General features: G+C 43.8%; 2 protein-coding genes and 1 long non-coding RNA gene across 14 annotated transcripts; 2 read left to right on the forward strand and 1 right to left on the reverse strand.

Annotated features, from left to right (window-relative positions):
• The first annotated feature begins 2,534 nt into the window (after window positions 1–2,534).
• LOC139828685 (uncharacterized) lies at window positions 2,535–7,468 on the forward strand. Its single transcript, XR_011740593.1, has 2 exons — window positions 2,535–2,806; window positions 5,693–7,468. It is a non-coding gene; the product is annotated as an uncharacterized lncRNA (long non-coding RNA).
• A 13,513-nt stretch (window positions 7,469–20,981) lies between these two features.
• CCDC66 (coiled-coil domain containing 66) lies at window positions 20,982–37,860 on the forward strand. 6 transcript variants are annotated; one of them, XM_065845420.1, is made up of 20 exons: window positions 20,982–21,099; window positions 22,508–22,572; window positions 24,914–24,936; window positions 25,751–26,171; window positions 26,592–26,727; window positions 26,843–26,946; window positions 27,935–28,059; window positions 28,815–28,988; window positions 29,801–29,932; window positions 31,970–32,223; window positions 32,592–32,676; window positions 33,026–33,187; window positions 33,692–33,839; window positions 34,256–34,378; window positions 34,927–35,405; window positions 35,594–35,631; window positions 35,923–36,167; window positions 36,583–36,710; window positions 36,821–36,907; window positions 37,769–37,860. In XM_065845420.1, the coding sequence occupies exons 1-19, from the start codon at window positions 21,089–21,091 to the stop codon at window positions 36,902–36,904; spliced, it is 2,937 nt and encodes a 978-aa protein (XP_065701492.1). In that variant the 5' UTR covers window positions 20,982–21,088; the 3' UTR covers window positions 36,905–36,907; window positions 37,769–37,860. The 6 variants fall into 6 exon arrangements, with proteins under 6 accessions (XP_065701492.1, XP_065701491.1, XP_065701490.1 ...); XM_065845419.2 differs by lacking the exon at window positions 37,769–37,860 and adding an exon at window positions 37,306–37,689; XM_065845418.2 differs by lacking the exon at window positions 37,769–37,860 and having other exon boundaries at window positions 36,821–37,202.
• A 56-nt stretch (window positions 37,861–37,916) lies between these two features.
• TASOR (transcription activation suppressor) lies at window positions 37,917–60,457 on the reverse strand. Of its 7 annotated transcripts, none has more exons than XM_071812895.1 (24): window positions 59,975–60,098; window positions 56,437–56,581; window positions 54,404–54,549; window positions 53,545–53,637; window positions 52,385–52,457; window positions 51,458–51,549; window positions 50,942–51,100; window positions 50,391–50,518; window positions 49,697–49,728; window positions 48,953–49,058; window positions 48,423–48,526; window positions 48,209–48,312; window positions 47,290–47,362; window positions 47,071–47,145; window positions 45,299–46,003; window positions 44,521–44,960; window positions 43,144–43,288; window positions 41,828–42,762; window positions 41,102–41,224; window positions 40,866–41,025; window positions 40,164–40,272; window positions 39,852–40,030; window positions 39,614–39,769; window positions 37,917–38,992 (listed from the first exon to the last, which is right to left on the reverse strand). In XM_071812895.1, the coding sequence occupies exons 4-24, from the start codon at window positions 53,560–53,562 to the stop codon at window positions 38,466–38,468; spliced, it is 4,443 nt and encodes a 1,480-aa protein (XP_071668996.1). In that variant the 5' UTR covers window positions 53,563–53,637; window positions 54,404–54,549; window positions 56,437–56,581; window positions 59,975–60,098; the 3' UTR covers window positions 37,917–38,465. The 7 variants fall into 7 exon arrangements, 6 of the variants coding, with proteins under 6 accessions (XP_071668996.1, XP_065701487.1, XP_071668995.1 ...); XM_065845417.2 differs by lacking the exon at window positions 56,437–56,581 and adding an exon at window positions 39,129–39,249 and having other exon boundaries at window positions 38,873–38,992; window positions 59,975–60,457; XR_011740645.1 differs by lacking the exon at window positions 56,437–56,581 and adding an exon at window positions 39,067–39,249 and having other exon boundaries at window positions 38,889–38,992; window positions 59,975–60,457.
• Window positions 60,458–60,948: the final 491 nt, after the last annotated feature.

A 60,948-nucleotide genomic window follows, 5' to 3' on the forward strand; every position in this document is an offset into this window, starting at 1 on the left:
TTGCTAGATGCTCCGGAGGGATGAGAGAGAGAAAACCATCCCTGGGGGTTTGTCCCCCTGGGTTTTCTGGGATGCTGGCGCTGGGTGTGATGCAGCTGAAGGGAGGGTAGGAGCTGCCTCTGCCCCCTCGCCTCCTGCACCCCAAGCGCTTTCCAACTCCTGCCCACTCAAGGGCATAATTATGATGACTTTGGAAATCATTCCTCTCTGCCCATCTCCATGCATAATTTCAGATAAGCCTCCCAGGCAACCAGCAAGAGCTCCGCGGAAAACAGTGGCAAGCTTTGAAGTTCGAGTCTCTGTTCTGTTTCCAGAAAGATTTTGATTTAATGATAGATGCAGACCGTGCCAGAAAAGAAATTTCGTCATGGAAAGCAAGTTATCTGGGTATAAATATAACCCAAAAGCCGAGCTGCAGTGTAGAGCAGGCCCTGGAGAACAGGCAGGACTCTGGGTCGAGCCCAGGTGAGCTCAATCCTGGGCTCAGCCACCTCCTCAGACTGCACCCTGGGGCTAGAAACTCTGCTTCTGGCTCATTTTCTGTACCTATCAGGGTAGTAAAGATTGCAATAACCTGAGCACAGCTGTGAACCACAATGTTACCCAAATTGCGTGAAGCACAGGTCGATGGCAGCTTTTGGCAGCAGTTGGCCTGACTTGGAAGCATTAACTTGCACCAGTTTTACCCCTTTCCGAGGACTGCGTATGCCCACCTCAGTTATTCAGGGTGTGGAATGGCTACAAGGCACCAGCAAATCACGTTATGGTAACATCAATTATATTAATACAAGTACCCTCAGTTTACTCATTATAATTAAAGCAACTCCTAAACAACCAACTTAAGAAGAAAATGCCTTTCTTATCCCAAGTAAAGCAGAGCTTGTTTTTTTGTCTCTCCCTAGGCATTCACTCACTTTATTAAGCCATAGCAAAGTACACAAGGCTAATTACAAAAGCAGTAGTTCTGAGAGGCACAGCTTTCTGCTAATTTAAAACACACCGAGCAATCAGAACTAACAGAGACTTCACCTTTTGTAAAGCCATTTTGCAGCCCCCACCAGGTAGATCACAACCAAAGGAGTTAAATGGGTTATTAGGGTGTTTATTGCCCACTGATGGCTTTAACCGAGAACAGGCTTTGATCTCATGACCATTCAGATTGTGCTTATGTTAAGGGAACCTTTCTATTCTCTTTCTAGGGGACAATTTGGGGCCATTTCTTTTCTTTTTTTAAAGAACCATCGTGAAGGAAACAATAAGCGTTTGTGAAGCTGCAATGTTCAAACCAAGTAAGGGTTAGCCAGGCTTTGGGTACATTTTTGCCACTGTCTTTACTTCTTCAGCTCATGTCAGCCTTGCTTCACCCTACCCTGGGGCTGGAATTGGGCTTATCGACTTTCTTTAAATGGCATTTGCAGGGTTGAGACCACCAGTTCATTTTGCCTCTGGAGCCAGGTGTGAATTGCAGCATCCAGGGGTAAACGGCTGGTGCTCCACGCTCAGCGCACAGGATCCTCCCAAAACCACTCGCTTTTTCACACACAAAACCTGTTTTTCATACTCTCTGACCTTCTGGCTGGGTTATTCTTGTCTCTTATCTGGGTTTCCAAAACCTTCACCCTGCCCAAAGTCCCCGGGACCACAGGTTTGCTGAAGAGCTACTCACATATTACAGGGCAACATCAACCGAGCCAAGAAAATGAAGCCAGACCTTCCCTTCCACTCGTGAGGATTTTGACATTATCAGAGCGAATCTCTAGATGATGCAGGGGAAAAAAATAATATATATATATACATCTCTATCCTTCACCTGAGAATCAGTACCCCTTAATTTTAATGGCAAATGAAGGCAAAGCTTTATGAAGGAATTTCACAATTGTGTGCAGCTATAGTTGTATTTGGGCTGTGCCGGTCTAAACCACACTTTCCTTATCTTTAAAGATATATCTTCCAGTTCATGCTTGTGGGACTGATATTTATCTTCAATAGTGTCAGCAAAACGAACCCACCATGACTTCTGTTTTCCAGATGCAATGTTCTTGTCAGCAGTAGAGAGCTCAAGTGTTCTTTCCTTTCACACCTATTAGGTTGGAACAGGCTTTATAAGCATAAATTACCTTCCCCATAGCATAATGAAAGACCTTATTAAAGCCTGGGATTAATTTTTGTAATCTATTTACAAGCAAAAATGTCAAACTTGCATTTGACACTGAGGAAGGGAGGCAGGACTCATTATCTCCAGAAAGACTCAAGAAAATGGATGAGCATAAACATACGATAGTTTTGGAGCTTGAATCCGTGTCCTAACTCCTAATTAAAAATTATCCAGCAAAGCACAGCATTGCAAACACCATTAGCTACAGGAAAAATGAAATTCCTAATTACTAAGCAAAATGTTTTGATCTCAACAATTTATTTATTTTAAAAAGTCATCTTAACTGCTCAAAAATGCATTCCATTCCTTTTCTCTTCCCTTTTTAAAAGCTCCGCGTTATCGTTTTCTCACCAGAGCATCAGCAGGACATAACCACACAGAAAGCATAGATTTTCCTAGAAATTCCGTGAAGGGGCCCTCACAAACCTCATCGCGCTGCCCATGAACCCCACGTAATTCCCCACCAAAGATGCACCAAAGGCAAAACCGCTGCAGCGGCCAAACCTACCAAGGTGACACCAGCCCCACCAAAGTGACACCAGCCCAGCTTGTCAGGCGATGCTCTGGCACGGCTGCTTGGACAGACAGCCCCAGCACACAGACAGATGGAGAGGATGCTGCTACACGGCAGTTGCACACAACCCGCCTTAGGTGAGTACCCTGAAAAGGACATTTTTTTGCAAACCAAATCTCACCCCAGAGATGCGGGGAAGGGCTCGGACTCCGCGTTGACAGGTGACACACGGCTCTGCTGTTCCTGAGGCTGTACCTCCCTCTCCAGGCAGCCCGGAGCTGGAATTGCTGCTGGTTGTCGTCTCATCAAAACCTTGCTCCAAGCAAAAGTTAATTGGTGAGGGCCTAAGGTGGCGGGTGATACCTGCTGGACATTCGCACGCTGCTGCGAGCGGTGCTGGGCTGCGAGCGGTGCTGGGCTGCGAGCGGTGCTGGGCTGCGAGCGGTGCTGGGCTGCGAGCGGTGCTGGGCTGCGAGCGGTGCTGGGCTGCGAGCGGTGCTGGGCTGTGCCGTGGGTACCGGAGCGGGCAGCAGCCGGTGGAGCAGCAGCCGTGTCCTGCTGAGCTGCCAAGCTGCAGAACACAAAATACAAGGCCACTACCGCTGGTTTTGTAACCGGTATTTTTGTCCTCTGCTCACGACAGCTTTGCTCAAATGTTCGGGATTTCACCTTGCGATGTCTCAATCCCCTGCGTTCCCACACTGTGTCCCCCAGCCCCTGCTCTCTGGAGGGTCCGGAGCAGAATGCACAGACCCCCCCGTGCCCTCCAGTAGCTCTCCAAGGCTGGGACACAAATTCTGACACAGATTTCCTTCCATATTTGCCATCCTAAAAAATTCAAAGTGCCCCCGTGGCAGGGTTGTCAGTGCCTTCTTTCCCCTCCTGTGACAGGGATGTTGCTTAGACTCACAGGGATTTTCCCACTCATTTCTCTGACCTTTGCTTATAGGACTTTCCTCCTAACGGTATTTTTGTGAGGATGCCCAGCTGGGCTGAGCGTTTCTGGCTGCTCAGACCCCGCAGGGGAGCGGAGCTGCCATGGCAAAACAACCCTCGGCATCCCCACCTGTGTCTGGGGAGATCTGCTCTGCAAACACACAGGCGAATAACACTAAACAGGAACTAAAATACTCTAGGAATAGGGGGGAAAAAAGTTTTGTAAATATTACTCATTTTCGTCAAGCTCTGGCTAATAATATTGAATTTTGTCCTGCATGCAGGCTTCACTGTTACTTAAGAATAACACACGTTCTTTAATACATGAGAGAGTGCTTGAAGCTTTGGCTGCCAATTGCCAAGGGCTGTAATAACTCTGGGATAATCCAGCAACCAAATAAACCAAAACCCCCTTGTAAGGACCCCCCTGCACTGCTTGATACAAATATTTGCATTAATGCTCCTCAAGTAGCTGCTTTCCCTCCTCAGACATCAGAAGGAGTCAGTGTACAGAGACCCTATGTATTTATTCAGTGTGTTAACTGTATTTAGATGTTTATTGCATTTATGTGTATACTCAATATATTTATTTAACTCTATGAAAAAAGTACCAGGAGATATTTCAGTTTGTATCCATCTTCATCAAATGTAAATGAAAACAACCTCATTATGGGCCCTGCATAGAGCACTGTTTCCATTCATACCGAAAAGTGATGCTGCCAAAATTGCCATTATCTTATTTCTGCCACAGAAATAGTATGAAATTATGTTACCTAACAAAGCAAGAAATAAATGTAGTAGGAAAACAGTGTCCAGCATTCCTAGAGTTGGCAGTACAGCCTGTGCAGTGCCCAATACACCATTGTATACAATTCCTACCATAAGAAATATGTAATATTATTTTAATGAGATATTTCCTACCGGTGGCTACTGGGAGCATGGAAGGTGCAAGTGCACCTCACAGTGAGCTGCATTCTGTGAGCAATCTAGGGAACTGTATATGAATACAAACCAGCTGCTTTCTATATTCTCTCTCTTTTTTTAAATGCATTTGAAGAGCTGACCTTTGGAAAGATGGGAGAGGACGGCTGGGTCTCAGCCGCCTTTTGCCCAAGAAGCTGAAATAAGGACCATGAAGCAAGAAATCCCAAACCAGAAAACACCCATTTTACAGCCCGTGGAGATGTGCTTACAGGGGGGGTCTCCCTCCTCCTGCGCGCCTCAGGTTCTCATTCCCAGAGAATCCAAGCACCTGGAGAAAGAGATGAGGAGTTCAATAATTAGTCCCATGGCAGTTGTGTGAGGCTTTATTCTGAATACCTCCTGCAATTCCTTAATGTCAGAGAAAGAAGGGGATAAAAAACAAAATGAGAACTTTATGTCCCAGACTAAAACATGCAGCAGGACAGACACTGAACCAAACAGGTTTTGTGCCTGCGGCAGGGAAGGAAAGAAGTGAACAAACTTTCCTACAGCACATCCCATGGTACAAATCCAAGCAGCTTTTAGGTACAATCTGTTTTTTCAGGCACAACACATCTCGGAGTATTGAGCCTGGCCCCACCACTGCTTTGCTGGGCATGTAAATGGGACTATGGAACTACCCAGCCAGTTTTCTGGATTTCCTACAGAAACCGTGCTTTTGAAAACCTCCTCCCTGCTGTGGGCATAATCACGGGATAATTAGGACTTAGTGAAGACTACAACCTTCCTGCTCTCCTTTCTCTGCTTTCTATGCAAGGAAGGAAATAAGAGCTGCACAGCACACCAAACTCTTCTGGTTTTGTTATCGCCCTGCAAACTACTCTGTTGTTTCCAAACCCGGCTGCAAAGGCTCCGTTCCAGCTCCCCCGCACCCTTCCCAGCACACAGCAAAACTCCGCAGCAGATCCCTTAGGATTATTACTCTTCACTTTCTAACACTGTTATCAGTAGAAGGTTCTCAGTAACTATTTGAAAGCAGTTTCAAAATTTACTTTTAAATAAGATCTATAAAGCCCATAAAATCCCTTTCCAAAACCCAGGCATCCATTGATGAAAACAAGCGTGTTACTGCTGGTTATGTTTTCATTCTTCTGACTTCACAGCTCATATTTTGACTTCTATGCCAACCAAGAGAACCAAGCCCAGCAAGTGGGGCCAGAGGAAGCAAGAGGCATCCTGGAGTTATTACCCAAGCAGATTGTCGCTTTATACTTGTCATTTCCAGCAATCCTCTCAGCTATTCCAGGTTCCTAGGATGGCTTGCAGGGTATTTAAACAGTTTGGCTGGTTCCTCTGAATAATTATGATGAGCTACAGGCTACCAAAACCCCCTACAAAATGTGATTCTACTCATGCTGACTTATCTGGCTGCGGCACTTATTCTGTCTCCTGGGTATATTTACAAGCAGCAGGGGATTTCTTACTGGAACAGGGGAAGGAAGAAAATAAAGAAAAAAAGCCAGTCATAGTATCATTTTGGTTGGAAGAGACCCTCAAGATCATCAGGTCCAACCATAACCCCACTGCCCCATGTCCTGAGAACCTCATGTCCGTCTGTCCAACCCTCCAGGAATGGTGACTCCAGCACTGCCCTGGGCAGCCTGGTCCAATGCCCCACAGCCCTTTGGGGAAGAATCCTTTCCTGATATCCAATCTAAACCTGCCAAATCATGGCTGTTCACTTGCCTTCCATCCACCTGCCTACCTGACATCTCCTCAGCCTGGGAAACCCACTCCGAGTCCCAGCACTGCGCCCTGCAGCAACACATCTGCCACTTACACCAATTAATTTACTATAAAGATCCTTTTGGGCTTGCAAATACTGAACGTAAAGTGCCTATAAATGTGAATTATTAGCCTTTTATAAGCCTGAGCTCTCTGTATCTGCAAGGGACTTCTCTGACAGCTGCTGGCGGAGCAGTGCACAGGTCAGGGAGGTTTTACGTTCATTTTTGCAAGACACCGACTGCAGCACCTCCCCAGCCTGGAAATAACGTGCAACTTCTTCCCACCATGGTAATCAAACAACCTTTAAAAATCCTCCTGGATGGGGGGTTCTGCTGCGGGAATGGGGCTCCGGGGGCAGGGGGAACAGTGCGATCCCAACCCGGGATGCGATTTCATGAGAACTTCGCTTCCAGGGAGGCACCGCTCTCACCAGGAGGAAATTGCTTTCAGGAAACAATTGCTCAGCTGGCACTAAGAAACACGTCAGTGGACTTTGCTACTGCTAAGGTGATTTGGACTTGAGTTTCCTTCTTGGTGTGCCACCTACTTTTAGCAAAGGATTCAGAAAGAACAAGAAAGCGTGAAAAAGGTGCAGGATGTTGCACCATCACCTCCTAGAGCAGAACTGAGATGGGAACGGCGGGACAGGGCCAAGAAACAGCAGAAAGATCTCTCTGCAACGGCAGGAGACACCAAAGGACACACGCAGGTCTGGTAAGCAGCACATCCTGTGCAGCAGTGCCATCCATTATCTATCGTTATAATACTAGCATTTGTATTTTTCTAGAAGGAAACATAGAAATGACACACAGCTGGGGACAAGGGTGGCATTGTACAAAGTACATCATCGTCATTAATGGATTTGGCAGGCAAGGAACCGAAAAATAATTAATCAACAATCCCTCTCACATCAACCCCGGCCAGTTATAATGACTATATTACTATAGCATGAAGAGCAATCCCACAGATGCGTGATATATGAAGTACAAAATGTGTTTTCCTAAACAGCTGCGCAGCAGGCAAGAAACAAATTAACTTGTTGTAATTAAGTCTGATAATGCGATGATTTGTGCATGACCTTCGTAAAAAGGGCAAAAAAAAGTCTACCATCATTCATTAATGTTAATAAAGTGGCTGAACTCTTTACTAAATAGATGTCCATCAATGGTACGTGGGCAAATTGCTACACAGGTAGTTTTAATTAGTGTCTATAAGGGCAGGTCATGCTACACGTGGGCTAAATAGCAAAGGAGGGTCCAGTTTTAGGGGAACCAGGCGAGGTTTGATGGAGGTGGCAGCGTCCCCCCAGTGCCCCAGCACAGACAACACCAACCCCGGGCAAACAGGGCTGCTTGGCTTCAACACCAAAAACCTTTGCAGGAATTCTTCACATCTACTTTTTACAAAAAAAACAGATGGGACATTGTTCCGTCTGAAACACTTGAAGTGATGCCAGCAAGGCACCACTTCATCATAAAGCTGCGCCTTGCTGCTCCTCTCTGCCAAGCCCATAGCACAGCAACGCTTGCCGGCACAGCCAGAAAACCAGACGGTGTAAAAACCCCTCGCCAATGTGCTGCTCCACAGCCCGGCTCCTCGGGTCGGGTGCCCGGGGCTGCCGGCGGCTCCAGCACCAGAACACTGGACTTTCCATTTCGCACATGGAGCTCAGCCAAAAACCGAGGGCCATGAAAAATCAGACACCACCGACGGGTTTAATTAACAGCAGCCGCCTCTGTATTACTCAGCTTCGTGGGATGAAGGTGTGATTTAAATCATATTTAATGAGGGAATAACTAAGGAGAACCACATAGCTATTCAAACCAACCCACCTTAGCCGTGCTCGCCGCACTCAGCGCCGCAGAATTACGATCTGCAGCCAGCAAACCACGCTGGGGAAGCCAAAAGTGCATTGTGGAACAACAAAAGGAGCGACTTAAATCACAGTTGTGCTGCAGAGGGGTGTGAGGGGGTTGTAAAGCCTCATTTCTTAAAAAGTAACTTTGGCTGGTGGAGCAGATGCGCAGCCGCGTGTCTCTGATGGGAAACCTCTCCACCATGAACTCCCCTGTCAGAGTGATCAAACAGTTGTTACTCGCTATTACTCTCATTTTCCTGTGGCATTTCAGCACAGGGCCACAGCTATAAACAATAACACGGGTTTTATGGCCGAACTTCAGAGCGTTCTCCCCTTCCCTCCTGTTAACTTTTGTATTTATTTACTGGAGAGGGAAGGAAATGGAGGTGGTGGCATTTACAGCACAAACACAGCACTGAATTCACCTGAGAGCTGCACTCGCCGGACCCTGGGCTGGGGTCACAAGTGCTTTAAAGTAAGAATGAGACAACAGGAAAAAAACAATTGCTCAAAATGAAAAGGATGTTCTCTAGAAATTAAATAGGTTCGCATCCTCCAGTGTAAGAAAAGATCTGCTTTTAAAAGGGTGCTTTGAAGTATAAAACTAAAATATATCTCAATTATTTTTAGTTATTATAAATATAGCATAAACAATATCTAACCCTGGAAGGGGTAAGAGAACATTGCAGATTTTCAATACTTTTTTCGTGGCTGGGCTGTGCAGAATTTACCCATCTCAGAACCCAGGGAACCAGCGGCGAGGGGCTCCTGGCACAGATGGCCCGGGCAGCCGCATCTCCATGGGAGGATGCTCCACCGCATCCCGTGACATTTAACGATGCTTCGTGCAGCACCGATGCCGCAGCCCGAGCAGCCCCGCTGGGCGTGCAGCAAACTCCTCACTTCGCTGCCTTTCATTACAGCAAATTTCCAACGACAACCCAGACCCCAAACCACCTCCTTTTCCAAACAGCCGGAGGCTAAGAGGTAAAATGCAAACGTTGTCAAGATGATTTGGTATTAGCAGTCTAACATCGTTATAGAGCTAAGCGCTAGGGAAGAAATCCAACAAGTCATTTGCAGAAAGAATAGGTATCACACACCCCTAACAGGCACAGCCAAGAAATATATTTATCAGTTTAGAAATGCTAAATGAGTCTATGAGTCCGTTCCATTCCATTTCTCTCACAGAATATTTCTCCAGATAAATATATGGAGATTGAAAGCTTTCAATCTTTGCAGTTTGTAAGGAATCTAGATGAAAAAAAAAGAATAAAATCCAAGGGTGTCTGCAGGGTTTTTCCTGAGGCTCCACTCACCGCAGGAAAACGCACACGCAGCCTTTGCTTCCCTTGCTTACAAGTTTGGGAAACATCCTCCTGAATAAGCCTGTTCATTATGATTAGGATTGGAAATAAAGAGCACTGTGGACAGCCACTCTGGTACAGACCTGGCCTCAGGCACAGCCCCATTCCTGGCAAAGACATGCTGTTAATGTATAGTAACTATGGGTTTATCACACTCATCCCCAAATCCCCCCCTGCCCTTTCCCTCTGGCTGTCGCTTTGTGCCCGAGCTGCACCAACCCTTTGCTTTGCTGTCATGTCCAGAACAAAAGCAGCAGGTATTTTAAGACTTGGGGAGCTCAGATGCTGCAGACATATCTAGAAAATGTGTGAGCTACACACTCTTATAGAAAAGAAGTTGTGAAGGGAAATACCCTGCATCTGATATCACGCAGACACCACCACATTTAAGCCTCTGCCTCACCTCAGCTTTAAAGCTCCTTTTGAGCAGCCTCAGTGGAAAGGAAGATTAGCTGGTTTTATGCTGGCAGAGATAATACATATCCTTTCTATTTATTAAGGTTCAGTAAGAGTTTGAACCACAACGGTTGTTATTTATGAAGTGATTTGCCTTTCGGCTCTGCCCGGCAGAGTGCTGTTAGTGATCCAACCCACTCCTGCCCAGCGAAGGACATCGCTGATCGCTCACCCCGATCTTCTGGCAAACGCATCAAGTATTTGTTGTAAAAGACAGCGAGAAGTGAACCTTTAAAAAATAAAAAAGGTTGCGGTTTACTTTTTAGCTCCTTTAAAGCAGTTTGTTCCCAGACAGAATTGTTTAAACACAGAGGGCATCATATTCACATCCATTTTGTCTTCAGGAAATCACATAATAGAATCATAGAATGTCCTGAGCTGGAAGGAACCCACAAAGACCAGAGTCCAACTCCCGGGGACAGAAAACTCCCGTAATCCATGCAAAGTGTGTCTCTTCACCCCTTTATTTGCACTTGCCTTCCAAAACTTGCAGTGTGACTCCTAGACAAGTGCTTGGTCCCACGTTGAACCACCTTTGTAATCCCCAGCACCCAGCAGGTCAAGCAGATTGTCTGGAGCGTCTTTATTCTCAGCCTTATAAATGATTGATTTAGTTCATCTCTAATACAGCGGGGAAAACTCAAGTTCTGCTTGTATGATATTCATAAATGATGCATCAATGCAATCCGCCATTCATTTCTACATGCTTTTTACATACCTGTCCATCACTTCAAGCATTGTGGGGCATGGAAGCCACACGGTCTCCCCCGGGTACCAAAGGCTGGGCAGCTGTAAATTGGGTGGATGCTCTGCCCTGGGAGCTCGCTGGTCATTCAGAGCCACCCCACAGAGCCCTGAGCACAGCAGCAAAGCACAGGGGTGATTCTCAAAGGAACCCGAGCAAGTCATCCAGCCCAGCAGGATTCCCATCCTCACCCTCCCTAAGCTTCCAGAACAAGATTCACACGGTGAAAGTCTGCGTTTCCATCTTGAATTCATTCGTTTCCATGACCAGCTGCCACTTCATATGCAAAGCTAAACAAAACACAGCACAGTAAACGCTAAATTGCGCTCAAAATTCAAAGGTTGTGAGAAAAAAGGGTATGGTCCTACAAAGAGGCACACACCTGAATCTCTATCAGGAGTGCGTTCCTTTGGGTGAGCTAAACCACCTGCAATAGATGTTAGTAAATCAGCCATGCTCTTAAAGTTACTTAGGCACTAGGGTTTTGAAAATGATCCCAGCTTAACTGAGATATTTTGGCAAAATTGTGTAATAGAGAGGGGCAGATCCCTCCCCAGATTCTGAGCCAGACCATGAATGCATTCCCCACATCACCAGGAACCGCTCACCAGAGCCTCATTAGGCTGGTTTTACTAAATCATCAGTTTTAGCGACGTTTGCAGTTTGGCACCACCAGGAGCGAGCTCAGCTCTGCTGGACCAGGAGAGGGGTCGGATTCTTCCAGCTCCTCACATCGCAACCAGGACTTTGTCTGCTCAGCGCTTTATGAAACACGGGCCCAAATAATCCATTTCTGCAGAAAAGATAGGTTGACATCATTATCTGTCCTTTGCACTGCCAGGCAATGTATATTAAAATGTTTGAATAGAGAATACTGCACTAAGTCCAGTTTCGATTTATTTTTCACCTGCTGGAAAGCGTGAAAAATAGAAGTGAATAGAATAACCAATAAAAGATAAAAATTCTTGTCTTCTTTCTTTTAAATTGAAGTTTACCTAGGTGACACAAATGCAGCATTTCCGCAGCACCTTTTACACTTCAAAGGATTTCTGCGTTTATATTAAAACCCTGATCAGTGGGATTTATTATTTAACTAATTCCGTTTGCAGGAACAAACCAGAGATACAGCAGCCTTCATTTTCAGGAGGTGTTTCTGCTTGCAGACAGAGGAAGGGCAGCCATCAGTCACCATGTTCTGCAGCTCATTTTATCAAACTCACAGAGTTTCGACTGAGCGTGGACTCTTCAGATACTCTGCATCCCACCCTGAGAAAGACAATTGCTAAAATAACTGGGTGTGCAATGTCCACTGTGTTCTCAGCACACAGCCCTAGTAACTCACTGGGGAATCGCACCCAGCTCCTGCAGTGGTTTGGGCTTTAAAATCCATATGGGATGAGCAGAGCTCTGGGGTGATGCACCAGTAGCCAAGGAGCCGTAACAGCCCCAGCTTCACAAAAACGGCGTTCAAAACTGCCTGGTTTTCTTCCACAAGATCAACAGGAATATCCTGATCCTTTGAAAAATAAGCAGCGTTTTAAAAGATGTATTAAAAACCAAAAGCACTTAAATGTATTATAGTGTTAGGAGTTTTCCACCTGTGTCAGGATGGAGGGGCCAGGTGGGCCTGGCTTCTTGCTCACACTAAGCTTTCTTTGAATGGATGCTTTTGTTTCAACCTAACAGTATAAATATGTAACAATTCTTATTAAAAAAAAAGGGCACAAAACCAATAGAAACCAGAACTTAACAAGCGTAAGCCAACATAGTGCAATTAATCTTACTCCATTTGCTAAGGCAATTGTTAACCACAAAGTGACCTGTTAACCACAAAATGACCTGTTAATTCCATTTTCTCAAGCCTGTTGTCAAAAGCCTCTGAGGGGATGAAGTGTTGAAGTTCCCTGAGTCTCAATTCACAGGTGCTCTCCGTTGACAAAATTAGTCCACCCCCCCACTGCTGGATCAGCCAAGAACAATTTGCCATGAAACATCAACATTTAATCGCTACCTTGGCCAGAATTTACCTCTTGGGAAAGTGTCTTCGGGCAGGATTTGCCCATTGGGCACGTGCAGAAGTCCTGGATGTTCCCCAGGAGGTGGGTTGGCACTTATTCCCTTAGTCATTAACAAATGTTTCCCTTGTCCTTGAGATCTTCCCATTAAATACACCCCTGCCTCCCACAGAAAGCAAGCTTGACCTTTTCTATAGAATTAAGAGCCAATTTATTGCATATTTTAAATTCATAATGAGATCAAAAGGGATAATGCTAAGATGACCTGGAGATCAGCCCAAGACACGAGAGATAATTGTTTCCTTAATTGTGATGCCTGAATTAAATTACTTTTGCACTCTGTGTACTCAGATGATATGTAAAATGAAGGTCTCGGCAGCTCGTGGTCATTTTATTCGACGATATAGACAGTTCCCAGAGAAACCCATGAACTGGGGCTTATCCAGTGCCTGCGGGGACAGGGGTGTTCTTGATGTAAAACCAAAGACACCGGGCTTCACACAAAAAGGTTTACTTGACAAATTATTGTCTGAGGTTTTAATGAGTGGAGTATCAATTGTTATAAGCTGGGTGGGTGCTTATAAATAGCGCTAAGAGGTGAGCAGGCATCCTGCACATCCCTCTGTTGTAAGTAGCACACCTAGTAATGTGTTTATAACACCTATGGATTGTTTATTAAGCACTTGCACTTACGTTTTGCAACTCTGCTGTTTGCCCAGTGAGAGCTTAATATACAAATAGGGAGTTATTTACTAACCGCACACAGACAGGGCGTACTGGCTGAAATATCCTTTCCTGGAACATGGGCTCCAGCTCCAGGGATCCCTGTGCTTCACTCCACAATCCCAAAGCTGCATCCTGACCTTTTGCAGGTACCCTGTTTCCAAACTAGAGTAAAAAAACTAGAATTATTACACAGAACTGGAAGTATAAACCTGATACCTGAAACCAGAGTGAGCTGGACTCACCAGCATTTTACGGTGCTGGTTTCCTTCCCAGCCCTGGACTCAGTCCTCATTCGTAACTGAATGGGGTTTCTCTGCTGCTTTGCTTGAAAAAAACTTGTATTTTCCCGCAAAGCACATTTTGCAACAATAATACTAAACGATTTGTCCTGAGTCTTCCATAATAGCAGTATACTTGAAATTTTAAAAAAATAATAATTAACCAATTATTCCTACCAAAACCCCACCAGGTTCAGATCGACACGAAATCGCTCCAGTGGGCAAATCGACACTTCTGCCACTTCTGTAGCAACAGCCCAAGTCCCCTGTGAACCTGGTGCTGTAATTCTCCCCCAGCCTCAGCTGAGGAACTGGATTTCCCACTGTCATTATCCCACGTGTCCCTGGGCATGCTGACTAATTTAGACACATAAACTCCACTGCACCTGCAGAACAGCAAGCCATCCTCCCAAAAAGCAGATTTCATCACTGCATCCATTCCTCATGAGCCAAGCAAGGACCTCACTTGGAGCTGCTTGCACTTGGATGTCACCATTTGAGTACAGGCTTTAAAATGGGAATTCCTCCCACAGATGACCACAAGTCCTCCATCTCTTGCCTTTTCCATGTTCAATCATTCTGCTCCCTCACTCGTCCTCCTGCACATCCCCAGACATTTGCAGGAACAGGCATCTCGTGCATTGTACAGACCCGGCACGGCGAGGTCTCCGTCCCGCCTGGGCTGTAATTGCCGCTGCAGCGTAAGCGACAGCCTGGGGTTTTTTCACCCATAAATAATCTATCAATGGCCGTTTGCCAGCTGACTGTAGCAAAGTGGTATTTTGAAAGCATTCATACCAGATGATTAGCTAATACTTGTTGAGCCAGCAGTGTACAAATCAGATGAATTGGCTTCATATGGAAGTCAACCCTCTAATCAATGTGCTTTAGCTCATGCAATTCATACTGAATTCATAAGTATAACAATAACTGGTGAAGATTATGGTTCTGTACCTGACAGCTCACAACAGCTTTACAGTAATAGAGCTGGGGTTTGAAAAACCTTTTAAAAATAGCTCACTGCTAACCTTTCAAAAGGGTAAAGTAGCTGTAAGGAAGTCCTTATTTTTGTTATTCCTATTGATCATTTGCACAAGAGCAGATACGTAGCAAGGAGCTCTGTGTCCTGGTAGGAACATCCTCACCCTGCTGGAGGGGAGCAGCGTCACTCACCCCAGCAGCGCTCCCTTCACACCACGTGTTTCTGGTGATTTGTCAGAAATCACTGGTGATACAAGTTACTTGGCTTTCATTGACCAAACACCCCAAGAGTTGAACGGCCACCTCAAAGACCTGCGGTCTCTGTTTTGGCTGCAGAGAATCACAGCTGGACCGACCCAAGAGCGACTGCAGAGCTTCAAACAACATTAAAACCTCCTGGACCCCATCCCACTTGAGTCCATTAAGAGTCTCCTTTAGTTACAGAGGACAGAACAGCATCCTTACCAGATAAGCTGGTGGTGACTTCTGAGACCCAAAGGGGAGATCAGTCCTCAAGCGATTTCTTCGCAGAGGGAGTAGAAACATCCTTTTTTTCTTCTATGAAATGCTTAATTCCTTAACCCGCCCCAAATTTCCCTGTATGGCGAGAAAGCAACACACGGTCTGGTTTTAATGTTCATTAACAAGAGGCTGCTTCTCCACTAAGTTTCTTTCAACGTGGGTTGGGGGATCAACACAAGATTCACTCGAGAGTCCCAGCTGCAGGGCAACACTCAGCCTTGCTGCCAAGTCCTGCCTTGTCTTCAGCATTAAAGCAAAAATGACATGTTTAATGACAAAGTGTGATCAATCCAGAGGCTGCCAAGGAGCGTCTGCAGCCACCGCGTCATTCCATGGTGGTGACAGGGACACCGGCCACCACCGTCAATGGGACAGGAGAACATTTATCAGCTTCACCTTTGCCCACAGCCCTCAGCGCAGGTGGCTGTGGAAGGTGGATAAAGACATTGATATCCTTATTACACTGCTTTCTATACATTATTTATAAGTGCTTAAAAATTTAGGACTGTTGTAAACATTGGCAAATGGGAATGGCATTAATTTTAAATAGTTTTTAATAGCTATCAAGTGGTTACGGCCTTTATTATAAATAGCTCACGGATTTGCTGAGTTCTCTAACCTCCAAAAACAATGGATCATTCAAAAAACGCACTAATGTGAAGTGCAACTGCAAGTTATTAACCCGAATATGAAAACACATTTGAACCTCATAAGAAGGCCCAATTAAAGATAGAGAAGACATAACAGCATGTCTCTGTATTTGCAGTACAGGTGATTCTAAGAATAAAGAATTAGAAGATAACATTAAAATGAATAATATATTAGCAACTTCTCACATACGCCAGATTTCAAGCTCACACTGGTAGGCAGCCAAATTAAATCTACTGAATTGCATCAATTTACACCTTTGTGAGGGGTTTGGCCCCAGACAGATGCAAATAACTTCACACGCTGAGTGTCACCGCAATAAAGCGCTGGGGTGGATGAATCAGCCATTTGGGAAGTTTTAAGGTCAGGCAGAGCCTCAGGTGGGAGCTGAAATGAACCTTCCAGGTGGGAAGAGCTACAGGGGGGTGGGAGCTGGGGTGTGACAGCTGGGAGGGGGAACCAGTTGTCTAAGTGGTTTCAGATGAGAATATAAGTCCTATAATGCGGTAAAAGGATCAGTTCATCTTTGCTTATACAGCATCATCTTTGTTTCCGCGGCATTGTCACCCAACAGAGCAGGGGACCAAGTGAATCCAGGAACACGAGAGCAACCAGCTGAGAGCACTGGTTTAGCGGGAGAAGTGAGACCCGAGGCTGGCATCATTCAGCATCGCTTTGTGGAAGCCAGAGCCAAAAACCCCTGTCATCTGATGAATATTCAGCCCCCAAATATGCCCATGTAACCGCCCCGTCTGCACCACGCACACCCGTGGCTGCCAGTTACACCTGACACTTTACAAATGCATTGAACACATGCACAAACCGCAAGTAAAAATTGCATAAGCTGTCCCCTTTCTACTCAGAATTGCATTTTTTTATCATTTTCTCTAGCCACGAGATGCATTTTAGAGTCATAGAATGTACTGAGTTGGAAGGAACCCACAAGGATCATCAAGTCCAGCTCTTGTCCCTGCATATATTTTAATACACACAGTGGTGGGAGCCCACACAGAGATGCGCGTTACACATTCCCACCCACGCCAACTAATGAGAAACCATTCAGATGGAAACAATGAGATTGTATCTTACAGCTAACTGGGTAAATGGCATGGGGCGCTGAAACCTGGAATAATAAACCTGGAAGCAAGGTACAAAGAAGGATGAATAACAGGTAAATTAAAGGGTTTGCAGGAGGCTGATTGGAAAAAAAAAGAGCACTCAGACAACTTCCATCAAAAAATCCCCAAAGCCTCTGGCTAGAAGTCCAGCTTCAGTAGAGGAAGATGAAATCAAAGCAGAAAACAAGATTGGTGGTTGTAAAGAGAGGATAAACCTGTTACAAGTCAGATAAAGACGCTGAGGTCCCCAAGAGGACACTCTGGGAGTGTTCAGCTGCTGCCAGGAGGAAATAACCGCTTTGGAGGAGGTCAGTGCAGAGCCCTCAAAAACCCATTCGACAACATAAACGCATTAAAATGTGAAGCGCCGCCAGCCCGGATTCGTTTGCAGAGGAGGAAAGACACGTGTTGGAACAGGAGATGAAACACGAGGTCACCGGAGTGAGCAGCACCCATCCCGCCGCTGCCCCCGCGCCCCTCCTGCCTGGGTTTGCCTGGTGGAGCCGCAGAGTCCTCCCGCAGCAGCATTTCATACCACGCAAGTCCCAGGAAAAGCAGATTTTCCTTATGCATTCCATGAACCCTGCAAGAGCAAGCAGTGGAGCACACCGTAACCTCCAGCACTGGTCAATAAAAAGCACTTTCAGTCTTTAGCCCTCTCTCCATGTGTAAAAGCAGCATAAAAATTAAAAAATAATCCCCGAATTTGAAAGCAGATGTGCAACTTCAACTTCATGCAGTCAGGTACACACATCTGTTGTAACATCGTGTGGTTTTGGTCCATCTGCATTTGCCACGTCAAGAGAAAAATCATCTTTTTCAATAGATTTGAGTAGGTTTTTCCCAGTATATAAACTTGACCGCAAGCTCCTGCCCTCACACATTCACCTTAACCAAGTGTTTTGACTCCACCAAGGAGCGACTCCAGCCAACTCTTACAGGACATGAGCTTCTCCATTGATCTCACCACATTATAAATAATTTCCATAGAAACGGGAAATATTCCCTAAACCAACAGAGGCTTCCTTATTTCCAGCAATTATCTTAAGGTCTGATTTGCATTTTAAATGTCACCTGTATAAATTAAAACTGTTTACTGCTCACATTGCCATTATTCTGAGTCATCTGGCAATAGCCAGCTACAGAGGTTTTTTGTTTCCTCCAGAAAGCTCTACTGCAAGTACATGCCCTGAACTGCTCAGTTCAGCTATAAAACGTTGCATTTTCCCCTGGTCCCTTGCTCATTCTGGCAATACAACTATTTCAGGCTATCACCTGGGATGTGTTTTTAAGCTGTTGCTGCAGATTAAGCAGCTGAGCTTCACTCCTGAAAGGACACCCTAGTAACAACAACAGTATTTTCAGGCACTGATTTGCATTCTCCTAACCTTATTTTTTAAAAAGCTTTAAGTCATTCGTTAAGTTACAATTATTCTTTTAGTCTTATATTAAGCTTTAATGAAAAAAGAAGGTCTTCTCCTCATTCGAAAAGTTTGAAAAGCACTTCACTAAAGTCAGTCAGGTTGTGCCCCTAACAGACGACTCTCAAACACGTTCCCTCTAATTCTTATAGTATTGTAGCTACTTGCATCTTTTTTATTTCTCAATTATCATTCTGTTTTTTCTGCTCTTCGGACAAATTCTGACAGTTTTACCTGTCTGCACCCAGGACTGAAACCTGAACAGGAGTTCCTAAAATTACAGTGAAATATTAGGAGGAGAAAGACACTTAAGGCACTTTTCTTAAATATTCACAAACAAAACCTTTCAATTTATAAAAGAAAAAAAAAAAATTGAAGAAACATTGAAAGATCTTAGAGACCTTCCCATGAGGTCTGAGAGCCACCTCCGCACCCACAGCTGAGGACAAAAGGTTCCCACTCTCCTTTCTAAAATACAACAGCAAAGCTCTTTCATCTTTCTCCTCAGCCACGGGTAAGTGGGGATCAGAGCCCCACGAGGTTACCGGGCTGATGTCCTTCAGCGTCATTCTTCAGGAAAAATATTTTTCTAAGGAAGTTTATGAAATTATTACTTTGTCCAACTTTCCAGTTCAGCTTAGAGATCAATCTGGGTGAACTAATTTCATCTCCCTAATGATTAAATGCTTCATATTAATATAACCCTGAGAAGGCAAGTTCAAAAAGCCTGTTTTTTCATTCCGTGGAATAATTAGATCTTGAGAGTAATTTTGTACCTCCTTAGCTTTCTCCAAATTCATTATTTCTTAAAAAAGCTTCCCTGTATCTTCCGTTGCCATCTGTCCTAATAGGGAAAACAACATTTTAACTCTGCCTGGCAAAAAGATGTGAGGGTTTACAGACTAAGCAGACCAGAAAAGCAGCGAAGAGCCAGCTCAGAGAGCTGAAGTGATTTACACTAATGTTGCTCAGCAGGGCCAGGATACAGAAATACTCCCTTTTCTGTAAAGGCAAGTCAAAAATATCAAAGGCCACAGGATAATTCTCCATTCCAACTTTGATAAATAAATAAAGGATAAATAAAGTCCTTCTCGTAATATATAGACATTGCGTAGGGACTCCTTGCGAAACTGAGGTTCAGTTAAGGGACATGAGGTAGTTTTAGAATTCTGCCTCTTAATGTGGGAATGACACATAATGTTTCAGGAGGAAATTTCCAACGTACTTTGAAATAAAAGAAAAAATACAAAGCCAAATATGCATTAATGGAAACATTTTTTTTTTTTTTTCCAGTGTAGGAAGCCCTTTTACACAAGTTACAAACTGCTTATTGGCATTTAATGATATAAAAATCTTGCACTTAATAAAATGTGATCCTCCAAAACCGGCAAATCTTCCAGGCATTTGGTAAAAGTGGTACACAAATTAAAATTATTTCAGCCAACCTCACAGCTGTTGTAGAATTGACGTGTTATATGCAAGCCAAGCCACTTCTGCTTCAGTCACAAAAAGACTTAAAGGGCAACATCCTGTTCAATTCAAAGATAATTTAAGCTTACAGAGTAAAGGGACTTGTCGGGCAAAACACTGGTGTTTCGGTTATAAAACAAAATAAAAGAAAAATCCACAAGGGCTGTGAAACTTGGCTTCAGGGGGAAAGAGGAAAAAAAAGTCCTTATAAGATGATTTTTCTGTATGACAAGTTAAACTTTTGAAGAGATACTTGAGACTATATCGCCACCTGCTGCCTCAAACAAAAATCAGGGACACGTCTGGTTTCCTTATCATTGTTTAAAATACCGCAAGTATAATAGAAATCTATTAATTTGGAAAATCCATTGTGAAGCGGGGGCTGAAATCTAAACACTGAAATGGTGGTGAGTGGTTTGGTCAATTTTATACAAACACAGCAGGTCTGGCAGAGCAGGTTTTGACACTGAAATTAACCTCAGTGTCTGTTCCATCGTTGGTTTGCTTTTGTAGTCTCAAGAAGGGCAAACTTCTATTTCTGGCAGCTGGAGTAAGCACTGCAGAATCCATCCCTATATAGGTGTGTATATATATATACACGGTACCTTTGACTAGACAAAATTAACTACATCTGTAAGGATTATATCTATAAATATGTATTTATTAACCGCATCTAATAGGAACACTATTCAAGACAAGTCTACCTGCAGCACCGCAATAAGAGACTAATTTAGGCATCAGTTCACCTCATTACTGCTCTGCTGAGCTCCTGACAAACACATAGAAAGCACAGGAGGAATTATTTTTTCCTCGACAAGGGAGCGAGTGAGTGAGGAGCGGGCACTCCTTCGAAATGAAGGATTTCAGGCAGCATTTGGCTTTATTCATAAGCTTAAGTGCCATCTCGAATAGTAAAAGATCCAAACTGGCTCCGAGGCGTTTTATTGAACGTGACCAAACGCTGAATGTCCCGGCGGTCGGACTCCATTCCCCACAAGGCCCCGCACTCCGCAGTGTGCGAGCATCCCATTGGCTGCACCGAGAGCCTATCGCCTCCCGGCTCCTTGCGCGGGGTCGGCAACCGCTGTACACAGAGCGCGGGATGCGCGGGCGTCTCCTCAGCGCCATGAACCTGGGGTGAGGACGGACGGGCCGAGGACCGCGCCATGAACCTGGGGTGAGGACGGACGAGGGGGCTCGCTGGGCTGGCAGCGGGGCCGGTCCCGCCGGCTGGGACGCGGCGCTGCCTGGGGAGCAGCCCGGCCTTTCCCGGCGCGGCGGGTCGGGGCTCTGTGGAGCGGAACGACCTGCGCGGCGAGGCCGGGGTGACAGCTTGCTCTGGGGAGGCCTCGGGAAGGGCTCTGGAAAGCGGGTTTAGGGGGTGATTATTTGACTCCCCAACTGAACACACAGATTTCAGAAACACCTGCTATAATTTAACTTCACCAAAAGACAAACTCCCAAGAACCCCTTTCATCTGAGACTGGAATGGTAACACCTGTAGCACCACAATAAGAGCCTAATTTAGGCACCAGTTCATCTCATTACTGCTCTGCTGAGCTCCTGATGAATGCCTAGAAAGTGTAGTATGAATTTTTTTTTCTCAACAAGGGAGCAGACACTAAATTTGTGCTAGGTATGGGTAAAATTGATAGAGAGCTAGCAAGCTTTGAACACTGAATGCATCATCACTTCTTCCTAGACTTTAGGTTGCTTCTCATGACTCCTTAGGTGCAATCTCTTGTTTTATAGCTCATGCAATGTATTAAAATTATGTCATATAATGTCTGACTCATGTAATGAGCCCCGTTTCGCAGCCCCACCGACACAAAGCACCAACCGAGATGAGCAGGTGCTGGGCTCAGCTCAGCTGCCATCTGTGATTTGAAGGTCTCAAGTTACAACTTGGGGCACTTCTGTGCTGCTGTCTTAATTAGAAAGACACATACTAGCTTTAGACGTATTGGATATATATATTTTAATGAAAGGGAGCTTGAAGATAAGCATTATTTTGAATATTAATTGTCATATAAGATTTTCTCAAATTAGTGCATGGAAGAAAAAGAGAAGCGAGTACTTTGCACTCATACACCTGAGCACTGCCAACTTTTTATTTTTTTAAAAACCCTTACAGTAACGTTTGTTCCACATAGAAATGTGGACTGTTCTGCATGGAAGCACAATTGAAGACTGTTTTCAGAATACAGACCCTCTTTGTGGTCAGTGCTGGCATTCAGACTCATTCAGCATTTTTTGTAGCTCACAGTTTATGTTGTTGGCCTGTTTAATCCTTGGGGCAGGCACGTTGACAATACAGAGTGGCACCTTCAGTGGGAGCATCTACTTTGTAACATGCAAATAAAAATTTTCCAGAATCTATAATAAAAATACACCCTCTTCAAGACCTGTTGATTTCTTTGTATTAAGTAACTTCTCACAAACGTGGGAAACTTGGGATATGAAAGAATATCTGGACCAACAATAAATACAGTGTTATAAAATTGTCCTTGTTATTAATGTAAAAACCTTGCCATTATCAGATGACTTCATATCTCAGATTCCTCTCTCTCTCTCTCATTTTACAGAGATGGACTGAAGCTTGAGACTGAAATACTGGATGGAAAACCCAGGCTAATTTTAGCTGCTTCTGGTATTTTTAAAAATCATTTATCTTAAGTAATCTTTAAAGCTTATTGAAGTTAAACTTCAGATCCAAGCAACATGAAACATAGTGTTATGGAAATATTATTCCAATTAGGAAGAATATTTGTGCATTGTCATTTACAAGTCCTCTTACTCACCAGCCTGATACTGGAGAGTAGGTTGATACTGAACTTCTGAGTAGTCCGTTCACTGGTGAAGAGCTGTCAAATAGTCTGGACTCTTCACAGCTTTTCTCTGCATTCATAAAAAAATTAAGTACTATTAGATATTAACTGGCAGAACTTGATAATTTCTGTAACTTTATAGCACCTTACCAAGGAGAAAGAGGCCTAGTTACTTGCCACATAAATTACACAGAATTACATAGTTACAGTGATATTTCTGACTCTAAAGCAGCTTCAGTATTTAGCAGTCAATCTTTATACATTTCAATAAGCAGTTTATTTAGGCCAGATCTCATTACTACCACCTGAGATAGACTTTTCCAGTATATGTTCATAAATAAACATTAAATTCTGTTTTTGTGATTTGTCAAGTTTCTTTACAAGAAGTCCACTTTCCCTAACTGTTCTATATAGCAATCAGGATACATTCTCCATTTAATGCCCTTTAAATTATATTTCACATTCTGCTTTTACCAGAGAGCTGTCTAATGAGGCGTTTGGGGGTATTTTGAGTCAGTAAAGAAGACCAGTCTACTGGAAACAAAACCTTGCAACACCTCGGAAATAGCAACACTATGATTTTCAGTTTTTTCCAACAATAGCATCATTGGCTGGGTAGGGCCAGGGTACATTCGAGAGTGCTCCAAAATAAAGCATTATCTTTGACTTTGACCCAGCCTTGAACAAGCAGTCTTCTCCAGAAATTAACACGTTTTACACAACTGACATAAACAGCACTTCCTTGCATTGAATTGTATTATGTCAAAAATTGCATCAAATTGTATTACTGCTGAGTTTCAGTTTTCTGCACTGTCAAATACTGCTAACAGTCTTAAAGGCTAAAGTAGGATTATTCTGTAGTAGCTTAAGCTGCTATAATACTTGGGATAATTGTTTTTCTTTTACACAAAAATAAAACCAAACAAAAATTACAAAAAAACCCTACCAACAACAATGAAAGGAAACCAAACAAACAACAGCTCCATAAGCAGCACTTCAGAGATCCATGTTATACATCTCCCCACTGTGAAGGCAAAGACCCTATTTATGTTTCTTTCTCCTTTCCACAGAGACGTTGTGTTTGCACAGCACATAGAATCCCACCTTATTTAGTTTTTCAATAGCCAGAAAGAAGCCAAAAAAAGTCACTTCTGCCTACTCAGGTGAGGGCTGAGTGATTGAGAACCCAGTGGTAAACATAACCACAGAACACCTTTACCATCGCAACATTATCAGTGCAGGATTTAGTGCTTGTCTCTGCAGGACAACTCAGCACGCTCCCAAGTTTTAAAATGTTCATCTAGGTTGGAAACTATTAACAGGGGGGTTTTGTAGACTTCAAGAACAGTTAGTATTCTCTAGTGTCTTTAATTGGTAATGGAAGAAAAATATATAGGTGGTACCAGCGCAAAATGTGCCACAACCACTGCTAGAGCTATAACTGCGTAGTGCAGCTGAAGCAGCTTTGTTTCCAGCAGATGTGTTCCGCTAAAATATCATCCCGACTATTTTTCCCCCCTTTTCCATTAGCCATATGTGCAGGATTTCTTGTGTTTAGTACCACATCCCATCTATTAATATTATAATATTCTTTATTATTGTTTTTAGTATTTAGTATTATTTTTGAGACCACTACACCTCTATGCATCCTCTAGTATTTGTGTTGAAAGACAAGACTATTTCAGGGCATAGGTCAGGGGAACAATAATAGATGGTGTGATTCTGCAAGTATTGTTTCTTTAGGCTGTCAGTGGTGGAGACAGATATCATCATGTAGTCAGATGGGAAAGAATGTGACACAGAAAGCAACCTGAAAAATCACAATGAACAAAAATAAGCCATTACCACAGGGCTCTCTGAGAAACAGAATGAAGAACAGGGCAAGGTCAGACTGGCACAATGATTTTATTAGATCTGTATAAAACTGGAAATAGTTACTGGAATAGATCCAGCCTTTTTTCCAACAGACTTTTTAAATGTGTAAACTGAAATTGCAAAAAAGTAAACTGAACTAATTGGGGCAGATATTCTGGGGAAGATACTTTCCCCCAGCCTTACAAAAATCAGATTAATATCACAATTTACTAACTTCTCAAGATTGTATTTCAGGAGGAAGTTGTGATTAAATACTTCTCTCATATGTTTGTATTTGTTTCCCAAAAGGTAAATCAAAACCTGCAATGAAGGTAAGTGGAAAAATGACTTCTTTTGTTTGAGCACACAAATTAACTAGTTAATTTGTTAATACAGAAATTTGAGAACACATTTGAACTGTCTAGATACTTGTAATCAATGATGTTTATGAAAGATAAATACGTATTTCTCAGGGTCGTAATAGCTGTTAAAAAGGATTAATTCAAAGTTCTATGGCTACTTTTACCTTTGCAAAACGCTTTAATTTACTTTTCCAATAAGTTACAACAGCACAGGAAATCACATATATCAGAACTTTCAGAGACTTTAGAGGGATTCTGGTAAAATAGGGACCTGAAGCGTGTTTAAGTTCCAGTTTAGTTATACAGGCTGTTTGCCCCAAGTGAACTAGAATGTGGTGAGTTGGGGAAGGAAAGAAAGCAGAAAAAAGCCTCGAAACATAGGAAATAATTACAAGTGTACATCAAGGACCTTGAAAATGATAACACTTTAGTACAGAATGGAAAAAATCCAGATTGAAATAATACTGGCTGTATGTTGAAAACATACCTGTTCGAAGCCAGGATTCAGAAACACCAAAGAAAAACAGTTAATGTTTATTAATTCTTTTAAATGTTGTGCTATATAAACTCATTTTTCATATTGTCATTTTAAAATATTTAAATTTGCATGCTGTATTCTCTTCCAAAGTATTCCCAGTACTCATTGAGATATTTCATTAGTTGCTACTGATGTAACAGAGAAGAAAAATGACACTTGTTTGTTCCTTCAATCTTCTTTTCATTTGTCACCCATGCAATTGTATTTCCTTAGTTAATATGTGTTGAAATCCTGTTGCTTTAACAGATGGGTAATAAAGCCAGAGCACCTAAGCAGGCCTTGAGACTAAGGAATACTGGGCATGTTCTGCATTCCACACAAAATACTGATATCAAGCAGGAAAACTTGATGAAACCAAGAAGTGAATCAAGCTTATCAATGACAAAAGGTGAAAAGCTGCAAGTTACTAAACACTCCACGCGTGAAACCACAACCAGAGATCACTCTTTGATTTTCCAAAGAGGCAGCACAAACAGATGTCCTGCATCAGAGAATCCTGATGTTGTTACAATAAGTAAACAGAAACCTCAAACTCCACACGTGTCAGCTGAAGACCTCAGAAGTTTGGCGTGTTTAACACAAGAACAGCTTCAGCAGATATTGATGACAATAAAAGGAGGAACTAGAAGCATTTCTGAGACTCATAATGAAAAGCAAGAGGAAATGGGTAAGATACTGATAGTCGTGTTAGTTTCATGTGAACTGAGCAAACTGTGAAAGCTCAACTTTGAGTTCATAACTAAAGTTTATTTGCAGGCTGTAGAGGTGTTACTCTTATGTTTAATGGTCTCAGACAAAATACTGTTTGCTATTATGGATCAGCTCTTTGCCACCAAGAATAAGACACAGTGCAATTGAGTCCCAAAGGCCGAGCTCTTAGCCAAGTTTTAAGTGTGACTTTAAGTCTGGCATTCTAAAAATGCCCTCTGAAGTTTTAACTTGCGCACCTTAACTATACAAGCAGGGCTGAAAACAGTTTTGTTAAGCAGTGGGGAATTTGCAACTTTCTGCTGTTTTCAAAGTATTTACTCAATGCTGAAGAAAGTTTCATGGTCATATATTTATATATTTTTTTATTCTACCACAGCTACTAATGAGGCATCAGAGATAAACAGTGTAGCATTGCTTCACAAACCTTGTGAAGCTCCACCTGTTCCAGATGAAACTAACTCCGATTCAAGCAAGAAACAAGAAGGATATCCACAGCTGGGACAGAAAGTTACGTACGTAGATCTGTGTTACTATCTACAAAAACTGTATTTCCAATAAGGATTTGTTATCTCTAAAGTGAACAGATTAGGGTTTTAGGTAAAATTCTTTTTTTCTTCTCTCCTCTAGAAAGGATTCCTGGAAACCTGCTGACATGTTTAGTACCTTGGGTGAAAGAGAAGGGGAGAAAGCCTTGCTAGAATTTAGAAAGACCCAGTGGAAGAAGGAATTAGGTACTTATGATATACAGAATATATTTGTGATAAATTTATTGCATTCAGTGCCAAGAAACTTTGTGTTCCTTATTCTCTTTTAAATTTACTCAGTGCAGTTGCTACAAATTGAAAAGTACAGTTTTATCAGTCTCCAAGACAGATTAAAATTCTTCCATTTCAAAGTTTTATGCAAAGATTATCTGTAAATTCTTGCAAAAAAGCTTCTTAACCAAATAAGTATTATCAAAGAACTATATTCAGTTATGCTTCCTATTGTAGGAGTTATTTGCCACTGATGTTGTCACATTCTGCCAGTAGTTGATAGCCATTATCATTAAAAAAATAATTTGTTTTGTTTTAATGGGCAAAGTGTCACCTCCATCTACAAGCATGACTGAATGTATCAAATTGCAATTCAAAATTGAAATAGTTTGCAGCCCTGCCCCATCACCAGCCAAGGGGCATCTCCGTCATAAAATCAAAATGCTTAACGCAGTAGTAAATTCTCTCTTGACAAATGAAGCTTTTTAGGATTCACATGCAGGAGTGTTTTGTTTTCCGCTCAGGCGCAGGCTGCCTGGTTTCTGGATTTGATTTTGCATTGTCAGTGGCTTCCATGTATAGCTCTGTTGGATTCAAATAATATTACAGTAGTCCAAACCTGGTATAATAAAATGGAGGGAATTTAAATACTTAGTTATTTCTCTTAGCTTTCCCTCTTCCCCTGGGACATTGTTAAGCCTTCAGTCTTCTCAGACATTCCCCAGTTACCTTCACATCTCTGGGCAGAGACTCAGCTGCCATCCTCTTAGGAGCAGTGTCATGTTTAGGCTGATCAGTCAGACAATGGTTACTCACTCTTTTAGTCCACTTTACAAGCAAAATTACAGGGGAGATGTGCATTGCTGCCTTTTAAAATAAAGTAACCTGCTCCACGTGTGTATTAGGAACTCTGACTACAGGTGGGGTTCGGTGGGGTTTTCTTTTTTTTTTTTTTTTTTTAAAGATGAACAGGTAGCCCTGAAAAAGAAACTGAAGGAAGCTTTGGAGGGAGAGGTGGGATGTTTCTGGGCAAAACCCGGCAATAATAAAACCCATAAAGAGAAGGTGGAAACGCCTGATCCAGATAAGGTAAGGCTATCCATTAACACTGACGAGCACACAGCTTCCACAGCACTGGTCCAGAGCTGTTCTAATTCATACAAGATTTTTTTATATGAATCCAGTCTTAGTGGTCACTTTAAGCACTTCCATGGCATGAATTGCTGAAACTCCCTGTTTCACACCTACTGCTGCACTTTTTATCTTCACAAATTAAGAGCTCTGTAGCATGAACAACCCATTCCTGTCTTTCCATGTTGGTTCCTAGCTAAAAGGTATAAACCTTGTCCAGTTCTGTTTTGAGGAACAGTCTCAAATGTAATTCCTGGTTATACAATTATTTACATTGTTCATGAGCTCCCACATGTATTTGCTAACATAATAAGCATAGCAATTTGACTTTTACTCTAAACTGCCTTTTAAAAAGTCAGCTGTCACTCTGACAATACAGTTTCAGATAAAGAGATGAGACTGCTTCACCAGTGAAATTGATGGCTGTTAAACAGAAGTTAGGGTTGTACACGCTATCAGTTATTCCAGCAAATTGCCATTTTTGTGGCATATTCAGCATCCCTAGAAAAGTTACCAGGCTGCCCCATAAGAATTTATTTTCATCTACATAATTAAGAAATACTGGATATGAGATGCTTAGTTACAAGTTTTGACTGAAGTTTTAATGAATAGCAGTTTCTAGAAGTTTGTTAGGTGTTGAAGGCTATTTAGTACAAAACAGGTGAACTAAATAAATCAAATCTTAAACAACTGACTTGTCACTTTACTTGCAGGCATTGTTTCCAGCTGAGTCAATAACTCCCCCTGGGGAAGGCTCTGTCTGTACAGCTGCTTTAACCACAGAGGCTCCTCAGGGCCCACTGAGTGTTTCCTGTGCTCCAGCTGGGCAGCCTGCAGATTTCAGTGTGGACTTTCCAGCTGCCAACCTCACAGCATTTGTTTTAGGGGTAAGATCTGAAATTGCATGCAGCATTTTTTTCCTGATTTTTGACACCAGATGTATTCTCTTCAGTAGTTCTTTAAAGCCAGAAGAATTCAGTATAGACCTTTTCACTCTATGTAAAGACCTGTGTCCGAATGTTTATTAAAATATTGATGTGAGCATTTTCAAGACTTATATGAGGAACAGTGCTAGAGGTGTGAGCTGAAGTGTGATTTAACTTTTAAGTATGCATTAAAGGAATAGAGAACAGGAACCTATCAAATATAAGACTTTAAAAAAATGTATTGATGACAGAAGGTTCAAGAAGTAGTTTCTGAGTTACTGCTAGTAGGCACTAATTGAAGAGTGGCTTTCATCAGGTGGTATTTAAAGTTCTCAGTGCCAATAGAGTTCATTAAAAAATACAGATATCCATTAAGAAACAGGAAGAGCAGATACTATTTAAAATTTACTTGAGACAAATCACTACTAATTAGATCATGATGCTGAATCTACCGGAAACACAGACTGAGCAGTGAACCATAGGAAGAGGGCGGCAATTTTTATTCATGACGTAAGTCATGGTTTTTGAAGTGAGAAGCTGATGTCTCAAGTTAGAATAGTATTCAAAGACAGGCTTATTCAGCATTTTTCTAACAACTGAAGCATTTTTATGGAGCACTCAGACACTTGCTACAGTTACAAACTTCCATGCATTTTTTTGTGCAAGAGAATAGGCCACTTATACCAAGCAACTGAAGCCAGAGTTTTCTGCCAAGTCTCTATTATGTGGCAAGACAAGGTACTGAATGTTTTGTCCCACTTCTCTTATTTCAGGAAGCTGTGCCACAGGAACGACCTTTTAGTGCTTTGAAGCACGAGCAACAGAAAAAGTGGCTTGAAGAGCTGGACAAACAGAAGGAAGAAGCTAAGCTACGAAAAATAGAAGAGAAACTTAGTTTATCAAAGGTACCTGTGGTTTAGAGGGACTTTTTGGAATAAGTTGTTCTTTCCATTTTTGTTCTAAGAAATAAAAGATGAAATTGTAGAGTAGGGACAAAGGTGGAAGTACTTGTAGCACATCCAGATTTTCACTGTAAGTCCATAGGACAATCTGAACATTCAGCCAGCAGCTGTTCCAGAATTTTGGTAGCAGAGAACAGACTGTGTCTGCTGGGATGGGTTGGACTGCTTGCTGCAGAGAGTAAAACACTCATACTGCTACAGATATTACTATCATTTCCCACCATTGTGTAAAAGCTCTGGGGTTTGTAAGGTCTTGTGGAGACACTGGCCATACACTTTGTAAAAAGACGTTTTCTGTAGATTACTGCTATATAGGAGATAAGGAAAGTATAGGCAACTACAGTGTGTCACAGTGGTGGTCACATCCTGCTCAAGAAATAAAATTTGATAGGGATATATATGCACACACATACACTCTTATGAAACGCTTTTGAACGCTTGCACTCAAAAAAGTATTGAAGAAATTAGCGTTACCTTTTTTACCCTTTGTTTTTTCCCGGCTGTTGAACGTCGGTCTCTTACAATTGCTTTGCAGGTGGGATACCTGGAGACTTTTAATGTTGTCACAATTGGCCAACTTGGTCAATGTATCTTTTACCCCTGGAAGTTCTTCCTATAGAAGCTGACTCCTTTCCCTTACATGTTACTATTGCTACTATATTAGTAGTTTTAAGGTTAGCGGAACAGTCTGTATTCTTGTACAGCCTGATACTGTCACACTCTTTCGAAGACTCTGTCCTTTGAAGCGAAGGAACGTGCAGGGAGATTCCACTACTGCTAGAATCTGGATTTCTAAGTTACTGTACTCAGCTTTAACCCTAGGACTGCATCTTTCACCACGCATGAGAACCGTGGGGTGTTCTGTGTTATTAATTAACAAGAATCTTTGTTAACAAAACATATGAATGTTCATTGTCTGTGGCCTTCTAGATTAAAAGGCTACAGTTTTTACTCTCCACTGAAGAATTCACAGCAATTACATAGTTCTTGACAGAAATTCTTCATTTTAATTCTATAGTTTGTAATACTAGAAGAGAGATTTCCTACCCACCCTCCCCAAAACAACAATCCCTTCGTTGCTAAGGTTGGTTACATACCTGCACACAACACAAGCCTCTTCATTTCTTGAGTTGTTGGAGGCATCAAGTTTCCTCTGTAAACTGAGCTTTTTAAGTGCAAAGGGAACACAGCTGTGAAGGGTTTGTTCATTAGCTGGCTTGTTTTTTCATTTGACAGCTGTGCAGTGGGAAGGTGGTTGCAGTCACCAGTGAGTAACCCAACAGTAATCTTGCTTCTAGTCTGTTTTTGAAAGGAAGTTAATGTGCACTTCATCTCTTTTTCTTCAATAATTTCTTTTTCAGGTTGTGTGTTATACTCTCAATCCTTCTGCATATTGCACCACAGACGTGTATTAGAATAAACTAGGTTTTCCAGCTACTCTGATCTGCTTCTGCTTTACAGGGTGTGCAAAGGGAGCAAAACTCAGGGAACAGGAGGAAGAATAATTTGGATTCTCATAATTTGGACTAAGATTTTTCTTGCTTCTTTTAAAATAGATGTGAAACTTTCCTGACGAAGGGAATTTTTGTTTAAGGAGAAGACTCCCAGAAAGTTGATGACATTAGATTATGGTTTGGTTTTTTTTCCCACAGAATGCAAGTTTTGAGGCAACAGTACCAAAAAGCCTGAATCCATGTTAACTTGATATTTTTTTCCCTGAAAATACACTAGCAGTATGTTTTTGCTGACCGAGTCTATGGATCAGCAGTATAATTTCTGATCTTGTTTGCATTTTAAGCAACAGGAAGATTTCTGTTTTCCCGTTCAGGGCTTTAACTACTGTCTGTATTGTAGCCACATTAACAGAACTTTTCTAGTGTTCCTGTTTTACAGAATGTGTATTGTCTGTTTTATTAACCATACTTACAGTGTCATTCAGCGCGTTTCCTTTTTTGTTGTTGTTGCTTCATATTTATTCAGGCTGAAGAGCATGACAGATGGGCAATGCATTTTGATTCTGTAAAGAACCAGCTTAGTGCTAATGCACAGCACCCCTTCCCCGGGAGGTACCCAGAGCAGCCTGACAGCCTTTGCCTGTCCCCTGGCCCTAAGGAGCTGACTGCTTTTGTTCACCCTTTTTCACCTGCAGCTTTAGGCAACCTCATGCCCTCAAAGGTGGGAAATGCAGAAAAAGCTGCTAAAACCAGCGCTTTGGAACACGGTCAGAAAGTCAGGTGGGTGAGCTTCCGCAGGATAACGGTCTGAGCCAGCACATTTCTGAGGCTTCCCCAGAAATTAAAAAAAAAAGAATAATGAGATTCTTTAAATCTCATCTTTGGATCTTATTCATTTGGCTTTTGCTTTTTTTCAGAAACACCTGTTGTTTCACTTTTGAAATACACAAGTGCTTCCATTGTTCATTATTAAAAGTTACTGTAAATAACACTACTTTGTTGTTTAGTAAAATGAGTTTCATGATTGTAAATTAATACAATGGGAAAACCTTAATATGAAAATATCACTTGCAATCTAACTGATTCTAAGAAAGGCTTTATGATTATTTTCTTATGATTAAAAACACTTTCATGCTTGTCTGGCCTAGTTTCCTGCGTTCAATGACAGCTCTCCTGGACCCTGCCCAGATCGAAGAGCGAGACAGGCGGCGGCAGAAACAGTTGGAGCATCAGGTAGAATTCTGGTTTACCGACACTATTTTAATGAGAAGAAAGGATGAAAGGTAGTGTTGTCACGACTATAGTGTGAGATTTAATGCCAGAGTCCAGTGAGGGACTTTAATGCTTCAGATTACACTGCTTTATTGGGCTGGTGGTTCTCTCGAAAAGAAAGGAAGGCAGCTGCCTTGCTACCTTTCTCGTGAGAAATCAAAAGAAACAAAATGGAAAGAAAATGTCTTGATTATTTTAATGTATTTGTCCAAATCCAATTATACGCATATGGTGGAAATATATGCATATATAGATCATAATACCTTGAATGTTATATCTTTAATTTTCCTTTGTTTTCTGTTATTCCTAGAAGGCAATAATGGCTCAGGTTGAGGAAAAACGGAAGAAGAAACAGCTGGAGGAAGAGCAGAGAAGATGGGAAGAACAAGAGGAAGAAGAGCGCCTGGCACGGGAGAAAGCACAATTGCAGCAGCAGTTTGAGGAAGATGTGCTGAGGCAAAAACAAAAGGAGGTGGGGTTTTTGCATTTTCTTTAGCGCAGATGGTCTGTAATGGGTTTTGAGGAAAATGGTTCTTGTTCTTCAGTTTCAAAATGGTGTGGCCTCATCATTTTGAAACTAAAACTATCTGAAACTTCTTAGACACTTGAAACCAGAATCAGTTCCTTCACGTAACAAACTTGTAACACCGTACGAGTTAAGAGGCAGGTATCTTTTTTTGGACAAGGGCCTTTACTGGAAGAGAAATGGATAAGAACTGGCAAAAATGGAATTTAGTTTTAAATAATGCAGAAACATCCATTTTTTGTTAGCACAGCAGAGGTTCTGAATTCATTGTTATAATCGTGAAGGCTATATATTGCATCTACTCCCCTAGTTGGGGTTTTTTTTAGCAAAAAGGCTTTACTTAAAACAAGAATACACGTAAGCCTTGAGGATTACATGGAGATTAAATAATCCTACTAATTTTATTCTCAAAATAAAGGGTCACATATATATATGTATTATTTTTTAAAGGAACTCGTGACTCTTAAAACAAATGAGCTTTATCAGACAATGCAGAAAGCTCAAGAATTAGCGCAGAGATTAAAACAAGAACAGCGCATTCGAGACTTGGTGCAGAAGGGACACGACATTTCCAGACTGCAGAAGAACCTCAGTGTGGGTAAGTACTCGTCTGTTTGTGCTCGGTGGGGACCTTGGGTTGGGTTGGTTTGCCCTTCTGCATTGGGGCAGAATTTGCTCCTTTGCTTCGTGAACCACTTTTCATTTCAGCTTATTTAAAGAGCTTTCCAAACAAATACCAGTGTTAACTCCTATGGAGAATACTCCGGTTTAGTAAGCTTCAAATACTGTATTGCATTAAGGAAGAGATATAATATAAAGAAATTATCAGGAATGTGTAGGGAATGTTCAGACCTATCAATTAGATTTGCAGTGAAAAAGGTTGAGTATTGGGATCCGAAGCCCAGTTCTCAGTCTCACTTCGAATTCTAAACCACAGCAGCCTGACAACTTGATATAAGTGTTTAAATGGAACATGCGTTACTAAATTGAACAATTTTCCTTATTTCTTTTTAGGTGATAAAGAATTTGAAAACGGTCATACGGACATTTCCCATCAAAGTCATCGTTTTCCTGCTGGCGTTCAGAGCCAGGCGGATCAGCAGCGTTCTCCTCGGAAAGACACGGCCGTGCAGACAGGTGTGCGGCCCTTGGATTCAATTACTCTTGATGGACATTAAGGAAGAATATTACAATATATCACCATATTCTCTTAATTTCCCGGTAGCTGTTAATTACCAGTTACAGATTAAAGTCACCCTGTGTGCAACGGGGGCTCGCTGCGATTACCACGTGTTTGTAGTTGTCTTCAGTGCGCGTGTTCACAGGTTTGCGTAATGTGGTTTGATATCGAGCAGGACTGGGCTCCTGATAAATCCTTAAAAATATTGGCAGAAACATTATCAATAATTCTGGAATTCTACATTTTAAAATAATGTAGTTCCGTTTGACATAAATTTTGTTTTCCGGTGACTTGATTTCATTCTCCAGCCCCCCCCACCCCTTATGGGGTTTGGTTCTACTGATCCTGTCTGTCTTCCACATCCAAAAGAATAAAAAACATTATAAAACCATAACAACCACATTTTTAATAGAATTACCAATGGTAGATTGACACGCAAACAAAAGTCAAACGAGTAATTCTAATGGCTTTAGACTTGGACTTAAAATATATGTATTTTTTTTAGATGACTTCAATATTTCAGCCTGCACCGAATCTGCCGAGGAAAGAGCTGCGTGTTGTGGGTCTCCTGATATTTCCATAGAATACCAAGAACCCTCTAGCAGTAAAAAATACCAGAAGGAAATGCAGAATATAGAGAAAAATAAGATTTCAGGAAAAGAGACTGGTGGCATTTACAGTGAACTATATGAACTATATGCAAGAAAAGAAAGACAAATTAAACCTTCAGAGAAATCCAGCAAGAGACCTGACTGGAACATAAAGAAGCCTGAGAAGAGGTACATTCCAGCCTCAGAAAGGTACCCGAAACAGCTACAGAAACAGAGGGCGGAAAACAAAGTGAGACGGCAGATGGAGCTGCTGCAGCTGGTAGAAAGAAACGCCCCTGGGAACCTCTGCCCGAAAAAGGGGGGATGCTCAGACCCATCCCCTTCACCTCACCAGGAAATCAATCCGAAGCACAAGGAGCAGCGCGTCAGGAAGGTGACGAACGCCTCGCTCTGAACAATGGGGTGGTTAATTTAGCGAGTGTTTGCTGAACACCGTTCCCTGAACTGGGGTCACACAGTGCTTGGGAATTCACAACAATGTTGGCTTGAAAAGTTAAAGATTTGAAGGTAAAATGCATGGAGCTTTTTATTTTATTTGTGACCTTCTTGTTTTTCTCCTAGGAAGAACAATTTCATAAGAATCATTTGAATGAAGAAAGGTATGTATGTCTGTACTCTGTGCTAATGAAATGTATAAATATAGTAATAATGAAATATATGTTTTTCTTTCCTGATTTTAAATGTTTTGGAGAAGAATTTAGATACATCTAATTGTCTATTATTGAAAATACACAAGAGGTATAAAAGGTATAAAACACAAGAGGTATAAAAGCAGAGTAAATGAGCAGAAGTCCAGTCCTCTGAGGATTCTTTCTCTGCTCTTTGAGAAAATCGATCACATCACTGCAGTATTGTTTGCGTTTTTCTTTAACTGTAATTGTTTTGGACAGATCTGAATCACCGCCTGTTCCAGCTGTTAGGAACAGATCGTACCCGGTACAGCAACACCCGGTCCACGCTGCTCGGTTCGCGGCGCACAGCAGCGCGGGTAGAAGGGAGAAGAGCCCCGGGGCGGGCAGAGCCCCCTCCCCGCAGTTCGTTCCCTACGTGCGAACAAATGAGGTTTATTACCTGGATCCCGCCGCCCCAGTGACCACACCTTCCAGCCACGACCCGCAGCATCGCCCCTGCAACGGTACCGGGACGGATGGGGAGCTGCTGGGGTAGAAGCGATGGTACCAAAGTGCTACCACGGGTTTGGTATCTGTTTTGTACTGAATTTTGCACTAAGGAGGGTGGGTGTCACAGCACTGTACAGCAAACCTGTGCAACCAAATACTAGTCAAACAAACACAAAGTTTTTAAAAAAAAAAACTAAAAAGCAACACAATTTTTTGTTCATCTTTTCTGTCTGCTTCCGTTTGATGAAGTATGCTTGCACATCTCTGCTGTTATCGTATAGAGATTTGGGGTTTGGAGATATTTGACTTAAAAATAGTGACTGTAATCTGCTAGCAACCAAAACCTGACTTTAAGCTGTGAAACCCTCGTGCGTCAGAGTTAGCGCAGCATTGAGGGAGCTTTGCTGACCGGTTTGATTTGCATTTCAGATTCTTACCAAACGCCACGACAGATCTGCAGCTCTGATCACGGTCCAGATCCTCTGCTCAATCCTGATGTTGTCAAAATCAGAGACAGACAACAAGCAATTCTCAAAGGACTCTCAGAATTACGCCAGGTAAGCACGAAGTTATATATGTGTGTATATATACATATATATATACACATATATCTCTCTCCGTATATCCACTGAGGCACATTGGCAGCTGTTCCCCTCCCTGGTTCCAGGGCCTCCTGCAGAAGCAGAAGGAGTTGGAGTCTGCTCTGATTCCCGCGCTGGCTCAGGATGAGAACTTCCCGTCTCCATTTTGAGAGGTATAAATGAATGTTCTGAATTCTGAAAACATAACGGCGCAGCACTGGGTCTGCCACTGTAATAAATTATGAACCAGCTCTCTCTTTTTTATGAAAGATTCAAATTCTGTGAATTTTGATAGACTACAGGGTCACGTTGCTTTTCACATTTAAGATACATTAAACTGATCGTGTGTCTGTTTAGAATGGTCTCGTATGTCCAATTAATAGGAACGACCAAAACACTGTAATATTACTTTTTCTTTTTAGAACTTGGTGCATGTATTTTGATAAATAAAGATTAATAGCTTGGGTAGACCTGGTTGATATTTTTAACCACATGAAACTGCCTGTAATTAACTACTCAGATTGCTTTTAGGCTTAGACAACACATTAACTCAACGAATTCTGGATTTCAGGACCACAGAAGTGCTGACTTAACGGCACTAACCCCGACATCCTACATCAAAGCACTAAAACCAAGTTACAAACAAGAAAAACAAATCCAAACCTGAGACTTTGGACAAAGTGAATTCAGGAGCTTTAGCAGAAGCAAAACCAGCAATAGAATAAGGGCCATCGTGTGACCCCAGCTACTCAGTGGCAGCTGCTGTTTTCCAGGTGCTGTTCAGAATGAGCCAATTAAGAGAGAATCACTGGGGAAAAAAAATAAGTTTATCACACAACAGATGTGCAAAAGCCCAAGATTAATAAACAAATGAAATGCCGTACTTATGAAAATGCCAGTATTAAAAAAAAAGGAGGCAGCAGCAATCATCATTGTAAAGTGACAGAGCATTGAGGGGTTTTCTAATTTATTTTTCTACTGCGAAGTGAACTACCGTAGTAATTAAAACCAGCTTTGCCCTTCTCTCATTACAGTAATTACAGTGGCAAGATTAAAGTCATCAGATCACTCGGCTGGTGCTGTAATGAGCAGGGAGAACCAAAATTAGACACCAGAGTAATTGCTGTTCATGCAGTGAAGTTGTGCTTTGCAAACAATACAGAAACCACAGACAATGCGAGGTCTTTGCAAGTCCCTTGTGCACCAAGAGCCGAGTTTATTGTTTGCCATGGACTGCACCACTGGTAACTCCAACTGAGGTATTTAGCCAAAATCCAGCAGAGTCATTGAAATAACTACACTGCCTCAGGGCTATGTAAAAACATTTGTACAAAACTCTTGTCAAATAAATACAGAAGTTTTGATACTTATGTAAAGAAAAGTGATTTGGATACTCTTACAGTTAAAAAAAACCCTTGTTGTTTCACATATTTTAGTCAAACATTCAGTTTTACATTAAAACAGACCCAGGTACAGGTCAAATACAAATGTAGAAACTTAAAAGTGCCAACAAACAAGATAATTCAAGTACAGTAAATGTTAAAAAATATAGATATTTATTTCAACTTTCAGATGCTTTCAATAGGTACAGGCCATCAGGATTTAAATAACACAAGAAAACGTTTGTGATAAAGGACAAGAAACTTTTTGTTCTGGAATAAAATAGAAACCGTTAATCCACCAGTTTAGAAACAGGAAAGTCCAGAGCAACTTAGAAAAAGCAACCTCAGTTTATTTCTGGTTTGAGTGTGGCCTGGAAGGATCACAATGAGCGTCGGCGCCCACGCTCCGACTGTAGGCGGACAGGAAGTAGCTGCCCCCGTCCTGGGTGTGCGCGGCGGCCGACGTTCGGTACGTTGTGCCCAGGAAGGTCTGGTGGGTGAGGACGCTGAAGTGGCTGAAGCGGTGGGACATGTTCAGCTGGCTGCTGTAGGCATGGAAGCTGCTGAAAGGAGTTTGTTCGACCGAGATGGGTTTTTCTCCTTCAGCAGAGCACGTTGTAGAAACCGGAGTAATTGGGTGTATTTCTTTCAAGTCCATTTTAGTAGTTTCCATGGAGGCGACTTGTGCGTCAGGAGGTGACCCTGGCACCGACGAGCCGCGTTCTTTGGCCTCTGCTCTGTGGGAGCCCTTGGCCTCTGGCTGCAAAGCTTCTCCGTGAGGCTCGGAGGCATCGTTGCAGATTTCTATTTGTGCTGTTTCATCCCCTGAATCCAGCGACATGTCCTCCTCATCCTTCTCATCACTTTCTACAAGAACTACATTAAAAAAGAGAGAAAGTCCTATTCTATTGAAATACAAACTCTGGTTAGAAAAGCCGTACGCTACTCACAGAGTTACGCTTCAGGTCTGCAAGTCCAATATCACTTAAGTCTTGGTCTTCTGTTCACTTACTCAACATGCACACTTAACCCTCTGTGTGTCTCCAGTTACTCCGATGCTAAAAGCTTCTGCTCGTGTTTAGTGTGGGAAATCCCAACTCCCAGCTCCAAAGGGGTTAATGTCAAAACAGCATCTAAAGTTGTACAGCAGGTGAGGATTTGATCAGACAACTCAAGCAGTACAATTACTGACATCTCAGTCCTCGCGTTCCCGGTTTAACAAGCTAGCGTTAATTTATTCTCTTCCTGAGAACAGATGGTTACATCACTTGGCTCATGTCTAACTTCCGTGAATACCTAGAATTCTGCATTTAAGATCTCCTTCCATGCTCCAGCCCAGCTGCTTTGCCCCCTCATTTAAAGAAAAGAAAGAGCAGCTTGAGAGTTGGGGTTTCCTTGCCATCTGCAGTGCTCGGCTACAGGAGGAAAGGCCATTTCAAGGACCTCCACCCCACACATCTCATTAGCTAACGAGCGTATAAGCGTGTTTACCATTACCTGATCCTCTCGGCTGAGCCTGGCCCGCAGGAGGGGTCTCTTCAGTCACCGAGTTGTGATACCCAATGAGGCTTTTGAAATTTTCCATAAAGTCATCAACAGTAGCAACCACTATCCCGTTATCAACGTAACTTGAAAGTGTTTTGAGATTCTTTTCTACATACATAAAGGGAGATTTTGTGTTAATATTTAGCACCTATTCTCAAAAGAGAGGAGTATACATGAGCTGGGGGGTTACCTGTTAAGAAGACAACGTGTCTCTGTTGTATGTTTTGCGCCTGGAGCCGGATCAGACAGTCCAATTCTGGAGCGTTGCGGGTCTGCGAATCGCAATTGTGGTACGAGAGAATCTCAACCAGGTGCTGCTTCTGGTAGGTGCTGAGGAGGCTCAGCAGGTTCAGCGCGTTCGTGTTCATCCTGGCGCGGGAAAAAAGACCCTTTGAATATCAGGTAAGTCAAAATACAAACCTGAGTTCTACTTCACTGGGTTTTGAAGGGATAATTAAAGCTGAGGTGTTGGAACAGCTGGTATTGGAAAAACACGACTTACCTGCCCAGCTCCTTCAGCTTCTTGTGTATTTTGCAGTGGACTTTCCACTGCCACTTCCCATCCGGGGTATTGAGACCCTCCAAAAACTTCAACAGCTCCTTTAGTTTATCTGTTGTGGAGACACTGAAGTTAGATTTTGTGGAACACACACTGAAAACAGCACTTCCGTGTCCAGATAAAGCTGCTTTCCATTTTCAAAGTACAGCTACAGTGAGGAACAGGAGCCTGCTGCTTCAGGTTCTGTTCCTAGCGGATCAGCCAACAATATTCCAAAACGGAGCCAATTTTGGTAGGTCAGATGCCTGACTGGTGTCTGCTTGTGTAAAAGCTGAGTTCAGACATACGTGGTCTGTCTTGCTACAATATCTGTTTATAAAACTGGTAGCTTTGTTAACTATTCCGTTTCAAAGAAAGAGAAAGTGAGGAAGTCTGGGTTTTCTAGCGTATTTGTGGATTGAGCAGGAAGGAACAAAAGGTTCCAAATACACAACTACACAACCCAAACTTGGAAAGCCAAGATCTCCAAGTTCAGAAACACGTTCTCTGGAAAGGCCACTGAGAGACGAAAGTGCCTGAATGAGCCGAAGCTCTCAGAAAACCTCCCCAAACGACAAGACGACTCTTCCCCGCGCTGAGCGCGGCACCTCTCGTGCGCTCAAACATTCGGCTCTCTGGGGGTGCGTGGTGAAGTTTCGCACTGACCTGTGGTGAGGGACTCTGGATTCAGGACGGATTCATCCGACACAACGAAACCACCAGACACAAACAGTTCGTTGTACGTGTGATTTTTCACGTCGTCCAGGCTGTCGACCCCGGCGAAGCTGACACACGAAAGCCTCTTCAGAGTCACCAAGCCAGGTATCTGTTTAAAAATGTTGCAAATCAGAGATGTACACCCAAGATCACGCAACAAAAAGAGTAACTACCTTGCGAAATACCTTGTGGATGTGGTTGGCGATGTCTTCGTTCTGGATGATGATCAGCAGTTTGTCTAAAGCAGCTCTCCTCTGCAGGAACTGCTCTGGATGGCACTCGGTGTTCCCTAACTTCGTAAGATACTCCTGACACCACACAAAGAGAAGATGGTGAAGCAAACGTGATTAAGTATTCCAGCCCAAACCGTGCACAGCGACCACGTCAGATCAGAAACCGGCTGTTTGAGCACCGGGTCACTTAGAGCACCCACATCAGCGGCCAACTCGCGGGCTATCAAAACCGCACGAGTTTTTATTATTTCATCTTACACATTTAAATACAGAAGAACAGTAACCCCCAAAAGCCACCTGTACTATTAAATAGAGAAGGTAAAAAAACCCCCAAACCCACACACATCAACCTCTCACATCCTCTTTCTAAATCGGCGAGCTATCCCATTTTTGCCCATTATGTTTATTCCGTAAGTCACCCCCCGGGTGGATCTCCAGAAAGAACCGAACTACAGCCTGTTCTTGCCAGCTATAAGCAAAACACTGATGTAAAAACTGAATATAGGCCAGACCACCTGCAAAGCTCCGACACTGGGACAGGGCAGCCTGCTTTCACAAGTCACCCTTTTCTGAAGCGGATTTCAGACCACCTGCCGTGTGCAAGGCCAGTTTGACACCCTCCCATTTGAAACCAATCTATTGTAACAGCGCAGAGAGGCTGAACTGGAACACACTTACCTTAATTTCTTTGCAAAGAACGCTTTCCTCCTCTTCATGAATATAAAATTTCACAGTGTTTTTCTGCACATCTTTAATAATTTTGACCAAACTGTTAAATACTTCGGGTTTTAACTGGCTTATGAGATCGGAAAAGGCCGGTTGGGTTGAAAGGTTTACGTTCTCTGGGGATTTGTGAGTCTTCTCTGGCGGCTCGCTCGGATCGGCGCTGGCGGAGCTCTGATCGGGCATCACCGCGTCCTCCATCTTAACGTCCGCCCGCTCCGCGTCCTCTGCCGCGGGCGCGCTCGACAGGCGCTGCTCGTTCAAATCCGGGTCCTGTACCGCGTTAGGACCCAGCGGCTCCGCCAGCGCTGCCGCCTCAGCGCTGCCCACGGGCACCGCGCCGGCCGGGGGGTTCAGCGCCGCGCTCGCCGCGTCTGCCGATTCGGGACTGGAGTAAAGCGTTGGACTAGGCCTAATGCACGACGACGACAAAATAACACTGTTCAGCTTTTCGCTCAGTGTCTCTATATACTCTTGGACAGAAACCTCTGATGCCTGTAAACACATGTATTCAGAAAGCCTCGTGATCCTCTCCCGGGCAGAGAAGACCGGCGTGGACACACCACTAACATACGCAATATTCTTTTGCTGCAAAATTTCTTGGATCTTTCTTGCAAAGAGGTTATATTCTTCTAATAGTGTTGTCTCTATTATTGCACTAATGGAATGCTTAGCTGTTAAAGGGTGATCTGTTAGCCCACACTGATCTTCAAGTTTCTCCACCTGTCCTGTATAAAGTCCATCTTCCGCCGTCCCCTTTTGTGTGTCTGAAAATGGAGAGCACGGAAACTGATAATCACAACTTCTCTGTCTGTTCACTACCCGGGGGTCATTAGGACAGGCATCCTTCGGCGGGAAATACACCGGTGGTTCTTCTGGTGATTTCAGACCTATATGGGAAGAGTTCATCATCATTACCATCTTGCGTTTGACAAGTCATACACAACTGATACACTAAAACCTGCAAAACACGGTTATAAAACAGAGTTACAGTTGTAATCAACTTAAACTGAAAGACTCAAGCGTTACTGTCTGCTGGTGCACGAGTGCAAGAAATGTAATGGCAGAATAATACAAGGTTTGGTCAAAAAGCAGAACACAAATAATCCAGCAGATTTCTGTATTAATCAACTGTCACAAACAACCGCGCAGGCTGGATACACACAGCTGTGCCAACATGGGACCCAAGGACGGGATCTATGAACATACAAACCTTTAGAACATGTTTTCATTCGCCGTTGGAAGCAACACAAGAGTCAGACCCACCTTACCTGTAATTGGAATAAGTTTCCAGTGCATTCCACCTTCTCCTGCGTTGTTGGAGTTGGAATGTTGCCGGCGATACCCGTGTTCGACCGGTGTGCTGGGACAGGGACTGTAGTCTTCAAAACTGCTTACACTTCCAGTGCTTGCTTCCTAAAAGGCAGTCAAAATTCTCAGCTCAGAACTTTTGGTAGCTATCAAGCCTTTACGTTGCAAACAGCCGGCGGTAAGAACGCACCCGAGTTCATCAGCACATGGGCAGTTTGGCCATCAAGTCAAACTTGGAAATATTTATAAGAGGTGCTTATCAATGGCATTTACCTGTCTGCTCCTCCCTGAGAGCCGTGTCTGCGGATGGTCCGTCAGTGAGGAACCAGGGCAGGTCGGAGCACAGGGGCTGGTGGGGCAGGGAGGGAGGGAGGCAAAGAGGGGGCAAAAATGTGGAGAAGTGTCCGTTCAGCCTTTTCCAGGCTGTTGTCTGGAGAGCTGGCTGAAGCCAGGAGGTGTTGGCGTTACTGAGCAACTGCCTGCCATCAGTATTATATTAAGCCCTTGAACAACCCAAGTTCATCTCACGTTCCAGACGGGTAGAAGCAAAACAGCCCAGAGATTACAGGTAGGACAAACTCTTTCCCGCTCCATGACTTTGAAACAGGGCTTTGTGTAGAAGCATCGATACCAGAGCTCCCAGAACAGCCATTAACAGTCATTAACAGCCTGTCCCGCAACCCCTGCCAAGAGCACAGACGTAAGAGCAGCTCCTGCCTCCCAGCCTACTCCGGGAAGGGCAGCAGCCGGGCAGGGACTGCGATGGGGAATTCTCCGATCTCTCCTTCCTGTGTCTCAGGTTCAGCAAACCTCGATACCCCGGAGGAGGAGGAGGAGGGAGGGCAGCACACAAGCCGCGACAGTAACGCTCTCCTTATTCCATGCAGCAGATTGCTAAAGACCCCACTGCCACGAGCAAGGGGAGAGCCAGAGCAGTCTTTTTTCTGCGAGCGCCAGCAGACAAACACAAGTGCAAGGCGCTGGTCCCAGCAAACGTGAAAAAGCAGCCTCAGCATCAAAAGGACTCAGGTTTTGCTGTCTGTTGCTGGAGGGGCTGCATGACACACATGGTAAAGCTAGCGAGGAAGACCGACCACGGCTGCTTTTCGGCTTTCGGGTATTCTTAATTATAACTTGATTACAAAAAGGGTAAAGAAGCAGGAACACACATCTCACAGTTAAGAAAATCTCCATATACAGTTCTACCAAACAGAAAAGCTTTTTCACAGAAAAGTCAGTGCTTCGTTATGCTCACCTATGAAAAATAACAGCATTTTTTTCACTCAGTCCCATTTTTATTCATCATCAGCACCCACCCACATGGCAGTTTCACTTACTTTCAAGCGCAGCGTGTGCTCCAGGCCCGCTTCGTTAGCGGGAAGCCGCAGATCGACATCCACGGGGTAGGGCAGGCACACGGCGTCGTCCAGCAGCACGGGGCTCTGCGGGTCCCTAAAGGCCACGTTCTCAGCCTGAGCAGTGCTGGGGAGCTCATGATCATCTATGTCCTGTGCTGGAATGGATTCATATTCATATTTTTGCCTCATATCCTCTTCAATTTCATCAGTGCTTAATCCTAAAGCTTGGTTTACAGACCGTGCCAACGACGAATCCAAGTGTCCCGCACTAGCCAGTGTTTCCAACAGCAGTTTAATGAGGCCGTGCGGGTCGGTCAGAGCAGGGTCGGCCACGTCTTGCTGCCTCAGGTCGGTATCGTGGCCACCGAGACCAGCGTTAAGTGAGAAAACAGAGTGCGGCGAGTCCGAGGTTCTGCCCCCTTAGAGTAGGGGGAGCAAGGGAAAAGTAATCTGTTAATTAAAATAAAAAGCAAAACCAGATCCCCCAAAACACATCCACGTACCCACAGTCTGACTCTTTAGCATCAATTCCTACAGCACACAAACATTTCTGACATTTTCCTTTGTCCTACTACACGTTACTGGCTATTTTCAAAACTTAACTCTGCTCATGCTTAGAAGTTTAATCCTCCCCTTCAATCCAAATGTATCAGGTATTATATAGGGTATCCACAGTTTGCAAAAAGCATCCCATCTATAAAGATGAAGCGTGCTTTGAACGACAATGTTGAAAGAGGAAGGCTAAAGACTTTCTTACCTTCATACTGACAACCGCTGTCTGAAGACTCACTCATTCTTAAGTATTTCCGTAAATTTTCGGACTGTTTATCCAGCTTCCTTTTCAGGCCGCTTTTACTTCTAACGTCTTCACAATCAGAATCTCCACCTGCGTTTTTTTTCCTGCACTGGATTAGGTCGATAAGTTCTTTGAGCCGATCGGGGTCGTAATCTCCAGAACGACAACCTTTTTGCTTGGCGGCAGCGGCTTCATATTTTGCATGGATTCTCCTCCCGCTCTTTGTGTTGGCAAAACCAGAGTCTCCTTCTGGGGCCTCATAATCTGAGACGGGACTGAACTGCTGAAGTTTCCGATTTCCCTCCATCAGCTCCTTAGCTCTGGAAACAGGCAGCTGATAGGCCTCGCAACCAAAAATATAGTTCGGCAAGCAGCTGTCAATATGAGATTTATTTTTTGGAGCAGCATAAAGAAATTTCTTGTCATCCAACCGTGACTGATACTGATACAATACAAATTCTCTATATCTTCCAGAGCCAAAACAGCATCTTTTCAAATACTCACTGATATACTTTTCCACAACGGCATTGAAATCTGCAGTAGTGTCTTTACGAGACTGGACTAAAGCAAAATGTAGAGACTGAATGAACTTTGTGAGTTCTGGAAGGATTTCCTGATTTTCGGAGGTTGAATTTTTCTGTGTTCTAAACGGAACGCTTTTTTGTGCTGCCATAGGAGAGAAGGGAATTCACAATTAAAATTGAATCAGAAAGCTATAGATAAATGATGACTAGTTAGCGATATTCGGTATGATACACATTTGGTGAAACGCAGTTTGAAATGAGTGCAGACAAGTAACGCAAAAGCCAGGAAAGTAGTTTTTTTGGTGAAGTAACCAGTTTTGAAGCCCAACTGCTCATGTTCATCATTTTGTGGTGACCTGTACCCAGACACGCGGATCATCTCCCATTAAAGCACCGCCTGACCCCTCCAGGAGGCGACTCCCGAGGTTTCCAGAACAGCGGCCGGAGCAGGGGAAGCATTTGTTCCTTCCCCACTCATGGTGCTGCTCGCTGGGCCCTCACACCATGATCCAGCTCAGTTACCCTGCAGAAACCTACAGTATTTTCCCATTCCTTTGCAAAACAATACAAGTCGCTAAATCAAAGAGATGCCGCAGGAGCACGTACCACGAGCAGGATTTCCCTGTCCTGGGAAACCATCAGATCCGTTCACATCCCTGTTTGAAATGTCACAGCAGCAAGAACTGGAGTATTTCTGCAGAACTCTAATGTCATCTTAGATCATATCTCCTCTTAATGTATAACTGATTGAATTTTCCCAATTGTTACATAAGTAAGAAAAACATAAGGGGTTTATTAAGAAATACAGAGAGAAGAAACTAGGAAGCCACCACCACTTAGGACAAGAACCTCTTTGTCCCAGTGCAACGCCTGGAAAGAGCAACGTTTTGCCAATAACACTTAAACTCAAAGTGGCCCCAAGATGACTGAATTTGGTCGCATCCTGCTGCTACTTACTGCAAATCTCTGCTGTAAAACATGAACTTTGAAGTCTCATCCCAAAGCATTAAAGATCTACTAAAGCCAAGTCCTTTCTGTCTTTTATTACCTGGTTGTATCGTTACTTTAGTGAAGAAATAAACACTTTGAACACCATCACCACAACCAATGCAAACTGTTATTCCAAGTTTACACGGACAGGTGATAACATTAAGAAATCTTCATATAAATAACCATGTACAGACCACTCTCCACAGTGAGCGAACTTACTCGAGCTCCGTATACCTCTAGGTTCTGGAAACAGAAACAAGGCATGGAGCATGCGGGACGGCCCGGTTTGGTGGTCTAGAACACAAGAACATAAACAACAGTTGAGAAGGAGAAGACCACAATGCCTCAAAAGACTCAAAACCCCCCTAAAACCAATCAATACCCCACAACACCACCACCAAAACTAACACAGAGCCAACCAAGCCAGAACAAACGTACCATAAGGGGATGCCATCTGCCAAGGAGAAAGCAGGAAAAGAAATCCTCTGTCCAGAAGTGGTTTCACAAGAACCTGTTTTCAAGCAAAACAAGAATATGCAGTTAGAAACCGTACGCAGGCATTTGCACCCCACGAATGCTCTGACTGCCCATGAGCTCAATGCCATCGCAGGCAGAGAAGTGCCCCAACCCAATACTGCAGAACACGCCAGCTAAGAAATCCCAGTGAGATCACGCATCTCGTAGTACACCTCAACATCCCAGTGAGGTCACGCATCTCGTAGTACACCTCAACATCCCAGTGAGGTCACGCATCTCGTAGTACACCTCAACATCCCAGTGAGGTCACGCATCTCGTAGTACACCTCAACATCCCAGTGAGGTCACGCATCTCGTAGTACACCTCAGCATCCCAGTGAGATCACGCATCTCGTAGTACACCTCAACATCCCAGTGAGGTCACGCATCTCGTAGTACACCTCAACATCCCAGTGAGGTCACGGATCTCGTAGTACACCTCAACATCCCAGTGAGGTCACGGATCTCGTAGTACACCTCAACATCCCAGTGAGATCACGCATCTCGTAGTACACCTCAACATCCCAGTGAGGTCACGCATCTCGTAGTACACCTCAACATCCCAGTGAGGTCACGCATCTCGTAGTACACCTCAACATCCCAGTGAGGTCACGGATCTCGTAGTACACCTCAACATCCCAGTGAGGTCACGGATCTCGTAGTACACCTCAACATCCCAGTGAGGTCACGCATCTCGTAGTACACCTCAACATCCCAGTGAGGTCACGGATCTCGTAGTACACCTCAACATCCCAGTGAGGTCACGCATCTCGTAGTACACCTCAACCACTACTTAGGAAGTGATTTTAAAAAACAGGAACATTAACTCTGTAGCACTCACAAGTTTCTCTTTCTCCAGTTTTTGAAGCAAACCCTCCAAGTGGCTACCGGATCGGGACTTGTCCACGACCTCATAAAGGCTGCAGTACAGGCCGTTCTTCAACACTGCCATGACACAAGGGCACAAAGAGAAGGTAAGAAAAAAGAAACAAAATTGTCATTCAGAAAACTTTCTACAATTCTTAATTTTAAAGAATTAAGCTAGAACTATTTACCTTCTTTTGCTCCTAGGTAAGTTTCTTTATACAACAACACTGGTGAAATTTTCTTCTTCAATTGATCAATGCTCACGACTTTTTCAACCTCGAGCTTCTCCGGACTGGAGACAAAGGGTGGTGGGAGGGAAAGAAAAAATAAAGTCCCCTTTTTACAGCCCACAGTCCCACCCGCTCTGACCGAGTAAGAACTAGTGAATACACACTCTTTAAAATCAGTTCCTGGGACTATCTCGTGAGCTAGTGCTGTTTATTCCTGCAAAGAACTTTGTGTCACTCGAAAGGAATGAAAAAGACAACAAGCACCAAAACACCAAACAAAAGAGCTGCTGACAGAGCTGTGCAGATGAACTAAAAGCAGCTCTGCACACACGTGACTTTTATAAGATTCTAGTTTGACATATTTAAAGCATCTAGTCAATAAGTACTTTAGATTTTCATCTGAATCTATCTAAAGTTCACCAGTCTCTCCTAGACAGAGTTTCAACACAGCAATCTTTTAAACTTATTCTTCGAATGGTAATACTCACAGCTTGCATGGAAGGAAAGGACATGCTGCAGATTTCATGGAAACGTGGCACAAAAGTTTGCCTTTATTCCAAAGCTGTCCCCTCCATAATGTATAGTTAGATTTATCTAAATTAAGATAAAGAAAAACTACATGAAACCAGTTGCTAGGTGGGACTGAAGGGAAATGGCAGAACAGAGGCTTCTCAATCTCCAAAAGCAGTTTAGGGAAAGTTTCATACTAACAGCAGACAATAATATGGTAAAAGGTGTTCTGACCTGTTCTGAGCAGAGTAAAGGAGGCTGGTGTTAGCTGTACCTGCCTAGAGCAGCACGCCCTCGGTGCCACCATCTGTGCAATATCTTCTCTCCTCACCTGATCTGTCAGCCACTTTCATGCACATTAGTATTTTGCTTGAATGAGGTTCAACAGAAAAGCAACACAAAGGATCATACTATTTGAAGTGCCACTGAACAGATCTGGGAGCAGAGGATAAGTTTTTATTATGCTATAAGTAGAAAAGGAGGGGGAAAAGACTTGATTTTGTTGAGTTCTGACTTGTTCTGGTAAAAGATGAGGCACATTAAGGTGTTTGATCACCCAGTATCAGGAAGGGATCCCTGCAATCAGTGCGGTTCACCATAAAACTCAGGTCTACAGTCAGCCTAACTACGCTGGTTAAAGACCAATAAAACTACATGGGGAAAGGAGTCCAAAACCTTCCATGTCTAGATCATAAAAGCAATCAACTTCAGTTCATTCTTACCTGTACTTCTATCTGTGTTGAAGCTGTTTGATCTAACAAAAAGAAAAAAGACAGGCTAACTTGGCTGAGACAGAAACTTCTGGGTACTACATTTTACATTCAGCATAGTTTATCAGTCAAACACAATAGCAAGGCTGGTAATTCACTCGCTAACCTCCAGCCATCACTGCTGTAGCACCTTGTGCTATTCTAGGTATCTTGATGACTATTTTAGCGCGACACAGTGCAGTCCCCACACCTGCACGCCCTCCCATCACCACGGGTACCACCCTGGATCTGTAACCAACGGCGCAGTCAGATATTCTCTCCACAAGCAACAAGACTCCACCAGTGAGGAGTTCAGTGACAAAGTTTACAGAACATCTTTTTAGAACACCAAGCAAGATGATGCTGTGAACATATTTATGCCTGCGAATTTCCTCAGTTAAGCAAAAAACCCCCACTATCCATGGATTCCATGCAGGCAGAAGGTGAGCAGGTGACAAGAGCAGCAGAATGGCTCCTGAATGGGCCAGCCTGCTCCATCAAACCCATTTTGTCACCTCTTGTTCACACTACGAGTATTTATGACACCAAGCCCCTGTGACACATCCATTATTTCAGCACTGTGCATCTAAATGCAGCCCAAGCTGCTGCCAAGAGCTAAAACCTCTCTGCTGCGTGCAGGCTTCCCAAACCCCATTTCCTACCTTACCTTGATGGGGGCAAGAATTTTGGTACTTGCATCATTTCATCTTTATAAGTAAATGAAACGACAGCATAAGGACAAACGTGTCTTGGTCTCCGCCTTATCTCATCAAAGCCATATTCGTAAAAATAGTACTAGAAAGAGAAGTGAACACAGCGTTAAGTTGCGAGTCTGGTAAACTGTATTTTGCAAATACACTGACAATCTCTGACCTGTCTTCACTGGAAGGTGTACTCTTTCACAGGAATAGTTTACAAAATATACAGTTTGTTTAGAACCCATTATGCCAAACATTAGCTGGTATATAAAACAAATTCTAAGTTACTGTAATAAATCACATTCATGTTCCTTTTACCAACAGGCTATTTATTCAAAAGCTGATTCCTAAAATTAGGAAGTTTTTAAATGCTGCTCTCATTTGTACTTCATAACACAAGCAACCAAGGTAATTTCTTCACATTTTCCTCCCTCCTTTATCAAACACGGACAGGATGGTCACTACTGCAAAGGTTCTGTTCACAATGTTCTATAAGAAGTTAACACACGCTCAACCCTACCTGAGTAAGTTCGTAGGCTCGATAAGCCAACAAGGAGGTGACTTTATTTGCATTCTTTGACACGTGACACTCGTGCTTTGGCGTTGGATCCAACGCGCTCTTTACTGTCGACTCCATCGCTTTCATACCGATGTGGACATAGACGCTTTTCATTCTTCCCTGGAATGAAGCACAAGGACTGTAAGCAGCAGCTTTTTCCTGCAAACTGGCAAAGTGCTACAAGTATCAAAGGAAGAGAGAGCAGGGACATGAAAACAGGTCACTTATTTAAAAGCCACTTAGAGAAGTACATTATTGTCATATTTTCAATGAAAACAAGACATTTTAACCTTTTATTAAAATTTATTATGCTTTACTTAAACTCAGTGCCAACATCAGATGTTGAACCTGGCAGGGTTCTAGTTTCTCTGTTAGCAGATAATTGTCTAATTGTAAGCTGAATAAGTTAGGTTAAAACCACCTATTATTTTATCAGTGAGCAATATAATCCTTCAAGAATATGCAAGATAAATGTACCTTTATTATTTTAAAAACAATCACATCTCCAGTTGCTCCAGCTTCTAGAGGATTAGGTTGCAACAGATCAGCGTACCTGGAGACATACACACCTGAGGGAGCGTAAAAGAAACAAACACGTTATGCTCAGTGTTAAAATGTTATTAGAAGTTGATCCAGCTGACTGACTCACACCAAATAACTGTCATGAACTCAGGAAAACATCCATTTTGTTCCAGTTCCTCTCAGTTCAATCTGTGTTTAACTGCTTGGATAAACTGCTCCAGAACCTTTACTGGCTGAACAAATAAAAAATGGTATGTTCATACACCTTTGTTCTCCATCCCCACCCACATCTGTTCTGCTTCCCACATTCACACTGTCACCTCTGTCTCATGTTACCACTACAGAGGATGACAAAACGATTTCTCAATTTCCTATTTGAAAAGCTTTGCAGAAGGAACTTTGGATCTTGCACTTTCAAATTTCGTACCACCCTGTGACTCTTCCAAGTCTGAAATTTATCCATGTTCTTCTTGGATCCGTGGATTTAAGAACTTCAGTCCTACCTACATCACCACTAAGCTGAGCTGCTGTTTCCAGGAGGTATTTCTGAATGCGCACCCATTCAGACACGGATGTACAAAGAGGGGCACAGCCGTACACTGCAACCGTTCTTGAGCCTCCCAGTTCTACTGGGAAGACACGATATTTTGGTTTGACTTAAGCCAAAACGAGAACTAGGTCTTCCCTTTGGGAAAGAAATTTAAACGAACAGTCAAAACCAGAATTATGAAATGATGTTCTGATGACAATCTACTTTGCTAAGAACACCTACCTGCGATGCTACTGCAATAGGTTCTAGAAAAAGGACTGACAGTTTGCCCAACGGCATCGCATTATCTGCCGGCTCCCCGAGTGACACCAGCACACGCGAAGGATAGTTACCCATGCAAGGGTTGCCAAGAACGGCGATTTTGGAGTGGCCCACCTGCAGCCCCTTCTCGCATATGCTTTGGATCTGAAGAGAACAGACGTTTTGAAGCACGTCAGTCAGGAAAGCCAGAATATAAACAGAACAGTGAGAAACAACTACAGAATTTTGACTGAGCTAAAAACACCAAGAACAACCCTCCCCAAAAACTTTACAAATGAAAAACCTAGACTAGTCTGAATGGCTATAGAAATGGTTAAACCACACAAATATGAAGCACTTCTACAGGCTTACCCAGACCTCAAACCAAACCAAACAAGATAGATAAACTCACATCGCACACCACAACAAAACACCCAAACCACCACCCACCGAAAACCAACTGCGATGGAAACACACAACCTTCCTTTGCAATTCAGAGAAAAACCCAAACAAACAAACCCCAAACACAAAACCAGTAAAAACCCACATGCCATCCAGATAATCCATCCTTTTATTCATAAAACAGAGCCTAAAGCACAGAAGATACCCTACAGAGATGTAAATGGAGCACCTTAAATAGCAGGGAATAAAGGATTTAAACTGTGAGATAATATCCGATCTCTTTCCTGTCCCCCTAAGACTTGCAGTGCTGAATTTTGCAAAAATAACTTACACATTAGTATGTCACTAAAAACATCCAGGTTAAAAAAACCCCAAACTCCTAATTGAAAGAGGGAGAGGAGAGGGAGAGGGAGAGGGAGGGGAAGAGGGAGAGGGGGAGAGGGAGAGGGGGAGAGGGAGAGGGGGAGAGGGAGGGGGGGAGGGGGAGGGGGGGAGGGGGAGGGGGGAGGGGGAGGGGGGGAGGGGGAGGGGGGGAGGGGGAGGGGGGGAGGGGGAGGGGGGGAGGGAGAGGGGGAGAGGGAGAGGGGGAGAGGGAGAGGGGGAGAGGGAGAGGGGGAGAGGGAGAGGGGGAGAGGGAGAGGGGGAGAGGGAGAGGGGGAGAGGGAGAGGGGGAGAGGGAGAGGGGGAGAGGGAGAGGGGGAGAGGGAGAGGGGGAGAGGGAGAGGGGGAGAGGGAGAGGGGGAGAGGGAGAGGGGGAGAGGGAGAGGGGGAGAGGGAGAGGGGGAGAGGGAGAGGGGGAGAGGGAGAGGAGAGGGAGCAAAGCATTTTATGTGCAGTTTTGTCTCCTCACCTGCGGCCGATCAACCATGAGGAACGCGTAGCTCTCCGAAAGCTCCTTTTCTAGGCGACCATCAGATTTCAGCTCTCTGCGCTTTTCTGTGAACTATCGGTGCAGAAAGGTGTTACCACAGCTAACAGATTCCTGCTCCCCATTCAAGTGCCAGTGTTTTAAGCTCCCACCTATGCTCACCGTTTCAAGTGCACAAAAAAGAAATATCAAAAGATATTTAGGAGACTGTACTACGCTAAAATTTGTAAGTTACGCTATAATTAAATTTCAAAACCATTATACCCATGGAACATATCATTGGCTTAACCTGCTCAGAGGTTTGGTTGGTTGGTTTTCTAAGAAAGAGACACTCCTCAAACAAACCCATCCAGTAATGTTTTAGTGTTACTTTCATAGCGTAACTACCCAGAAGCATCCAGCCAGATGCCGCCCGTATCATCTTTTAAATTCCAGAAATAAGCCTTTTTCTGTTTTCAGGAGACAGACCATTATCTCTCATGTTGTGCGTGTACTTTTCCAGTTGTACCTCAGTGCTGCTGGGTGGTTTTCATCGGTTGCAAATCTCCTTGGTTATAACCATGAACCATCGGTGTTACAGCAGCAGAAAAAAACCTTCTGTTTACCTTATGGTTTCAAGATAATAATGATAGCAAAGCAATTAGGCAGGCAAGATTTCATGTCTATGCAGTAATAAACTTGCCTGAAAGACAGCTCTTTACATTTTGGGGGATCTGTTTGCAATTAAATAGTAAGCATGTAGTTAGCAAATAATCTCCAGGTCTTTGTCTTCACACTGAAAAACATGAAATTTCATTTGATTTGTACCTTATTGATAAAGAGAAGGCACAAACATACTCACTTCCTTTTCCAACAGCTCACTATGGACTAAGCTGGCTCGCTTGTAATTAAAATTGGACACGGAACTGGGTTCCAAGTAAGACGAATGCAGAATCTTCACAACGTCCTCGAACTCCCGCGAGCCTGCGGCCACGGGCTGGAAGAGCGCTGTGGGAGACAAGAGACCATCAGCTCCAGCACGCAGCCAACACAGCCCCAACCCTTCAGTTCATGCGCGCTTTATACAGCAAGAAAACTGGTTCATGACTCAACTTTAAAATACAAACCATCCAAAATACTTGAAAGAGATGGAATCGAGGCTAGAAAGCTGAAGTGGCCTGGAATTACAGCATCTTCTTAAAAAAATAAATGTGTCTTTATGCTTAATATTGCTTTTTAACAGTTCTCAGTTTATAAAGGAAGAACCTCAAGTCTGAATTCACCCTTTGAAACATCTCATCTGTATTGCAAAACGCTGTAATGAAACTTTCAGAACTTTAATTAAACTAATTAGCTCTTTTAATTAAGAACTAGAAACTAATTGCTCTAATAAACCTGAACCTCAGTTTCATAGCCTATCCTCTCTTTAGAACCGTTATGTGGTTTGTTGTTTGTTTGCTTACGGTAACTAGACCAAGTGTGAATAAATTGGGAACTGTCTCCAGCCCGGTGAGCTGCTCTGGTCAGAAACCACAGCGCCTGTGCTCGTGTTTCTGCTCTCAGCCCCTATAACCGCTTTAAAAGCAAAGCCCTTGGTTTGTTGTGCAAATTCACCTTTGCACAGTGAAGCGCCCATCTCCCCAGCTGCTGCAGCCGTACGTGGGGACACGAAGCGACGCAGTGACCAGGGGAGCAGCTGAGAATCCGAGCACATGTCGAGGAAAACAATACTCCTGGGGGAACTGATCTGCTGGCTACGGCAAGTGTTTTCCCCCCAGCATAAGGCCCAAAATACTCACAAACATCCAGTATTCTTGTGGTATTTGCAGACAGAACATCCCAACGGATAGTTCTGAGGCTGCTTTTGCTCTTTTTGGAGGAGGGCCTGTTTCCATCTACCAAAATAAGGCCCCAAACCACCACCTCCTCAAATCAGAGCTACAATAGTTCGGAATGAAGTACAGTCTATCATTATTCTAACAGCCAACTGAATTTAATTACATCTTTAGAGTGCATCTTCAACCCCATTAAATAACATAGTGGTAAATTTAGATAATCACCTTTTCCTCATTTGCAGGATTTATTGCCGTAGCCTCAGTATAGAACCAATGTTCTAAAGCACACTGTGTTCTCTGCTAAAAGCTGCATCTACGCACACACTTCCCAATGTTTCCAATGTAATACCACATGTGCAAACTGAAGTAAAGCAATGATCCCAACAACAAAGAAGAAATGATTTAAGAGTGGATGTTATGGAAGCGGTCAAGAAACTATTCTTATGTAACGCTCTTTTTAGTAACAACATCTGCTCTTGAAACGCTGTCAGTGATATGGGAGGAAAAATAACTGGATGTGAATGAAATTCTCAACTCAGTGTTACTAAGATTGAATGCACTTGTACTGGAGGGAAAACCACTTTGGAGTGAAATGTAAAAAACCTAGGAAGGATGCACGACGTCTCTGCTACTCCCCAGATCCAACTCTAGGAAGAGGCACATTACTACACCAATTAAGATCCCATAATGAATGCAAACAGTCAAGTACGTTCCCATTTGTGTTCAAATATTTTGTGCTTTGTGTAAGGTTCTGGCAAGAGAGCAGAGCTGCCCCAGCACAGCGCGTCCCCGCGCTGATCACACGCCCCATGACAACCCCAAAGCCACTTCTGCGGTTCTTCCAGAACTTGAGGCACCGCGAGCTCCAGGTTCTCACTGCAAACCTGGAACATCACTCCTGAGGGAGCCAGCAGGGCAATACCTTGAATTTGTCATCTAAGCGTTGGAGCTAAAGGGCAGCTGTTTTCTAGAAGGTTCAGGTCACTCCAGAAGGGCCTGGACATCACTTACCAAACAGTTCAGAAGTAATAAAAAAACCCTGTAAAGTACTAAACCAGACCTTCTATAGCAGCCACCAAATCCTATGTCCACGGGCAAAGGATCAGGTTACTGAGCTCATCTCCAATCTTCACCTCCAAGTCCAGCAGCATGTGCATATCCATTTTCTAGGCTCACTATACAAATCTGCCGCGGGGCTGCTGCACCTTTATTGGGCCCATGGAAGAATTAAACAGTCATTAGGTCAGGACTAACTTGCAGTATCCTTATAACACATACAACTCAATTATTGGGGTTTTCGCTGGTTCGTTCTGCAGAAGTAAAAATATTTAGTGGTTTGGTTTTGCTCTTACGCAGTGTATTGTAACCTGTAAGTATTGTTAGGTGGGAACTAAGATCAGGCCACACGGCACCCAGCCCGGGGCAGCCAGCAGAGCGGATCTTCAGATGTCTTAATTCCCTGGAGGTTCAGGTTTCCCTTTCACAGCTGGACGATGCTTCAACTTGAAAAACCACATTTGAAATCAGTGCGTTTGGGCTGGTTTTTAAGTCACAACATGAAGAAGAGCAAGACACAGATGTTCTCAAGGAATCCTGAATTAACTTTCAAGTGAAGCAAGTTACTTATTTTCATTAAGTTGGGAGAACACTCGTAGTCTTCACAAACAAGCGCTCCCGCTAGAAAAACTCAACCAAGAAGCAGCATTTTAAGACTTCACTTTTTAAGACTAAGACCAAAAACCTGCGGTGTTAACGAACCGTAATTTTGTTACTTGGGATGGTTTTCAGCCCAAAATGTCATTTGCGCTCAAAAGGTCTAAGTGGTTATGAAGTTCAAGGATTGCTTGACGGAATCCCCAGGTGGAAACAGCAAGTAGCAGATACGTGTCTCTACCAAACATATGGAACGTTAGAAGACAAAAGACATGGAGAAACGAAATATCAAATACTATTAAGTAGAAAAATGGACAACCAAAACTTCCAAGAAAGTGCTGCTAAGACTTCCAAGGACTAACATATGTACATATATATATATATATAATCTACTCAAGAGAGCACAAGACCCTTACTAAACTGCACGTATCAAGAAAAGAACTCTGAAGACAGTTTCAAGTGGGGAAGGAGAAGCACGCACACATTAGAAAATAAATCTCGCAGCCAACATTCTTGGTTTGGCTTCCTGAATTCTTCTGCTAGGAAAAAGCAAACAAAACCAAACAGGAATTCAGAAGCAAGACTCCCTTGACAACCAAGTGGTTCGTTTCAAGAAGTCTGTTTCTTCCAGATGCACACATCCACATTAACAAGGTTCTGTTTCAGTCCGTTAGTCTCCAAACAGAGGTGGAAATAAACTCTGGAAAGGCTAAACAATTTCCTTTACATTTGTGTTTTGCAGATTTAATTGCTTCACAATCAAAAATTGTTCCCAAAACCTATCTTGGTAGTCGGAAAAATAAAAACAAATCGCCAAGAAAACGACCCCACCCAAAGAACAACCTTTTCCTGTACACATTTTATATCTGTATGAAAGATTACTCTTCATAACCGAGACTGCGGGCATCTCTCGGGATGGTATGTCCAGGAATAAAAATGGAGGATTAAAAAGCAAAACGAGGACAATTCCAACACAAGGAAGGATGGAGGAAGATTCCATGAGCAGTTTTACGCTGGAATTTAGAATCTAGCCCAGAGAGCTCTTTTGAGAGGGGCAGATTATATTCCGATTACTCTGCAGTTTAACAAGGTGTATTTGAGCGCTGGTGCCACGCACGCTGCACACATGTGCAACGCCAGCCGCTCCGCGCACCGCTCATCTTCCAGTTTCTTCCAGAACCGCTATAACCGCGCCATTTCTCAAACGCCAATTCCAACAGCGACGCGGTTGTCCTCAAAGAGCACGGTGGTGGTTTTAATGCTGGCGCACTCCACCAGTCCTGCCTACGATGTGTTTGCTAACAGCACCTGGCCTTACGGTATCACCTGGTGTAAGGCTACGACTGACAACCAGCAACCTTAAGCAACGGTAAGACCGCGAGCACCACGGCCAGAATGGGCCCTTTTGAGAGTTTCTGAAACCAGAAGCCAACGGTATGGTTAAAATGTCCAAGATGTCTATAAGCTGAAAGGTAAAGAAAACATTAAAAAAAAAGCACACTAAAAAGTGAGTCCGTAAGAATGGGTCAAATGACCTTGATGTGAACAAGTACATTCTAGAATCAGCACGAGAACGGCTTCCCCTCTGCCCGAGAAGCTGCAGAAGCCTGATGTTTGAACTACATATTCTAAAGCTTTTTACACACTGTAGGAGGTGGTTCTGCGCAAGCAAATGATGAATTAGATGACCCGAAAAGGTATTTTGCAGGTTTCCACTCCCACTGGAACCAAATGCTAGAGAAGAACTTCAAACGTCTGTGGTTACGTACTAAGCATTTCTGAGATATATTCAAACGCATTCGTGTGTCACCACGCTCGGGTCTGACACACGGAAATGCAAGAGGCACCATGTTTTATCCAGACATTTTTCTGCCAGATGAATAATAAGAAACTTTTTTTCCTCCAAATCATCCCCATCCTTTTTACAACGAATCTTTGCCAGACTTGTATTCCCCATTGGGGTGTGGCAATGGGAAAGAAAAGGAAGAAAACAGGGACATTACTGCCAAAAATGGAAGGAGGGAAAGACTGGATAATGAAACAAACCTACCTTCATCTCTTGCTTATAGAAGAAAGCACGTCAAGAAGTTAGATGTGAGACTCCTCTGAAGAACTAGAAACCTACATGAACAGGTATTTCTGTGACACGGACTAAGCTACTGATCGCATGTCGCAAAAGATCAAGAACTGAGGGAAGTTTCAGGGAGGAAATCGGACATGTCCTCAACACCACTTAACAAAACCAAAGACAAGCAGAAGCCAATGGAGCCTCACAAAAAGAAACTCCACAGGCCTTTAGAGGAAGAGTCACTTGAAAACCAAAACAAACCCTGGGCGCTTGGATGAGGAAAGCTGCCAAGGCGAGGCACGTGAAGCCGGATGCTGCTTCCTTCTGCAAAGCGAGGAGCTCTCGCTAGATAAGAACAGTCTTCTGGTCTCATGAAGGACAACTGTGCGTGGTGTGCGCCAGCCTGCCTGACCAGGATCACTCCCTCTCCTGCAGAGCAGACGTCGGGGGAAGAGAAAAGCGAATGATCATCTCTGCACGTCCACGCCGCACAGAACCATCTTCTCTACGTGCGATGGCGCCTCCAGCAGCTGAGCCAGGACCAACGCTCCAGCCCGCCCTGACTGAATCCAGCTTTTCCATCCTTCTAAAGCAACGCTCTGAAATTCAAGCCAAGTTTCACTTTAGGGTTGTTTTTTGGTTTTGTTTTTTTTCCTTCTCCTCGTGACAAAATGAAAACGAAAAAAGGAGGGCAAGGGAAAGGAAAGGATGTAAAAGCCTCCCTGGCACTCCAAGCCTGGTCCCCAGCAGCCTCGCCAGGCTCCTCCACACCCGCGGGGCTCCGCATGCAGCTGTGCGAGGTGCATAAAGAGCCTGCCTAATGAACCAGATGAAGAGGGGAGCGAGGGAGAGAAAGGAGGGAAAGGGAAGGAACAACCTTTCTTTTCTCTGCTCTTCCTGGGGATCTGAAAGTTCCTCCCAACAGCCAGGTCTTCTGGGGGCTTTGGGAGGGGGGGAGGCCCCCCGGACACACCGCTGGGCGGCTGCAGCCGCTGCTGTTGCTCATGTGCCGCCGAGATGCTGCTCCTGCGCTGGCTGCTGCTGGGGACGCTGAGGTTTGTGGGGACCGTGTCCCCCGCAGCAGCAGCCGCCGCCAGCAGCGCGTCCCCGGCGCTCTCGGCGCGTCCGCCATTTTGTGCGCTGTCCTCAGCGGCCCGCGCTCTGCGGCTCTCCCCGCCGGGGCCCGCGCTGCTCTGCTCCGGCCGTTGATGCTGTTCCGGCTCCATCTCGGCACCGCTGGGGATCGCGGCATCCGCCATTCACTCCCACCGCCGAGGAGCGGGCGCGACCGCGCTCGCCTGCTCTTCCTCCCGCACCGCCCTGCCCCTTCCCCACCGCCGCTATTGCTCCCCCTGCGTCCGCCGGCTTCACGGCAGCCCCGCCGCCCCCTCCCCGCTCCCTAACATGGCGGCGGCGCACACAGCCAGGGGGCGGGGCCGGGGCCAACGGCTCAGCCAATCCGCGCGCGGCGCAGCTGATCGATGGAGGGGCCGGCAACGCCTCATAGGGCGCGGCTGCGAGCGCGCGGCGGCCGCTGCGGCGCGTTTAAAATGGTGGCGGGTGCGCCGCGCGAGGCCCCGGGCGGCAGCGGCTCCTGGGGCGGGAGGGGCCGCTCGCTCCTTCCCTCCTTCCCCGCTCCTTCCCCCGCCTGCCAGCCGCGTGGCCCAGGAGAAGCGGCAGCCCCGCGTAGCAAAGCGAGATGCGCGGTTCCAGCCACCTGGATGACACAGGAAGATCACATAATCACAGAGTGTCAGGGGTTGAAGGGCCCTGGAAAGCTCACCCAGTGCAATCCCCCCATGGAGCAGGAACACCCAGCTGAGGTTCCACAGGAAGGGGTCCAGGCGGGTT

Source organism: Patagioenas fasciata, chromosome 10 (genome assembly GCF_037038585.1).
Source record: "Patagioenas fasciata isolate bPatFas1 chromosome 10, bPatFas1.hap1, whole genome shotgun sequence".
NCBI classification, from domain to species: Eukaryota; Metazoa; Chordata; class Aves; order Columbiformes; family Columbidae; genus Patagioenas; species Patagioenas fasciata.

Excerpts from the sequence above, each read along its gene's own strand:
- TASOR (XM_065845415.2), bottom strand. The coding sequence starts at position 60,356 with ATGGCGGATGCCGCGATCCCCAGCGGTGCCGAGATGGAGCCGGAACAG. Across the intron at positions 51,101-51,457 it reads TTGTTTTTAAAATAATAAAG|GGAAGAATGAAAAGCGTCTA; the intron begins GTACATTTATCT and ends GCTTCATTCCAG. Across the intron at positions 38,993-39,613 it reads GGCTCAGCCGAGAGGATCAG|TTCTTGTAGAAAGTGATGAG; the intron begins GTAATGGTAAAC and ends TTTTTAATGTAG.
- CCDC66 (XM_065845420.1), top strand. Across the intron at positions 32,677-33,025 it reads AGAAACAGTTGGAGCATCAG|AAGGCAATAATGGCTCAGGT; the intron begins GTAGAATTCTGG and ends TGTTATTCCTAG. Across the intron at positions 33,188-33,691 it reads TGAGGCAAAAACAAAAGGAG|GAACTCGTGACTCTTAAAAC; the intron begins GTGGGGTTTTTG and ends TATTTTTTAAAG.